Source organism: Protopterus annectens, chromosome 15.part0 (genome assembly GCF_019279795.1).
Source record: "Protopterus annectens isolate FY-2018-M chromosome 15.part0, PAN1.0, whole genome shotgun sequence".
Classification (NCBI taxonomy): Eukaryota; Metazoa; Chordata; order Ceratodontiformes; family Protopteridae; genus Protopterus; species Protopterus annectens.
The window spans coordinates 702,482,655-702,554,743 of record NC_056749.1 but is presented as its reverse complement, the minus strand read 5'-3'; positions in this window follow the sequence as shown (position 1 = coordinate 702,554,743).

Here is a 72,089-nt window from a genome sequence, read left to right as displayed (position 1 = left end):
TATGTTGATTTTTATTTTCGATATATAGATGATTTAATGTGCATGTGTGAGGGTGGTTGGAAAGAATTGGACAGGTTTACAACTGATTTGCATAAAAATCCATATGTTTTGTTATTTGACGATATGCAGAAAGGTATCAAAGTTATTTATTTAAACCTTGATTTGGAGGGAAAAGAGAATGAAGCATTTCCATTGGCATACATAGAAAATTTATAGATAGTAGTCAATATCTTTATGCCACTAGTTGCAATCCCTCCATGTGCTTAAGGCTTTGCCTTACGGGGAGCTACTACAGATATCTAGGTTGTGCAGTGAGAAAGACATCTTGTTACATGAAATAAACAGTTAACATGTTTTTGGGGAGAGGATATGGCCCAGACAGTATACAGGAGGCTCAAATTAAGATACTGAATGAATTAAAGTAGGAAAGTGGAGTGAAAGGGAGACATGGGATACCAGAAAAGTAAGGGAAATAATCCAATAAACAGCATACAATAGACCCAGTATATTTTGTATCAGTTTACAATGTTAGAAGTAAAGAAATTGCAAATTTGGTGAAATATTATTGGAAATATTTAGTACAAGATAAATTTTTGGCAACTATTTTACCGAAACAACCATTTTTTTCATATACTAGAGGTAAAAATATAAGGGATATGCTGGTATGAGGCTCTTTTAGTATGCAAGTAATAGAGGTAAGGAGATCCCTGTTAGTTAAAGGAACTTTTAAGTGTGGTAAATGTAGTGTGTATACACATAGTCAACACATGTGAAAGTATTAATGTTAAATTTGAGTCCAGGGGTGTATTTTCTTGCGAAAGTAAAGAGGTGATATATGCCCTAAGTTGTCCATGTCATCTGTATTATATAGGGGAGACAAAAAGAAAGTTCTGAGTTAGATTTATGGAATCAGAGGAAGACAAAATAATTTCTTCACACTTTAAAATGAAACACAACAATGATGTTAACCTGTTACATGGCACTATATTGGAACAAACTGACTGTTTTGAAGAAAATGAAAATATATTAAAAACATAAGTTATTATACAAGGATGTATATATATTTTAAAATATAAAACCTTGGTACCTAAAGATTTGAATAATGAATTGGAAATGTTTGCTTTAAATTTGGAACACATTTAATTAATTGTTTGCAATTTACAATCAAGTATAAAAGGAGTCTATTTTATGTAGTTTTTTTATTACTTGAAGGTGGTGACACCAAGGCACTAGAATAAATAGCGAGTCTGTTTTACTACACGTTTGTTCTTTGCTACAAAGTTAACAGTTGGATTTACATTTTCCATTTTGGATCCTGGTTGTTGCGTCTACTAGCAGGAAGAGTTGATTCTGACAAAACTGTGGCAGGAGGACAGACGACTACAAGTTGGAGACAGACTGTTTGTGTTAAATGATTGCTCACTGCATACTAAGCAGAAGAGGAGTACATTTATTCCAGCAATCTGGGAAAGTCCCAGAGACAGGTGCGATTTTCAAGCAGCTATCTTCAGAATAATTTTTTCCTGGAGAATCAAAGTCATTTTTTGATGCAGAGCATGCTAAGGAGGAAACACAGAAGTCAGTCTAACAAAGTGAGTGACTGAACAGGAGGAGATTTTGCTTCTTACTCTTCTGATAATAAAGCTCCATACAGACACTATGCTAGGAAAACATTTCCAATGTTCGAAAGGAAAATGCTTAAGAGACAGAAAAAAGCACAGGATTTCACTATAACTAGGAGAACCTTGGAAATGAATCAGAGACTGGAGTTGGGAGATGGAGAACAGGAAGAAAATCAGCAACTCAATTTAATAAATAAATGTGGCTTTACAAAGCATCAATCACATTTATGAACATTGGTGGAACAAGAACTCAGAGAAATCTTGGACTTTTTTTTTTTTTTTTTTAAACTTTGTTAAACTTGTAGGGGACTTCAAAGCATATGCCCTAATAAATGTTCTTCCAAATATTAATGCCATGAAGTAGATGGAAAGAGGAAGGAAAGAGTTAAGTAAAACACGTTTTCTTCTTAATATTTTTATAAAACAGGACATATACTGCATTGTTGTATAGTAAAGCTTTTTGAGTTATTTTTGTATGTAACAGGGATACTGAAGTAAACAGGTGCCCTATCTGCCTTCTTTCCTTACATTCATGTAGGCACTGCAATGTAAAAAGTGGAGGAAGACTGGACAAAAGAGCATGATATAAATAAAAAAGATATGCTTTTTCTTACTTTTGCATAGGAGAATGACGAAGGCTCTTGACTTCATCTAACAGCTTTTTAAGTAGAAGCAATTAAATAAAAGACCATTGAATGTAATGAACAGTTTTCATTTAATAAATAAATGTTCACAGTGCAATATGAGAAACTTGCAGCTTAAGGCAACAGTTTATAGTAGAGAGTCTATTATCCAAACTAATTGAGACCTATGGTAGTTCAGATAATCAAACATATAACTGAACTGGATAAAAAACTTCTAAAATCTTGTTTTTTCTACACGCAGGGAATACACTTTTCAGCCATTCAGCACTTCCAGTAGATAATGAAAAATATTTTTCAAACACAAGCAGGCTACAAGCTGAAAAAACATGCAAAAGCAAATACGTACAACGTTTGCATATTCAGACTTTATGATTTTTTTCTACCCGAAAACTTTGGAAGGCTGCATTCAGATAACTGACATTTCGGGTAATCAAGACTCCATTACATGTGGTTCTCATGTTTCTATGTTGACAAGCAATGAAAACAAAGTTTTTTCTTTCAATGGCTAAAAGGTAATGTTTTCTGAAAGTATTCAATTTGCTTTCTATACCTAGGAGAGGAATAAAGATGAGACTAAGGCAGCATTTAGTGCAAGTGGAAGCACAAGTTGTACCATGCATCTTAGCATGGATAACCTTAATTATAGGTCAGTTCAAGCCTAAGAGTGTAGTGGTCAATCTGGGACAATTGTTTCTATTAAGTGGGTTAAACGTTATTATTTGAAGATGTACACAGTGTTTATCTTAAGATGAATAAGTTCTGTGTTTTTCTGAGAGTTTTTTTTTATTAAAACAAGTCTTTTAAGATGTCACATAGATTTACATGGATATGACATGAAACAGCCGTACGAAAGGTCAACCTACCAAACAGTATATTCATGTATCACAAAAGCTAAAACTAGACATTTAAAAAATCCATTATATAAAACAGGTGGGAATAACATGGACAGTGTTGCCATTATGATGAGTTCTTTTTGAATGTTAATCTCATTATACATTAATGTTAATCTTACAAGTATATACAAAAAGAAAGAGCAGTGATCTATATTTAAAAAATGCGAAGTGCAAATAGCTTTCCTACAGGAGGCATGTGAATTGGATTAAAAAAAGGATTTCAGGATAGTAATTCAGCAGAATATCTAGGACAAAGGAGACTGGGAGTACTTATAATTGCTAGGGGAGTTCCAACAGTGGTAGAAGAGGTGTTAAGAGGAAAAATGATAATGGTAGATTTGTAGTAGCAAGGGGCTACTGCGAAGGGAGAAGGATTACACTGGCTTGTATTTATATTCCACCTAAAACTGCCACATTGCAGCTTAAGAAAATTATTGTAGAAATAATCAGCTATTACTTATAGGCGAGGGCTGGAATTTGATTTTTGCAGTGAGAATTTATCTGGGGGCCTATAAAGGAAACTAACAAGATTGCAGAACTTTGAAGTACTTTACTAAAATACTAGTTATGCAAGATGTGAATTCAGTAGTAGGAGCTTGAAGAAAATGTACATATTATTCCCCAGGGTACAAAAACTTGGCTAGACAGAAATTATATTTCACTGGAACATGTGCATTTAACTGAAAGTTCTGATACGGATCCAATCACCAATTTAGATCACACACCAACAACAACTAAAAAAAATGCAGGGTAACGAAAAAAATGAGACAATGGAGTTTGCCCACATATCTGTTAATCAGAGGAATCTGAGGCATGGGTAGTGGAAATTATTCAGAAGTTATAGGGGAAGTTAGAAATTTCTTTAGAAAACATAGCAAGGGAATGGGACAAAATGAAAGTGAAGTTTAAAAATAGGGTACAGATAAAAGAAAAAGAGATATGGTTAAGAAGTAACAAGAATTATTTAGAGACACAAAGTACTGCAGGAGGGGAATCTCGCAGAACAAGAGGCACAACTGCAGAGTACTAAACAGAAAGTAAGGGACTACCTAGATAATATGCCTATGTTCAGAAAGACAGCTGTTAACATTTTTTGATAACTCAAAGCACAAAAGCTATTAGCACAACAGCTCAGGAAACAAAAAGAAGAAAGGGTGTTGCCAAGCTTAGGGGAACCTATAACAAGGAAAATAACCAGAGATCCTTCAGAGGTATCAGAAATATTTTGGAAATTGTATGAAAATTTGTATAAAGCAGACAAATGGGTGGGGGGAAATTAGAAGTTATGTACTCACCATAACGTTCCATCTGAGTAGGTAGTTAATTTGTCTGCAACCTGTGGGTTACGGATCCGATATCGGATCCGAGCCGGCAACTTGTTTCAAGCTATTGGATCCGAGCTCCTAGCCCCTCCCTTCACCCATAATCCCCTGCTAACCCTCCATGACCTCAGATCGAGTTTGCCTCTCCATATATATCCGACAAAGGATATCTAAAAACTAATAGATCCAAAGAAGGTCAGGGGGAAGGAGGGGGGGATGGTTGCAAACAAATGAACTACCTACTCAGATGGAACGTTATGGTGAGTACATAACTTCTAAATCTGAAGTAGGAATGTTCATTTGTCTGCAACCTGTGGGACAGAGTCCCCAGCTACCTGCACCCTGGGTGGACATCATGGAAGGATATTACGAAGCACCGCAGAGCCAAAGGATGCTCTCCCTCTAGAAAGCAGGTCTAGCTTGTAGTGGTTGATAAAGGTATGAGATGAAGCCCAAGTGGCTGCAGAACAAATATCATCCAAGGGAACTCTAGACTTGAAAGCCGCAGAAGTAGAAATGGAGCGAGTGGAATGAGCACGAACTCCTTCTGGTGCGGGTCTACCAGAGGCTTGATAAGCTAGCAGGATACATTGGGAAATCCAGCGAGATAAAGATACTTTAGAGATAGCTTTCCCCAAATTAAATTTGGCAAAGGAAACTAACAGCTGGTCGGATCGTCTATGGCCAGCCGTCCTATGGGTATAAAAACGAAGCTGCCTATGAACATCCAATGAGTGCAGCTTGTATTCACCCTTATTTTGATATTCAGAGAAGAAAACCGGTAAATTTATGGATTGGTTTATGTTGGTTTCTGATGCTATCTTGGGAAGAAAGGAAGGATTGATCCTGAGGTACACTCTATCAGGATGAAAGATCAGGTATGGAGGTTTTACAGAAAGAGCCTGAAGTTCCGACACTCTTTTCGCAGAAGTAATGGCTACAAGGAATGCCGTTTTCCATGACAAGAATTTGAGGTCCACTGTAGCAGCGGGTTCAAAGGGTGGAGCAGTCAAGGCTTGAAGAACTAAAGTAAGATCCCGTGGGGGTACGGCTTCTTTTACAGGAGGTCTAAGTAAAAAGGTACCCTTGAGAAAGGTTTTACACAATTTGGCTGACATCAAGGGTCCTGTATCATGTCCCTCATGATAATGAGAAATGGCTGCCAATTGCACTTTGACAGTTGAACAACTAGCACCTTCCTGAAAGAGTTCAGTTAGGAAATCTAAAATGGATGCGAGAGGAGCTGTAAAGGGATCTAGCTCTCGGCGCTCCGCCCAGATGGAAAAACGTTTCCATTTGCTGTGATATACCTTCCTGGTGGAGGGCTTATGCGCAGCCACGAGGATGGCTTTGACTTGTGAAGAGATACCGGGAGTCCTAACTAGGAGTGGAACTGGAGCAACCGAGCTGTCAGTTTCAGATTGTCCAGGTTTGGAGTTGGCAAGTCCAATGGATGGGAGATGAGATCCGGGATGGGATCTAGAATCCAAGGGTGATTCACAAGGTGAGACCACAGGTAAGGGAACCAAATTTGTCAAAGCCAGAATGGGGCAATGAGAATCATTTTGCTCCCCAACTGCGAGGCTTTCTGCAACAGTTGTAACATCATTGGAAGAGGAGGATAGGCATAGAGTAGACCGGGTGGCCAAGCATGCACCAGAGCATCTCTTGGAGATTCCCCTGGTGGGGGGATTAGAGCGAAGAAATTGTCGCATTTGGCGTTTGATGGAGATGCAAAAAGATCGCAGCAGGGTTGCCCCCATGTTGCGAATATCTGCTTCGCTACTAGAGGATTGAGAGACCACTCGTAGGGGGTAAGAAGGGTGCGGCTGAGCTTGGCCGCTAGGATGTTGGTCCTCCCCGGAATGTGCATTGCAATCAGAAAGCGGTTGGTGGAGATCGCCCATTCCCACACTCTCATGGCTTCGCGGCAAAGAGGATAAGATCTGGTTCCCCCCTGTTTGTTGATATACCAGACCACTGACATGTTGTCTGAGTGAATTGCAATTGTTCCTGCGGGAAGGAAGCTCTGAAGTGCTTCCAACGCTAACAGCACCGCTCTCATCTCCAGAACGTTGATATGCAGGGAGGTCTCTGTATCGTTCCACGTGCCTTGGACTGTACTGCCTGAGTAATGCCCCCCCCCACCCGAGGCGGGAAGTGTCCGTGGTCACCGTGGCGATGGGGGGAGAGGTGCAGAAGGGTCAGCCCGTATGGAAGTTTGATGCTTGGAGCCACCATAGTAACGCCCTTCTGCACGCCTTGCTGATAGCAATGGGATGGTGGAGAGGGAGTGATAGGAAGGACCATTGCACTAACAAAGCCCACTGTAGGACTCACATGTTCAAACGGGCGCATGGAAGGAGTGTAATCGCTGCTGCCATGGAGCCTAGTGCCCTCAGGATCAATTCTGCTGGTGAAGCCTCTGAAAGAAGAATAGCCCGCACATGGAGTTGAAGATTTCTGATTCTCTCTGCAGTTAGGAAGGCTCGCAAATCTCTGGTGTTTATTCTGGCACCTATAAATTCTATAATCTGTGTTGGAGCCAGTAGGGATTTGCTGACATTGATAGTAATGCCTAGTTGTGGGGCTAGATGGAGAAAGAAGTCTCTGGCTGTGCAAAGTAGATGCCTTGTTGGTGCGGTCAGGAGCCAGTCGTCCAGGTACGGGAAGACCTGAATTCCCTGGAATCTCAGGTGGGCCGCAATCACTGCTAACACTTTGGTGAACACCCGGGGGGCTGTGGTGAGGCCAAAGGGAAGGACCCTGAACTGGTAGTGACTGGCTCCCAGCCGAAAGCGAAGGAACCTCCTGGATCGTTTGTCCATTAAGATGTGGTAATACGCATCCTTGAGGTCTATACAGCACATCCAATCATTCTCCCTCAGAAGGGGGAGGATAGATTGAAGAGTGACCATTCGGAATTTTTCCTTGGTTACTGACAGGTTCAAGCGGGAAAGGTCTAGGATGGGTCTCGGATCCCCCGTCTTTTTTGGCACCAAAAAGAACATGGAGTAGAACCCTAATCAGAGCTGGTCTTGGGGGACGGGCTGGATGGCTCTTTCTTAGCAGCTGCTGTATTTCTGCGGCTGCGGCCTCCCTGTGATCGGGTGGTACATCGGGGAGGTTCTTGGATTGGGGGACATGGAGAATTGGTACCTCTGGATATGATGCGAAGCACCCAGCGGTCTGTTGTGATGGACTCCCATGCCGCTAGATGCTTCGAAAAACGCCCCCCGACTGCCTCCAGAGTGGAGCAGCCGGGCAACCCCTCAGGGTTGCTGCACGGGCCATTCAGAGAAAGGTTCTCTGGACCCGAAATTTCTCGGAACCCCTCTGCCCCTACGGCGACGTCCTCCCTGTCCACCTCTGCCACGGTAGGACTGGTTGCCCGGAGCTGGTTGGGAATGTTGTGATTTTCGGAACCACATCTTCTTCTGACCCTTTTGGTTCCTTGAAAAGGACCGCTGGGGAGCAGAGAAGCGGACTCCGATGGCAGACAACGTCTTCCCATCCTTCTTGCTCTGGACAAGCGTCTCGCGAACTGTTTTGCCAAAAAGGGCAGAACCATCAAAGAGGGCGTTCGCGAAGGACGCTTTAAAGGGCTCCGTAAAGTCGCAATGACAGAGCCAGGCCTGACGTCTCATGACTAGGCCTGCTCCGCTGGCCCTAGCGGCTCCCTCTGTGGCGTGGGACAATAGCCGCATAGAGGTGTTAGAAATAGATCTTAGAGTAGCCATTCGGGTGGAGTACAATTGTTTATCCTCCTCCGACATGGACTCAGGGGGGGATGCAGCATATTCTTTGATAAGATCCCGCTGCATCCTGATGACATGTGCCATATAGTTCAGAGACCTTACAGAGAAGGTCGCTGAACTAAAGACTCGCTTCCCTAAGCGATCCATCAAACGGGACTCTTTGCTCAGTGGATGGACTGAGGGACTCTCCTGAGCTAATTCCCTCTTTGTGGCTGCCGCCGTCAACATGGCATCTACAGGGGGGCCCTTACTCCAATGAGACCGGTCAGAGGGGGGGGGCTAAGAATCCTATCCGGTTTGGGTATTGGCTCCACGGTGTCCGGATCCTTCCATGCCCTGGTGGTAAATAAGGTCCACCAGGGGATCGGCTGGAGGGGACACCCAGGAGGTAGATGGGCCTGCCTGGAATGCCTCCAGAAACATGGACTCGTCAGAGGAAGACTTGGGGGCAGACCACCCACCTCTGATTCTTAGCATCTCCATGATGTCTCCAAAGGAGACCTCCTCAGGGGGTGATCTTGGGGAGCCTTCCCCTTCCTCCAAGTCAGTGTCCTCGGTTAAGGAATCAGGGGAGTCCACGTGTCTCCTTTTGCACTTATGCTTGCAGGGAGCTTCCTCGGGGGGACTGTCCAAGGAGCCCTCGCCAGCGACATCTAGTTCCAATGGAACTATCTGTGACATCGAAGCAGGCTGTCCCTTTGGCCGGGTGATGGAAGCCTGGCCCAGCAAAGAGGGAGTGCAGGGAGGAGTCGATGCAAGGACCGGGGGTCCGGATGTTCTCAACAGAGCCCTCTCCACAACATCGAATGCCGAGGGAGAGCCACTCTCTAATGGATCCGAAAGTCGGCTCCCACTCGGATCCGATGAAGGGATCGGAGCCGGTGCCGAGACAGTCGGATCAGAGGGACCAGAGTGCTCAGACCTGGACGGAGCCGAAGGCACACTGTATCCCCCGGATCCGAAGCTCGGACCACAGCTCCGAGAGGTCGGATCAGAAGTATACAGTACTGTCGGCGCCGACCCACCCCCGGCTCCAAGGCTGCTCGGCTCAGAGCGCTCCGAACCCGGGTAGCGGGTCGGAGAAGGAGCAATTGGGTGGAAAAAAGGTGTCGAGCTCCCCCCCCCGAGGGGGGGGGAGGCAAGAGCACTCCCATCTGCAGCTGGGCCTGGATGAACCTTCGCATCATCCGGTCCAAGTCTGCATCAGATAAACTAAATGTGGATCTCGAAGAGGCCACCGAGGCAGGCCTGGAGTGCCGCCTCGAGGAGAAAGACGGGGATCGGAGCCAAGGAGGAGGAGACCTAGAAGCAATGGAGGGAGAAGCCCGCTTAGCTGGCGGGGCCAAAACGGAGGTCTCGGCCCGCAGCTTTTGGTGCCTCTCCCTCCGTTTCTCCCTCCTGGCCTCCCTGTCCTCTGACACTTTGGCGGGAGTTTGAGTCCCAGTCGGAGGCAGGGGGGCAGGAGTGGCAACCATCACAGGCTGTGATGGAGCCACAGAAGTAGTAGAGGAAGCGGAGGCCGATGCCGAATCCGGGGGTAGAAGTCCCGCCAGGACCAGCTTCGACCTCCGCTCTTTCAGTGCCCTGGGGTTGAACGCTGCACAGATAGTACAGCCCGAGGTGAGGTGTTCAACCCCAAGGCACCGAACGCACCGAGTGTGGCCATCAGCCGGGGAGAGCTTATGGCCACACTCGGTACATTTCGAAAATATGGCTTTTGGGGCCTCAGCCATTCCTTTTTTTTTTTTTTTTTTTTTTTAAGAAAGAAAAGAAAAACAACTACACACAGGCCCCAAAAGCACACCACAAACACTCACACACTAGCGACCAGCGAAGGGAGGCTAGCTATTAAATAAACAAAAATTAGGGAACCTAACTCAGACACACTTTATAAAAGTTAATTTAAACAATAAAAGAGTTTTCTGAAGAAAAAAAGTTTAACACTTAGTCACTTATCTGGAGCTCAAGAAAAAGGATCCTGCCATCACAAGCGTGGCAAACTAGATCTGAGGTCATGGAAGGTTAGCAGGGGATTATGGGTGAAGGGAGGGGCTAGGAGCTCGGATCCAATAGCTTGAAACAAGTTGCCGGCTCGGATCCGTAACCCACAGGTTGCAGACAAATGAACATTCCTACTTCAGATCAAATGTTTATGGAAGATTAAAGATGCCAAGCTTAGAGGGAGGTGAGGCTAAATTTATTAACAAGGTAAGAGAAGAGGAGATAAAAATGGTGATGTATATATAACCAATCGTTATGACAAAAGTCTCCAGGAATACATGGTATTCCTGTGGAAGTTTGAAAGCTAGGAGGGAAGAAAGTGATTAAGATTTGGAAGACTTTGTTTAACAGCATTTTAAAAGGAGAGAAACGACCACATTCTGGAGGACAGCTGTGGTGGCTGCAATACCTAAACATGGCAAACGCCCATCACATACAGCTTCATACAGGCCCATTTCAATTCTAAACCATGATTATAAAGTGTTTATGTCATTAAAGGCTAAAAGAATGGGAAAGGTGATGCCAAAATTGATAGATATTTATCAATGTGGTTTTGTAGAGGGGAAGCAAACATTTAACAACATTAATAGAACAATGATGATCCAGAGGGAAGGAGAATGTAAGAAAAATACCACTATTGGTGAGTCTTGATGCAGAGAAAGCATTCATATTAATGCTAAACTGAGATTTTAGGAGTAGAGCAATGGAACCATTTGCATTCCTTGACAAAATAAGGTTAGTTAAGAAGGACATATGAGGGATCAGAGGTAAAAACTAAAGTGGGGGATGGTTCTTCTCCTATATGTTCTGTTTGGAGAGAGAAGCCAAGCCGGTGTTTCTTCGTTTCCCCTTTGTTGTTTGCATTAATTTAGTAACATTGATAAAGAAAATAAGGGACTCGGATTCAAGAATATAGTTGATATGGTAATAAGAAAAGTTACTTTATTTGCAGATATTCAGTACCCGATAAAACCAGAAAAGGACATTTCAGTGTTGTAAAACATTTTGAGACAGTTCCAAGTCTTTTCGGGATATAAAATTAATGGAAATAAGACAAACTGAAATAGCTGTAAACTATGTACCCACTCACAAATTGGTTCAATAATATTCATATTTATGGGGACATGATAAAAATGAAGAACTTAGAGGAGAATGGGTTAAAAAGGATTCTGTTATGGCAGCCAAGGATGTGGTAAAAGACTAAACAAAATTTAAAACAAACACTGAGAAATTGGAAGCTGTCTTTTATGGATGGACAGCATGATACAAGCAGTGAAATTTTTAGTCCCTTTAGTTTTATACGAAGGTCAGGCATACTTTTTTTTTTTTTTTTTTTAATCAACCAGAGAAGTTGTGGATGGTAACTAATTAAGAGTTGAATGATCATCTGGGAAGGGAAGAGGGCAAGAGTCAAGTGGGATAAGTTGATCCTGCCAATAGAACAGGGTGGTTTGGGATTACCTGATTTGAGGGGGTATATCACAGCTACACAGTTAAGACTCCTTCCTATACATAGCACAAGCAGAACGCTACAATTCAAAGTGGAAAGGAAAGATTATGATGAAACGGGGGAGCTCAAAAAAAATGAGAGACTGGGATTTTGGATGTAGATCCTTAAGGAGAACAATGACGATACGGATTATATTCGTAAAGTAGCAAAAAGCATTTTAAGAACTAAGCCAACACAGGAATGGAGAAAGATGATTCTGACAATATGGAAGACTGCAATACAGACAATAGGCAAGGGGTTAAAATTTACTGTGAAAACTGGCAAAGGAACCAAGGTAGTGAAATTGAACAAATTAGAGATGGAAAGGTAACGGAATGGGAAGAGGCCAAGAATTCATTTGGACTGCAGGCTAGAGACAGTCTTCCCCATCAAGGACTGATAACAGTATAAGCAAAGAGAAAGGAGTAGGGGAATCCTGAGTGTAAGGCCAACAGTGGTAGAGGGTTTTAGTAGAACTGAAAAGAAGTTGCTGGTAAAAAGGGATAATTAGTAGGGCATATAAAATATTACATGTTAACTATAGGAATTAATAACTATAGGAATTAACCGCAGGAGGTTAGAAAGGATTGGATAAACAATGCACAAGGAAACAATGGAAGGATATATGTATAGCTCCCAAACATGCATAAGTCTAGAAGATTTAGGACCATTGCTTGAAGTGTTGGTGTAATTTTTACATCCCAAAAAGACTCCACAGGTACATTGTAAATGTTGGAGGGGTGATATGGAAGAAAAAGGTAATTGGGAATATATTTTTTGGGAGTGTAATGAAATGGCAGAATTTAAATTCCCTGAAGATTGTTCAATCAGAAAGACGGAGTAAACAAATTAATGTAATCAAGGAAATGCTGAGTTTAATTCTGCTGGCTACCAAAAAAAAACCTACTAGAAAAGGGAAATTGAAGTCTAAGCCTACAGCAGTACACGTACTGAGTACAGAAACGGAGAGAAAAAAAACTAAAAGTGGGATTTTTAGAAAAGGGAAGAAGAAAATTACATAAAAAATAGAAACTGTGGAAACAATACATGACAAATGTTTTGAAGGAGGAATGAGGTTTAAGGGAATGCAGGAGTTGAATGAGCTGTGTAATATCTGAATGACACTGTCTGTACAGAAGATATGGGATGTATTATGTTTGCAAATAAATATATGCCAAAATGGTTTGTTTTCACTTGTATAACTGTCTGACTGTACATGCAGAAATGTATGACCATCTATGTCACAAGTGATAATTCAACAGAGAGTTTTTTTGTTTATAAAAAATGTATATGGTTAGTCTCCCCAAGAGAGAAAAGAAAAAGTCCCTTTTCAAAACACCCAAACTAGGACCTTGAATGTCAGAGAATCTTGACATTGGGACCATACAGACTTCAGGTGCCACTTAATTTTTTTCATTTGAAGTCCTGCAAAAAGGACCATGAGAATAAGATGCCATAAGCCCAAGAACCCTAAAAAATTCCTTTGATATGAGAGTGGAAAAACTCAGGAGCAGATCTTGAATAAAACCCTCCTGAGAAGGGTAGACTGCTTTTATCCCTCCCCCCAGTTTTGCAAGGGAAATCATTCTGGCTAGGCAAAGTGGTACTCCCTACTCCTTAGGATCACAGGAAGTTACTAGACTAATGGCCCTAGGGCCCTTACAAGCCTAACCAATTTCTACTCATTTCCACAATCAACACCAACTGCCCCATCCAAGAGTGGCACAGGTTAACCCCAGCGTGAATTTACACTCACCCATCCAATCATCCAGATTCCATTTGTAGAGGGCCAATGAGGTGCTCTGCTTGACATGAAGTGGAGTCCATTCCAAAGCTGTGGTAACCTCTGGGAGACAAACCTGTCCCTCCAGCAGGTTCTATTAATGTCACATATCACGTTAAGGTCTTTAGAGCGAGTAACCTATGTACCATTTAACTTGTGGATATGCAGCACTTCCAATAAAGCAGGGCCAAATATTGCATAATATGCAAGGAATAGATTGCCTCCAAGTAGTCTGTATGAAACAGAATAAAGTGAAAGTGATTTTACACGATCCACATAGGACAGATGCTGAAGACCTTGAATTTTCCTTGTGAGGAACCTTTATAATCTCTCCAGATGCTGCAGGTGCTTGTAAAGGTACACACCAAAAGGGGGCACTGTACTCAATTACCGGCCTAACGTGGAAAACGTACGGAGAGGTTATAACATTTTTTGGAGGCAATAGCCTTACCTGTAAGAAGAGCAATATATCTTACCACTATGGAGACCTGGTGATCAATGGTAAGGTTAATGTCAACCTGTGCACCCAGGTTTCTCATTACTGAGTGCATACTTACGGTGTTATTGATGTTGTAGATAGCAGAAACATCGCACTTACCAAGAGAGATAAACCCAATGCAAAATAATGTATTAAGGCCATGACTTTGGCACCAATCATCTGTGTAAGACCCTTTTGTAGGATGTTGACATCGTTTGGAGATTCTATGACCACTCCCAGCTTCCAGCAATCAGCAAACTCTGTCAGCCACAGATCTTTAGTTTTAGCTTGTACTTCAGAGAAAAAGATTCCAAACAGTAGAGGTCCCAGGACTGATCCCTGTGGGAACATTGCTGGTTACAGGTCTGCTGTTGAAGGTGGATTCCCCTATATTGAGTATATGGATTCTATCAGTGAGCCAGTTAGCGACCCATATAACAATATAAGGGTGGATACTTAGCTGGGTGAGTTTGTAAATTAAGCCTGAATGGGGGATAGTGTCAAAAGCCTTGGCTAAGTCTAGGTAGGCTGTATGCAACAAAAGTGGTACTCCCACACCCTCAAAGAAACAACCATAGAGGAGATCTTTAACCAGAAAAAGCCATGAGAAAAAGTTGAATAGTCTGGAAGAACCAGAAATGGCCACAACAAAAGTCACCCATTTGCAGCTGAAGCACTTTAGCAGCCTGCTGTAGTGGCAAAAGTTGCTCAGTAATTTTCTTTTGTGTGTCTGGAAGAAGGAAGAACCAAGGAACTGGTAGGTTGTTCCACAGTTAAGCCAAAGAATATGCTTGATTCCCAGGGAAACCTGGCAGCAGTTGTCGGTAAAACAGGTCAATAGTAAAGCTTTTTCTTCCACATAAAACTCAGTGAAACACACAGCCCAGCCCCCAAAACTAAAATCAGTTTATCTCAGAAAAAGCAGTTTTTTAGTTTTAACAGCTTGAACCTCAAAAATAAAAACAGAGACCCACTCATTTACAAATAATTGAAAATCAACTGGCAGTCGTAGGACTTTTTCCTACATTTAAAATTATAGTTTTACAGAAAAAGTAAAATTTCTGACATAAAAATGAATGTGGAAGTTTTTTTTTTTGTCCCGATAGGAACTAGTTTGCTCAGCAATGAAACAGCACTAGCTGAAAATCAATCCTCAAAAGCACACAAAGGGAGTACACTGCTCTGGCAGGAAAGGTCTGAAGGGCTTGGTACCCAGACTTGACTATTTTAGTTAGCTCAGCCCATGCTGTTTCTGACCATGGAAGCTGCCTTGAAGCTTTGGAAACTGGTCAGCTGTTATATCCTTAGCAAGATACAACCTTGTACAGCTAAGGCTACTGCAGCAGTGATCCATATAATGAACATCTAGGCAATCATATCTGCAGAATACAAGCCCAACCAAAACCCCCTATTCAAAAGTCCCCTCTACCCTCAAGAAGAGCAAGACAAGATACAGAGGTAATATGAGGCTGCCCATCCAGTTATCTAGGTTTACCTTAAGGCGACAAGGATGTTACTCTGCTTGGCATATACTACTCTACAGATGGAGAGACACAGAGATAAAAATCTATCACACCAAAGTATCTTATTTATCTGCTGATTAAAATTTAGTTCCTTTAAATAGGGTATTAGAAGGAATACGTAGTCAAAGCAGTTTGTTAACTTTCAAGGCTCAAAAAACTAGAAACAAATCTACATGGGGGAATCAAAGAAAAAGGGCTGACAGTTTGTCCTGATGATTTTTGAGGCCACTGCTCTTTTCAGTTATGAATCTCTTGAGGTCTCTCAAGCTGATATGTTAGACAAATGCATGCCAAAGATGCATTAAATTCAACAACAGATCTGGCGAGATGGGTATAAATAGGAAAAAGATGGATCTAGTGGAGCTGCTTTGGAAATCAGAGAAGCCAGACAGAACACTTTCCAAACTACTTTAGAGCTAGTATTATTAAACGATAAAGAATTCCTGAATTAGTTGTTACCGTGGTCTAACCCAGGATGCAGCAATTCTGAGTCCGTGTAAGATTGACCACCATGCAATTTACAGTTATTTCCAAATTTAGATAACCGCAGGCAAGGAGTGCTGGCCTCCTAAAGGTCGGAGAAATACATGCCAAATACAATGCTCAACATGGAGCCCTGTGGTATACTACTACTAACATTTTTTGCTTTCAGAAGTGATACCTAAAACTCTTACTACAGGAGTTCTGTAAATTAGCTATCCACCATTCAGCATAAAACATTTACATTCAGATTTGCAAGTCTGTCAATAATGCCTGCATGGGAATGTCAAAGGCCTTGACCAGGTCCAGACATACTGCATAACCACCATCCAATGCTTTGGCTAATTTTCTGAAGAAATTTATGAGGTTAAAGAGGCAGGCCCATTCCTTTGACAAAGCTGAAATGAGGACCCAGGGCTAAGACTGTTTCAATATCCAGAATAATAAGGTCTGAAATAATACATGCCATAGTTCTGCATAACCTGCTATAAAGACAAAGAAGTCCGTAGTTACAGAGATCCATGATTGGGTCACCCATGTGTAATGGCATTACAACAGTAGTTTTCCAGGCTTCAGGAATATAAACACTGGAGAGGCTTGAGATTAAAGAGATGAAGCAGGGGATCAGACAGACCATACATGGCACTGACCTGTTATCAGAGCCCACAGATGAGGTGTTCTTAGCTTTTGAGAGGACTGAGAACTTGTTCCATGGTAATTGAGGGGTTGGCTGGAGGACTGTGGTTTAGGTAGAACTGTGGGTGAAGTAAAACTAACTAGTTTGTCATCTAGGATATTAGTTATTTCCCTTTGGTCACTGTGCAGTATTATTGCCGACTAGCTCTATACATTGCTATGTTTTAGTTCTCATGCTCCTGACAGCTACAGGAAGATCTGTAGTGATTTTTGGTTTTAGTATCCAATACGTTCATATTCAGCTTGAGATTCCTAATGGTTCCCTTAAGTTACCCCACTCCATAAGGGGATGATCCACCTTGGATCCAGGGAATTACCATCCAATCAGTCAGATGAGCCTGATCTGCAAGGCCATGGAACATATTATCATGGAACTCATAAACAAAGACATTGGTAACCTTCAAACACTGGACCCCACGCAGTTTGGGTTCGTGAAGGGCCGATCTCGTCTCCTGAACCAGATTGACTTCTTCGAATCAGTCTCCAGAGCCGTGGACAAGGGTATGGTGGTTCACACAGTCTATCTGGACCTTGCCAAGGCCTCCAACACCATCCCCCACTCTGGAATCATAGATAAACTTATTAAGCTGGACATTAATCCCTACGTCACTTGATGGGTTGACAACTGGCTTACTGACAAATGCAGCATTGTGTTCTATAATGGGTCTAATAAGGGACGAGTACAGTGGGACAATGACCTTTTTTCTGGATGTAAAGCCCTTAGTGATGAGGTGTGCCACATGGGATTCCCTGACTGTTGTCGCGATGTGTTTATCTAAGGTGAGATCACTGTACATCTGTATCCCCAAGTCTCATCACACTTTCGGTGTTTAGTGTACTGCCACCTATGTGGTAAATTCACGAGTACATGTGTTTTTACCAAAGGGGGCAACTATACATTCCTTGGCACTGAGCTTCAGCCCATGGCTCTGGCACTAAGCATCTGTTTCTGTAAGGCCATTTTGTAGAATATCCACATCATTTGGGGATACAGTAATGGCTCCTAGTTTGCAGTCATATGTGAACGTAGTTAGCCAGAGTCCCTTAGTGTTGGCCTGTACTTAGATGCCAAACAAGAGCGGTCCCAGGACTGAACCTTGAGGTACTCCACTTGTCTGGAGCTGGATTTGGAGTCGGCTACTTTTACAGTGTGGGTTCTGTCAGTAAGCCAGTTGGCAACCCATCAAGTGACGTAGGGATTAATGTCCAGCTTAGTAAGTTTATCTATGATTCCAGAGTGGGGGATGGGGTTGAAGGCCTTGGCAAGGTCCAGATAGGCTGTGTGGACCACCATACCCTTTTCCACGGCTCTGGAGACTGATTCGAAGAAGTCAATCAGGTTCAGGAAACAAGATCGGCCCTTAACGAACCCAAACTGGGTGGGGTCCAGTGTTTGAAGGTGTGGTATGTACCTCTCAAGACATCTGCAACAACTGGAAAGGCCGCAGAAATACCTCATTAAAGAATCATAGGACTAAAGAAGATGCTCTATGCTGACCGTCTAAAAAAACTCCACCTATACTCTGTTGCATATAGTCTACTCAGAGGCGATCTCTGCTTAACATACAAGGCCATGACAAGCCCAGAGCTACTGAATATGCTACACTTGAAGAAATCCCAATCCCTCAGAGACGCATGCTCCAGGAATCTAAACCTTTTCTTCACAATGAACAAAACATGCTGGAGGAATAGGTTCCTGACCCAGAGACTCCCCAGACTTTGGAATAGACTGCTGCCCATACATGTCAAGCAAAGCGGCTCTTTGGCCCTCTTCAAAAGGAACCTTGATGACTGGATGGGAGATGAGAAATTCACCCCGGGGATCACGTCAGTCGCCCTGTTAGACAGGGGTCCAGGGAAGTAAATACTGTGGGAAGAAACAGCCAGGGAATTGTTATGGCTAGGCTTGCACAGGCCCTAGGGCCAATAGCCTAGTATCAACCTATGAACCTATAAGAACTTTACTAAACTTGCTCAGATGTGCTCTTATGGTAGGGAAAAAAGGAGAGACCTCTAAGCATCAAGCAATTTCGTTCTCATTACATAATTTGTTTATATAGGTATTCCACCATAGGGCTTAGTTTTTAAATTTCTCATTGTATTTGATATAAAACAGACAAAAGAAAGGCTGCATCTGGTATACTCTTGGAAAGAAAGTGACCAGCTCCTACCAGAGAAACACAATAACTTCTTGTCATTTTTTTTAAGACATCCTGTAAATCTGGACAGTTAACTTGTTCTCCCAGGTGAAATACAGGAAAGATGGTCTGATGTTAGAACATGGAAAAAAGTAGTAGTTATGTACTTACCATAACGTTCCATCTGTGCTGTCCATTTTCATTTATCCTTGACAATTGGGTTCAGTTCTGATGGTACTACAAATTGCACAGGCAAAAAACGAGGCTCACCTTTATCCATAATCACCCTCTCCCAGTTACCTAAAATCGAGTTTGCAGATTAGAATAAAGTGTGTGTGTGGGTGTGTATGTGCATATATACATATATAAGGAGGCCTTAATGGGAATGATAGCTGCTATGTCTTAAGAATATTAAGTAATATATGAGTATCCATTCCACCAAAAAAGTCTTCAAAGGCAGGGAAGTCTAGGATAAATGAAAATGGACAACACAGATGGAGCATTATGGCAAGTATACAACTTCTTTATCTGATGTTGTCAATTTTCATTTTATCCTTGATGATTGGGGCAGAGTCTGCAGCTACCTTAGACCTTGGGAGGACTCGTGGAAGGGTATTCCTGAGCACCACTGAACGAAGGGATGCTCTACCCCTTGAGACCAAATCCAATTTGTAATGAGTAATAAAGGTATGTCGAGAAGCCCAAGTTGTTGCTACACAAATACCCACTGAAGCTCGTGACTGAAAAACTGCTGAAGTGGCCACACATCTTGTACAATGTGCCTTAGTTGGCCTAGGTAAATCAATTTTGTTCTTATTGCAGATGAAGGAGATGCAATCCTTGAGCCATCAGGCTAAAGTCACCTTACTGACTGTTTTTTGCCAAACCTTGTATTGAAGAGGGAAGCAAATAATTGGTCAGATTTTCTTATGTCTTTCATTCTGTGAAAATAAAAGCATAATTGCCTACAAACACCTAGTAAGTGAAGGCAGTATTCACCTTTGTTAGTAAAGTTGGGGAAAAATACTGGCAATGCAATAGACTGATAGATATTGGCTTCTGAAACTACTTTAGGTAGAAAAGACAGGTTTGTTTGTAAGGAGAACCTATCTTTGTGAAAGACCAGCTTAGTTGGCTTACATGATATGGCTTGAAGTTCGGAAATTCTCCTTGTGGATGTAACCAGAAGTTATGTACTCACCATAACGTTCGATTTATGTAGTCCATCTTGCTTTACATTCTTTCGGAGCCGAACCTTGGCTACAATTCGGCCATACTCTAGCTTGAAGTCTTCAATTGGCTCGTAGCTAAGAGGTATCCCATCATGCAAAGTACAGTTGTGTACACTTACCATAAATGTAGATGTTAGGGTGTCTTCACTGTTGCAGTCATGACTGTAGGGTTCTCCCCTGCCGGCAGGCAGTCCTCGGTCGGCCAGAATCCCAAAGTCTGGGTCCGGCGTCGGCTGCTCAGCCATGCTTCCTGACGTCAGAGCGCCAGGAGTACAAAGCTGGCAGCCGACGCCATGTTCTCCAGTTTTTCTTGCCCCAGATGTCAGGTGTTCCAAAATGAGAAAAATCCCATACCCTTTGCAAATGCACCTCAGAAGAAGGGTGAAGAAGGGAACCACACAAAAGAAAAAATAAGAGGGGACAGGAGGGAGGGTAACCCAGACTGCAACAGTGCAGACACTGTAACATCTACATTTATGATAAGTGTACACAACTGTACTATGTTCATCGTGTTTCACTGTTGCAGTCATGACTGTAGGGTTGAATCCGAAAGCAGAATAAAAGGGAGGTGGTCATAAAGTAGAGGGGGCGGCTAAAAGGCCCTGCAAGACTGCAGAAGCAAAGCCTGCCCTAGACTTAGAGTAGAGAGGTAGATTGTAGTGCTTAGAAAAAGTATGCACTGAACTCCAAGTTGCACCCTCCAAAATGTCTTTGGTAGGAACTCCCCTGAGGAAGGCAGCTGAAGTGGCAGCAGCTCTGGTAGAGTGAGTCCTTATACTCCCTGGGATTTGCTTTCCATGGTGTGAATAACAAAATCTGATTCCATGAGCAATCCATTTAGAAATGGTCTGTTTTGAAATGGCTTTACCTTGGGAACTTGAAGCATAAGAAACAAACAATTGCTCTGATTTCCTGATGTCCTTGGTTCTGTCCAGGTAAAAACATAGTTGTCTGTGTACATCCAAGGAATGCAAGATCCTTTCCCCCCTATTTTGAGGACTGGGGAAAAAAGTTGGCAGGTGAATAGTTTGATTCAAAGCCACTTTGGAAACCACCTTAGGCATGAAAGTAGGATTAGTCCTTAAAGTCTTGGTGAAAAATAATATAAGGTTCCACAGCTATGAGAGCTTGCAACTCCAAAACTCTCCTGGCAGAGGTCAGAGCTAACAGGATGGCTGTCTTCCAAGATAAAAACTTGATGTCAGATGTGGCAGCAGGCTCAAAGGGAGGTAAGGTGAGTTTTTCCAAAACATAGTTGAGATCCCAGGAAGGAATGGGTGGAGATCTAGGGGGCCATAAGTTCTTAGCTCCTCTGAGAAACTTGTCTCATGAGCTGGTGGGAAAAGATTGGAGGGTCTGTATTATAATGAGCAGAAATAGCAGATGCATGTATCTTTATGGAAGAAAGAGAGAGACCCTTATGTAAGAGGTCTGTCAGGTAAAGTAAAATCAGAGGAATGTTAGAAATAAGAGGATCAGAATCCTGAGCCTGCATCCAGGTGCAAAATCTTTTCCATTTTCCTGCATAGGATTTTCTAGTGCTAGGACGTCTGGCTTCTAAAATGACATCCATAACCTGCTTGGGTAAGAGAGAATGAATCATAGACCCTGGATTAACCAGGCAGCCAGGCTGAGAGTTTTGACATGGGAGTGCAGAACTTGACCCTGGTGTTGGGACAGAAGGTTCGGAGACTGAGGTAAAACCCAAGGGGGCTCCAGAGAAAGGTTTCTCAGTGTTGGGTACCAAAACTGTCGAGGCCAATTTGGGGCCAGTAAAATTATCATCTTGGGCTTGTCCTGTTTGATCTTTAATAAACACTCGTGGAAGAAGTGGTAGAGGCGGGAAGGCATACCCAGAGAGGTTTCTCCAACTGAATGACAGTGCATCCACTTTCCAAGCTAGTTCGTGGAATGTCCTTGTGCAAAAAATCTGTAGTTGATGATTGAGGTGGGATGCAAAGAGGTCTATGTGAGGACATCCCCAGACTGCTGTAATCATCTTGAATATTTCGGTGTCCAGTATCCATTCATGTGGGTCTGACAATTTCTGCTTAGACTGTCTGCCAGGATGTTTTGCTTCCCTGGTAGAAACTGAGCTTGAAGGTCCAGTTTGTAAGCTAGAGCTGTGTTCCATAGATTCATGGCTAGTCTGCAAAGGGGATAGGAATGTGATCCCCCTTGCTTGTTTATGTACCACATAACTGTGGTATTGTCTGTCCGTATCAGTAGTTGTCCTGGTTGTAGAAGATTCTTGAAGGCCAATAGGGCGTTCTGAATGGCTAACATTTCCTTTAAATTGATATGCAGGTGCTTCTGATCCTTTGTCCAAAGGCCCTGCAGACAGTTGCCCTGAAAATGGGCTCCCCATGCATAATCTGAGGCGTCCGTGGTTAGTATCTGACTGGCTGGAGGCAGACTGAAGGCTTTCCCTTTGTTTTGAGTACACGCCTTGGACCACCAAAGGAATTCCTTTTGAAGACAAGGCAGGACGGTGATCTGTATGTCTAAACTGTGGCAATGCTGAGACCATACACTTTTTAGGTACCACTGTATTTTCCTCATATGTAGTCTTGCATATGGTACAAGAAGGATGCAGGAGGCCATGTAACCCAAAGCCTGCAGGAATTTCCTTGCAGAAAGCTGAGTTAATGATGCCAAGGTTAAGTTGAAGCCAGCTGTAATTGTTTTTCGTATGTCAGAAATGCCATCTGGGTTGTTGTGTTTAGAAGAGCACCCAGAAAAGTTATCTGTTGTGAGGGTGTCAAATTTGACTTTATGTTTACAGTGAATCCCAGGCACTTGAGAAGTTTCTGAACAAATTCTAGATGCTGGAGTAAGACATCCTTGCTGTCTGCCTGAATAAGACAGTCCAGATAAGGGTAAATTTGAATTCCCTTGAGTCTGCAATAAGCTACTACTGGAGCCAGGCATTTGGTGAAGACCCTGGGCACAGTAGACAATCCAAAGGGCAGCGCAGAGAACTGATAGTGCCTTGATCCGGCCTTGAACCTGAGGAATTTTCTGCACTCCTGCCTGATGGGAATGTGTAAATAAGCCTCCTTTAAATCCAAAGTTACCATCCATGCATTTTTGGTCAGCATTGGAAGTAGCTGCTGTAGAGTAAGCATCTTGAATTTTGGTATCTCGAGAAAAGTGTTCAAGACTGACAGATCCAGAATGGGTCTCCATGAATTTTGCTTTCTGGGGACTAGAAAGAGCCTTGAGTAAAAACCTTGTCCCATTTCTGAAAGTGGAACCGGTTCTATGGCTTTCATAGCCAAGAGGGCTTCCACCTGGTTTAAGGCCTCTAACCATTGATGTTTTGGTAGATCCGGCCATCCGCTTGGTCTTGGTAGGGTATGAAAATGGAATTTGTAACCTCTTGAAACCACATCCAGAACCCACTTGTCTTGGGTTATAGGGAGTCCAATTTAGGTGAAAAAGAGAAAGTTTTCCTCCGAGAGGGGCTTCCAGGCAAGAAGTTCCTGCAGCCCAACAGAGGGAGTCATTGAGCCTGTTTTCTATGTACTAGCGACCTGTCCTCTCCTCCCCTAGGGGTGGAAGCAGTCCACTGTCTTGAGCTATAAGAGGCTTGCGTTTGGGGCCTTCCTCGGGAGTGTCTGTATCTACCCCTCTGAGGAATGTCTGAATTGGGAAAGGACCAATTTTTAGTAGGTCAATTCCTACTAAATCTGGGTGGCTGTACTTGTAAGAAATCCTTGACTGTTTGCATGGATTTTGCCTTGTCCTCCATCTTCTTTATCACCTCTTCAGCCTTAGATCCAAACAAAACATTATGCTGAACAGGAGCATCCAATAATTTTGCTTTTACTTGATCTGGCAAGTTTTGTTCCTTTAACCACGCATGCCTTCTAATGACTGTGCCAGAGGCAGCAGCCCTACAAGAAGCCTCCAAGGCATCAAATCCACAGTGTAAACCATGCTTCCCAACTTGTTCAGTGGCATGCATTAAGTCATGTAATTCCTTATCTGCACAGGTGGAAATGGAAGTTAACTTTTGTTTTAAAACAGACAGAAGAAATTGCTGGTATTTCAGCATATGAAACTGACAGTTTAAGGCCCTAATAGATAAAGTAGCAGAAGTGTACACTTTTTTGCCCCATCTTTCTAAAGAACTAGAATCCTTCTCGGTGGGAATGGGGTTTTTAGCAGAAGCGGCTTTAACCCCCTTAGGACCCTGAGAAATGGTTTCAGGATCAGCAGTAGGATTCTTGTATAAAAACTGGTGGGAATCAGGAACCCTATAATATCTGTTTGGCTTAACAGGAGCTGGAGGAAAAGAGTCAGGAGTTAAGTTAGCCTCCGAAAAAGCATCATCCACAATATCCAAAATAGGAGGAATAGCCAGGGGTCTATGTTGGGGAAGAAGAAGAAAATCCCTAAGTCTTTTCTTAGATTCCGAGTACTCCTGTCCTTCCCAGTGAAAATGTTCCCTCATTTCATGGAAAGTTTCCCCAAAAGATAAATCCTCAGGGGGAGAAGCTGAAGGAATGGATTCCTCAGCATCAGAATCCTCATAAGGAGGGAAAGAATATTCCTGATCAGAAGAAGAAACTGAAGAAACAGAAGCCTGATCAGAGGAGTCATAATACACTTCCTGTCTTGGCCTTTTATCTGGAGGGGGATGTGAACCCCTAATCATAGTAAGTAAGTCTTCAGCCATCTTGAGTAACTGTTTCTGAGACTTGGGTGCCGGATCAGAAGAGGCCTGGGTTGCAGTCTTTGATTTGGAAGGAGTCTTTGCCTTTATTAGAAGCTGAGTAGGCCTGAAAACCCCTTCGGAAGCCGGTACCTGCACAGCGGCTCCGGACCCATCCGAAGGAGCATTGTCCGAAGGTCCTGCAACAGAAATATTCAAAGGCCTAGTTGACTCCTCGTGGGAGTCCGATTCAGCCATCAGCTCCGAAATGGCAGACGACAGGGGCTGCAAAAACGCCTCACGGCCGAACGGGAAGCTGGCTCTGCTTGTACAATATAGTCTGATTTGTACCTCGGAGGCCTGTCTTTATCCTTGCGTCGTTTGTGAACTCCGGTAGCCGGAACCGTATCAGACGACATTTTGTAATTAAAATGCCTACCGAAGTAATGAAATGCAAAATCGTACCTTCGTTTAATTGTACGTTGATTGAATCTAGCACAAAACCGACAACTAGCTACGTCGTGGTCAGGGCCTAAGCAAGGAATACAGTAAGAATGAAAATCCTTATGAGGTATTTGCTTCCCACATGAAATACAATTATTAACTTTTTCTGACATCGGACTGGAGCAAGAAAAAAGTTTCCCCAACGGGGTACTTAGCTTTGAGTAGGAGAAGAAAGTCTTCGGACTGAAGTACGATTAGAGAAATTGTCAGGAGTCAGCCGACCGGCACTTGCGAACTGCTATCACCGCACGGCAAGAAAGACTGGAGAACATGGCGTCGGCTGCCAGCTTTGTACTCCTGGCGCTCTGACGTCACTCAGCATGGCTGAGCAGCCGACGCCGGACCCAGACTTTGGGATTCTGCCCGACCGAGGACTGCCTGCCGGCAGGGGAGAACCCTACAGTCATGACTGCAACAGTGAAACACGATGAACATCAGGTCTATACCCCAGATCTTGCTTGCTGCAAGCTCACACATGTACACACTGAGAACAACAACCCCAACACAAAGGACTACTGACATCTAGAGACTATACATTCAGGTCCTCCAGGAGGGGGAAGGAGAGAGGGTTAGTAAAAATGTAAGGCGAGATGGACTACATACATTGAACGTTATGGTGAGTACATAACTTCTTGATGTTATGTAGTCCAATCTCACCTTCATTATTACCAGAGGGACAGCATCCCTAGCACCTTGATCTTGGGTGGCTCAGTGAAAAATACTAGCACCTTGGAACCAAAGGAAGATCTGCCTCTAGAGACCAGATCTAATTTGTAGTGACTAATAAAGGTATGAGACGAAGCCCATGTTGCTGCAGCATAAATGTCATCCATAGACATCCTAGCCTGAAACGCAGTTGAGGTAGCCACAGATCGTGTAGAATGAGCCTTCACTTTAAAGGGTAATTCTTTGCCATTGGAAGCATAAATAAATGAGATGCAATCGGAGATCCAGCGAGACAAGGTTACCTTAGAAACAGGAACCCCAAGTCTAGTGTCTGAAAACGAGACAAACATTTGATCGGATTTCCTGAAAACTTTTGTCCTATGTAAATAGAAATGCAATTGCCTATGAACATCTAGCTGATGAAACAAATTCTGCCTTGTTGGAGAATTCAGGAAAAAACACAGGCAACTCAACGGATTGGTTGATACTGAACAACAGAAGCAACCTTTGGAACAAAAGAAGGGTTGGCTCTTAAGGAGACCCTAACTTTATGAAACACCAAATAAGGTGGCCTAATCGATAATGCTTGGAGTTCAGAGACCAGCCTAGCTGAAGTTATGGCTACCAAGAATACTGTCTTCCATGACAAGAATTTAATGTTACATGTAACTGCGGGCTCAAAGGGAGTAGAGGTGAGCTTCTGTAGTACAAAATTGAGGTCCCATGGCATCACTGGATCAAAGACTGGAGGTCGGAGTAACTATGTCCCTCTCAGAAAAGTCCTACAAAGCATATGAGCCATAAGGTTGGGCTCATTAACGTGAAAGGTAGAAATAGCTGCCAATTGCACTTTAATGGTTGCTGCAGCTGAACCCTGACTGAACAGTTGAGAAAAATTCCAATATTGCCGAAATAAGCGCTGTATAAGGATCAATATGTCTTTCACGGGCCCAAATAGAAAATCTCTTCCACTTACTGGAATAAATCTTCCTGGTAGATGGCTTGTGGGAAGATGATAAAATATGGATCACTTCCGGGGAAAAATCATGAAGCCTGACTAAGGACGGAACTGGAGCAGCCAAGCTGTCAACTTGAGGGTCTGGATGGAGGGATGGAACTGTCCTGACATGAGTCAGCAGATCTCGAGCTGGGTCCAGAATCCAGGGCTTGTCCATTAGATAGGATTGAAGGAAGGGAAACCAAATGTGACGAGGCCAGTGTGGGGCAATGAGGATAATTTTGTTTCCCAAAGACTGTGCTTTCTGAATGACCTTTGATATCAGAGGTAATGGTGGAAAGGCGTAGAGAAGACTGGAGGGCCAATCGTGAGCCAGAGCGCCCCTCCGGGGGGATAAGGGTGAAGCAGCTGCTGCATTTGGCATTTTGGGGGCTGGCAAATAGATCGCAGCAAGGCTGACCCTATCTGTGGAATATCTCTTCCGCAACATAATTGTTCAGGGACCACTCATGAGGCATTAGGGATAGCTCTGCTCAGCCTGTCGGCAATCACGTTGGACTTCCCCGGTATATGCGTTGTAACTAGAAAGCGCTGGTAAGACACCGCCCACTGCCAAACTCAAAGTGTCTCTCTGCAAAGGGGGTATGATTTGGTTCCACCCCGTTTGTTCAGGTACCATACTTCTGACATGTTGTCTGAGTGGAGGGAGAAAGTTCTGAAGTGCTTGCAACGCTAATAGCACTGCTCTCATCTCCAAGACATTGATTTGCAAATGGGTCTCGTGATCCTGCCACGTGCCTTGGACAGTCCTGCCAAGATAATGCCCCCCACACCCGATCTGGGAGGCATCCGTGGTCACCGTGGCAACTGGAGAAGATGGGACAAAAGGCTTGCCCACGTTGAGATTGCTGGCCTGAAGCCACCAGTGTAGATCCCACTTGTACGTGTCCGTAAATAGAATGGGAGAGTGGAAGATGCTGTAGTGACCATTGGGCAAAAAGCAGCCCACTGAAGAACCCTCATATTTAGTCTGGCAAGGGGAACTAGCACGATCGTAGCAGCTATAGTCCCTAATAACTTGAGGACCATTTTTGCCTTGACCTTCAATGGTAGTAAGGCATTGACCTGCTGATGTAGAGCCTGAATTCTCTCTTCTGGTAAGAAGGCCCTCATGAGCACCATATCTAGCTTGCCTCCGATAAAAGTGACATGCTGCAAGGGCAACAAGACAGATTTTTCCCAATTTAGAGTAATCCCTAACCTTTGGCACAGTGTAATGGTGGTGTCCATGGTCTAACAGTAGATGCCTGATGATAGCAGAAAGGAGCCAGTCGTCCAGGTACGGAAACACTTGGAATCCCGGACGTCTCAAGTGAGCCGTTACCACTGACATGCATTTGGTAAAAACCCTGGGGGCTGTGGTGAGATCAAAGGATACAGCGTAAAACTGAAAATGACTGGCTCCCAGCCGGAAGTGTAGATATGGTAGTGAGCATCTTTGAGGTCGATGGAGCACATCCACACATCTTTCCCTAACAGAGGGAGTATTGACTGTAAGGTGACCATGCGGAACTTGGACTTCTGTATATGAAAGTTCAATCGGCTGAGATCCAAGATGGGTCTCAGGTCCCCTGTTCTTTTCGGCAACAAAAAGAATCTGGAAGTCCCTAAGCCTACTTGGTCTGCAGGAACAGGCTGGATGGCTCCCTTTGACAGCAACTTTTTTATTTCTAAAGTTGCGGAATCCATGTGACTGGGTGGAATGTCTGATTCTCTTGGCTGGCGGGGGAGGAGAAGAGAAGGGAATATGATAACCTCTGGAAATTATCTTTAATACCCACACGTTTTGGGTGACGTCTTGCCAGGCTTCTGGGTATAAACAAATGCAACCCCTGACCGGCTCCAGAGATGCACAGTCGGGCCTCCCTTAAGGAGCGCTGGTAGGGAGAACCACGAAAGTAATCACGGTCCTCCTGGTTACACGGGTGTCCTCTACCTCTAGGGTGGTGTCTACCTGAATTTCCACCCCCCTCCCCTGCCTCTGGAGGGGGAATTACTTTCTGCACCCTGAAAAAACCTCTGTGACTTTCTGAACCACATTTTCCCACCCTTCTGGCCCTTGGGTAAGGTCTAGAAGGCATGGAAAAACGGACTCCCACTCCTTCCTGCTCGCACCTAGTGAGAGTGTCCTTCACCTTGGTTCTGAACAACGATGAACCATCAAAGGGGGCGTTGGTGAACATAGACTTGAAGCCTCCGCTGAAGTGCATAGGCGCATCCAGGAGTGTCTCTTAAGAGAGACTCCGGAACCCACTGCCTTACTCAATCAGTCGGCTGAGTATGATATCAGCCTCATGGAGGAGTTAGTAAGGGAATTTAGGGTAGACATCTGTGCATTGACCTTCTGTCCCACGGCATCTGAAATGTTACCCTGTAGAGAATCTCCTAGCTCTTTTAGATCATCTCTCTGGAGCCTTGTAAAATGTGTCAAGTAGTTCAGCGACCACAGTGTAAAGGCCACTGAGGTAAACACGTGCTTCCCATACCTGTCCATAGCCCGGGACTCCTTGTTACGGGGATGGATGGTAGACGAAGTTTCAGCAAGTTCCCTCTTTGTGGCTGCAGCCACCACTATGGCATCTACTGAGATGCCTTATATTTCTTGTCAGAGGGGGCAGACAAAAACTTATTGGGTCTCCTAGGAACCGGTTCCACAGTGCCAGGTGTTTCCCCACACCTTTCGACAGACAAGATCTAGTAGCTCATCAAAAGGGGGAGAAACCCAAGAGGAGGAGGGTTGAGACCCGAAAGCCTTCAGGAACACAGAATCCTCATCAGAAGGGGATTTGGAGGGCCAGCCACCTCTCTGCTTCAAGATCTCCAGGATATCTGAAAAACAGATATCTTCAGAAGACAACTTGGGGGACCCCTCTAACTCCTCTAGGTCGGTGTCCGAAGTGAGAGACTCGTCAAGGTGTTTTCTCTTACACAATCTCTTTCTGACTGGTTCCTCAGGCAAAAACTCTAGGGAAATGTCAGAAAGCTGGGGAACACTCGGAGGTATCCTGAGGCTTAGGGTCTCCGCTGCCCATGGATAGAGCCTGATCCGAAACTGACACTGGTGCTGGAGGGGACAGAGTATCGGTGCCGTAGGATGCAGCTGACGACCTGGCCAGCACACTCCTCATAACCTCGAAGGCTGATCCCCCCGGCTCCGAAGGCGGACTAACTGTAGAGGAAACGGTAGTCGCCCTCTGCGCCGAGGAGATGAGGTCCAAAGCAGATATCGGGTCCAAGCTCACTCAAGCCAAAGCACCAAGAGGAAGGCTCGGAACAGATTAAGTTCGATCAGATCCATCCCTCTCGGGTACGACCAGAGAACCGTGGACCCTCGACTCCGTGGACGGAGCCGACTGGGTTGGAGTGGAAATCGGAACAGAGATGCCAGGCGAGGCTACTGGAACCAACCCGACGGAACCGACAACTCTGGCTCCGAAGGCCGAGAAAGGCTCGGAGGAGGAACAACAAAGGATGAAGAGACCATGGGCTCCAGAGCCGACTGGGTTGGAGCCGAAATCAATTTGGCCAACACCGATGACTGAAGCAGTTTCTTCACCACCCTATCAACATCCTCATTGGAAAGGGTCCTGGAAGACCTGGAGGATAATGTTGGAGATCTGGATCTCCCTACAGAAGGGGACTTGCGTGAAGGAAAACCGGTCAAATAACTGGAGACCGGCTCTGAACCAAAATATCCGTGACTGGCTCTGAAAGGCTGGGAGCCGATATGGACTTAGTCATGACACTGCCTTCTGACGGCACAGAGGGCAATGGAACCAAAGAAGGAGAAGCTGTTCTAGCAACTTTCTCTGGCAGCTCCTAAGAAACAGACGGAGCCGGAGAATGCTTCTTAGAAGTCTTTTTGCCCTTTTTAGCTGGAGAGGATAATGCACAGGAAGACTTAGCCAAGTCTTCCTCGAAGGAGTGTTTAAGCAGTCCTTTCAAAATGAGCTTACTCTTCCTCTCCTGTAGCACATGGGGACTGAAGGAATGACAAAACAAGCAGGACTCTTGGAGGTGAATAGCCCCCAAGCAGTACACGCACACAGAGTGCCCATCAAAGACCTTTTACTGTTGCATTCAACACACTTTTTAAAGCCCGAAGGCCTGTGCTCCTTAGAATCCTTGGACACGTTGAAAGGAACAAAGTAATACGTGTACACACTAGACCCAACTAATCCCGCACGAGAAACAGAGCCTCTAATTAAAACGGCCTAGAAACCTGTGGGAAAAACAACAGGGAGGACTAGGTCCTCTAACTTAAACGGACCTAGCCCGTGGAAACAAAGGCAGGACAGCACCATTAGCCAGACACAACAACACTAAACGCTAACAGAATGGAGCGCCAAACCAAAGACCACACAGAAACAATGGGGAGGACTAGTTCCTCTAACTTAAACGGGCCTAGCTCGTGGGGAAAAGAAACGAACAGGATACCAAAACGGCCAACGACAAAGCCACAAAAAACAGCAAGAGAAACAAAACAAAGGCAGTAAAACACCGCTACCACACACACAGAGCTATGAAAATAGCTTTTTTGAGCAACAAGAAGTCAACAGTTTATAAAAAGTTAATAAACAGTATACTTAGCCATGGCCAAAAGCGAGACCACGTCTGAGCGTAACAAGCGGCAAACGAGATCTGGGGAATAGACCTGTTGCATGATGGGATACCTAAGCCACGAGCCAATTGAAGACTTCAAGCTCGAGTATGGCTGAGTCGGCGCCGAGGTTCGGCTCTGAACCCACGGGTAAAAATGAAGGCGAGATTGGACTACATAACATCAATCATTAGAAATAAGGTTTTCCATGACAAAAATTTCAGGTCACAACCCGCAGACAATTTGAAAGGGGAATGAATAATGGTCTGCAACACTAGACTTAAATCCCAAGCTGAAGTAGGATCCTTAAAGGGAAGTTTCAACAAGTGTGTTCCTCTTAAGAATGATTTATAAAGTTTGTGGTAAGCTAAGGAGCATTCTTCGAAACCATTATGGAAATAAGAAATTGCTGAAAGTTCCTTAATCAGATCCCGCTGAAGTCTGGTAAAATGTGCCAGGAAGTTCAAGGACCTTACAGCGACCTGAACTAGTATTTGCATTTGTTGAACTGAGATTTTGGAGTCAAGATCTTTGGAGCCGAAGCAGCTGTCAGTACAGAGGACTTCTTCTCTGGCACCGATGTTTTAGATGAAGCATCCGTCGGATTAGACATACTTCGTGAAGCCAAGGATTTAGGTTTTTTGACAGTTGGTTCCAAGGGAGAGGATGGAGCCAACAAGCTCCTTTCTTTTTGTCTTTCCTAAGGAAGGTGAAGATGACAGGGAAGAAACATCAGGTTTTACTCTTCCCAGCAGATATGGAGTCCCCAAAAGCCAAACGGATCAAGCCATTCAAGATTAATTTATTCTTACGATGAGAGCTCTGTGGCTAAAAGGTGTAGCAAATGTTAAAGTCTTCCTGAAGATGAACTACACCTCAACAATAAATGCACAATAGATGCAAGTCTGAGAAAATAATTTTTTTGGCCACCCTTCTGGCAATTTTTTTAAAGCCAGAAGGGCCTTTAAGTTTGTTGGCCATAATAAGAGACGGGAAAAAGGAAATAAAGGGAAAGAAAGAGAATCATCAGCAATGATAGTTTTAGGTACACTAACATGTACAGAAGACGACAGAACAGAGCAGCTTAAAGAAAAGGAGCACTACTTACTATTACTACTACTTTCTTTTTCTTTAACTGAAAAGAAAGATAAGAGGGTGATTTTAAATGGAGCAGAAAAGGAAGAATGACTGGGAACTATCAATGACAACAGTGTCCATCCATGAAAGTGTATGGGAAGGGACCAACAATGACAGTGAAGGTACACTACTGCACAGAAAGAAAATGAACAAAAGGGAAAGATTGGGCAATGTAGTACTTTAGAAAAAATGATATAGAACTAACAAGAAATTACCCAAAATGAAGAAAGCACGAAAGCAGAGGTGAACACATCTGACGAGGAAAGCAGCAAACGAGATCTGAAGTAACTGGGAGAGGGGGATTATGGGTAAAGGAGAAGCTTGAGAGTTTTTGGCCTGTGCGAGCTGTAGTAATGGCAGAGTTAGTTCCGATATCGGAACTAAACCAAATTGTCAAGGATAAAATGAAAACTGACAATATCAGATTTATCTTTTTAGAATGGCATTCTTTAACACGATTCTTGCAAAGCCGAACTTCCAAGAAAAAACAAAAATATAGACAGCTGGCATAATGGTTAAAGTCTTTGCCTTGCATGCAGAAAGTTCAATCTGACCCCTGGCCAGTACCTGTGCAGAGTTTGCATGTTCTCCCTCACTCTATGGGATTCCTCCCACCTCCCAAAAACATGATGGGTGTCTGCACCTCAAACTCTGGAGTTGCAGGCAGCAGCACAAACGCTAAATAGTGTCTATCGGTGAAGAGTTGCATAGACCAACCACTTTGAGAGTAAACTGTGATGAACAGTATCCTCTAGAGAGGAAAAAAGGGATCACAGACTGTGCACAGTGGCAGGGCTAGCCACTTGACTGTATAAAGCCACTCAACTGTGTAGAAAATGACTCTAGGTTATCTGGTCACTTTGGCTAATGTCGCCAAAAACGGGAATGTGTATTTGCCAGGGATAAGGGAGTTGGAGGACCTGGCCTTCTAAAACCTACGCCCGGGACCCAGGATAACAGTGGGAGGGATCTACGCACCCCTCTTGGCCAGTATGAACCCAGCATAAAGTCCAACAGCCATGGGGGTCAAAATAAGCTACTAGCTGCCCATTGTTCAGTTGCTCAGCTTGGGTTACCTGGGTTAGCTTTGTTTAGTGAAAGCTGGATATAAAAACAATCAACCTGACAAACTAACTAGGGATTGCTACACTCAACATAGGTTTGTTGACGAGGTAAAGCTTGGAAGTGGATGACATGATAAGGAGAAGGCTGGACATCTCCTGCATTCAGAAGAGGAGATGGACGAGCACATGCAGTAAAACCACTTCGCTTGGGATTCACAGTATCACTCAAGAGGAGGACGGACTAGAAATGGTGCAGGAATAGTGGTAAATGAGAATCTTCAGATAACGACAGATGTCATTAGTGACAGACTCATAGCAATTAAGACTCCAGTGAAAGGATAGGGAGATATTCATAATACAAGCCTACACCTCACAGGAGGGTTGTGACAGCGAGGAAAACAACACATTCAGGCAACAGTAGTGGGACCCATTAGATAAAGCAGGACATTAGTTAGTGTTAATAACAGGGGACCCTAAATACACTTATTGGGACTGGCAGTCCTCATCCTGTTCTGAGTTCACATGGGTGGGGCAGCAGGAGTAAACATGCAAAAGTCATTCAAAATTTCTGTCTAGCAAATGTTTTGATGGTGGCCAACACATAGTTCAGTAAGAGAAAGTCACAAGAGCAAATACAAGAGTGGCCAAAATACAACTTGGATATACTTCCTCCTAGCAAGGAAAATCTATTGGTGTACCATCAGAGACTGCCAGGTCATTCACAGCATAAGCCATTAGTTGCCACAGTCAGCTGCCAGCGATTGTCAAAGAAGGTTCCAAGGTCAGAAATTATGCTGAAGATCTTAAGTTGACTCAATAGTTCAGGGAAATGCTCAGGGCTCTACCACCTCAGGAAGAAGATAAAATAGGTTGAGTTAAAGAGTGGCAGCACCTCAAAACAGCACGTTTGTGGACTACATGACAGATGTGCTTGCTGAGGCAGGTATGGAAATAAGGTACATAAGGAAAGCTGGTGGTGGAATGCAGACATCCAGCAAGTTGTCAAAAGGAAGGACTACAGGAAAAAGTGTGAAACAGAATAGACAGACAAGGCAAAGAAGCAATACTGGCTGGCTAGAAGAGGATGAGACAGCAATTGCAATACCAAAGAACAAGGCAGTGACGCACTACCAGCTTCTGAAAACTGGCTCAGTAGATGGCACAAAGACTCTTATCAAGATGCATGGCAAGACGGTCATCAGGCACCCTTCATAAAAGGGATGCCAGCAATAACCTACTCACAAGTCTACAAAACAAAGGCAGATGGAAGCAGCACTTCCAGCAGCTTCTGAACGAAGAAAACCGTTGTACTACCTCAAACAACCTACAATGAAAGAGAAGTCCAATCTAGAAAAACAGCTTTTAAGAAAATTAAGTCAGGGAAAGCAACAAGCTCAGAAAAGGTCACGGCCAATATGATGAAGATGTTGGGCAAGTTATGGGAGAATTTGGTTTAGATTGCATTCATTGCAGAAGGGAAGGAGAGCGAGAGAGAGATATCCCAGGTGACTGGAGATAAAGCATACTAGGGCCAGTGAACACGAACAGAAAGGACATTCAAAACTTTGGGCAGTATAAAGGATCAAACTGCTGTCATACAGCATGAAACTTTTGGACAGGGTGACAAACGATTATGCAGAGCAGAAGTTAGGAAAGATGAGAGATGAGCAGTTCAGATTCAGATAAGGATGTAGCACAACCAACTCAATGTTTAGAGATAGTTGAGAAAAAGCTAGAGATGAAAAAAAAAAGTTCAACTGGGCATTCCAAGACTCTAAGAAAGCATTTGACAAGGTTCCAGGAAAGCTGATTTGAGCAATCCTATAAAAAGTTTCCAAATCCCAGAAACATTATTAGAATTAGTATAGGTTATGTACAAAGACCCAATAACACAACAGTGTTCAGACTCATATAGGGGTGCCCAGTGGGTGTGTGTGTGCGCATTGCAGTTCAGCCTTCAGCCAGTGCTGTTCAAACTGGTAATGGACTACTTTACAAACAGGTTGGCAGTGACAGTTCAAAGCTGCTATACACAAACAACAGTACAGCTGTGTAATGTTGTAATAATCAATGCTGCAGTAGCCTTAGCTATGTAGGTTATATACTGCAAAGGATATGACAGCCAGCTTCCAAACCTTAAGGGCACCTTCTATGTATCCAAATGATCAGGCAGCTCAAGCTGAGCTGATTAAAACCAGTTTGGGCACAAAGCCCTTCAGAGCTTTCTTGCCAACAGACAGAGGAAGGCTGAGCGCTAAAGGACAAAGCTAGGATCATCAAAAAATAAATGCCCCACCCTAAAAAACACACCAAAAAACAAAGGGGAATATTAGAGTGAGCGGCTACTGCAGCGATGATCATTTGAACATTTACGGTTACGTTAACTTTAGTTACACAACTGTACTACGTTCATCATACTCATCACTGCAGCATTCCATATGCAAGTCCAGGAGCCATTGGACAACAGTCCTTGCAAAGCCTGATCTGGACCTAGAGAAGGAATAAACCTTACAGTGCTTTATAAAAGTATGTACAGAGAAAAAAGTAGCAGTTTCTAGAATCCAACCTTTTCCAAAAGGCCATAGATAAAGCCAAGGTTCTGGTAGAGTGGGTCTTAACCCTGTCTAGAACAGTTTTAAGGTGACTACAACAAAAGGTAACAGTCTTGGACAACCACTTGGAAATTGTCTGTTTTTTACACAGTTGTCCCTTCTTACCTTCAAAAGAAATTACCAACTGACACAAACCTCTGAAATAGGACCAGAGTTGGCAGTTTATCAAAAGTATGGAGTATCCCTTCTCTCTCACTTTCAGGTTCAGGAAAGAAAACAAGGGTATATATAGCTTGGCTTAAGTAATTTTGGATACCAACAGCTCCATCCCTTACCCACAATCCTCTCCCAGGCCTGGGTTACCTCGGATTGAGTTTGTACCCTAGTCAGCCTATCTTGCACAGAAATAAGTTATACAGTGAAACAGTCCAAATTAATCCACGTTCAAAGTTAGACCAAAGAAGGGGAAGACTTGAGCTCATTCTGCAAGGCAGGGGCAGAATACACTCCTCAGGAGAGACTAGGAGCCCAAATGGAAATCTTCCAAAGCAGGAAGGGGGCTGGAGGGAAGGAAGTTAAGGAGGGATGAAAAAAAAAAGAGAGAGAACACAGATGTATTGTTATGGTGAGTGCATTGTATCTGATACTGTCTTTGTCCATTCCACGACCGATAGTACAGTCTAACTAGAAAAAAAGTACAGTTTTGTACCTACCATAAATGTAGATGTCCGATAGGAATGCATCTGCAGTCCTTACAAATGGGAAGGTGGACTCCCTATCCCAGCTAGCTATAAGATGGGCAAATACCCTAGTAGTACCACAGAGGGGAAGGCGGGTGGGTAATCCTGACTGCAGATGCATTCCTATCGGACATCTACATTTATGGTAGGTACAAAACTGTACTATGTCCTTCAAGGATGCATCTGCAGTCCTTACAAATGGGTAGAATACCATAGCCAAACTGGGGGAGGAGGCAAAAAGAAGTTATGGTGTAGTTAAGATCCCTTGCAAAACAGCAGTGGCAAAACCTGCTCGGGATCTAGAGTATAAAGGTAAATTGTAATGCTTGGCAAATGTATGCACGGAGCTCCAAGTAGCAGCCTCTAAAATGTCCTTGGTAGCCACTCCTCGTAGGAAAGCTGTGGTAGTGGCTGTAGCCCTTGTAGAGTGAGGCCTGATGTTTTCTGGAGTTTTCTTTCCATGGTAGGAGTAACAAAATCTAATGCAATTTCCTATCCACTTTGAGATTGTCTGTTTTGAAATCGCTTTTCCTTCCATTCCTGTTGCATATGCTACCAGTAGCTGGTCAGTTTTTCTATTGCCCTTAGTCCTGTCCAGATAGTAGCGTAATTGTCTATGTACATCCAAGGTATGCAAAAGTCTTTCTCCCCTGTTCTGTGGGTTGGGGAAGAAAGTAGGTAGGTGGATAGCCTGATTTAAAGATACTCTGGAGACCACCTTAGGCATAAAAGTAGGATTTGTTCTCATGGACACTATCTAGATGGAAGATCAGGAAGGGTTGTACTGCCATTAATGCCTGTAGCTCAGATACCCTTCTTGCTGAAGTGATTGCCAGCAGGAAAGCAGTTTTCCATGATAAGTATTGTAATTCTGCTGTTGCTGCTGGTTCGAAAGGAGGAAGTGTCAATTTTTCTAGCACAAAGTTCAAGTCCCATGCTGGCAATGGTGGCTTCCTAGGAGGTTTTACATTTTTAATTCCTCTCAAAAACTGCCTGAGCAGAGGATGTGAGAAGACTGGAGGATCCAAGTCGTATTCTGCTGAAATAGCTGATGCATGAATCTTAATGGAAGAATAGGACAGGCCTTTGTGGAAGAGCTCTGCCAAGTATTCCAGGATGTTGGCTATGTTTACCAGTGACACATCTTCTCCTTTTGCAGTACTCCAAATGAGATATTTTTTCCATTTTGCTGAATAATTTTTCCTTGTTGAGGGTCTGCGAGCCTCCACGATAATGTCTTTAACCCTTTGGGATAAATTTGGGTTAACTGGCCTTATGCAATGTTCCAGGCAGTCAGCTGCAGCGTTTTCAGGTTTGGATGCAGGATGTTGTAGTTGTTCTGTGTTAACAGCAAGGGAACCAGGGGTAGGTGGAGCTATCAGAATGATCCTTGGACGGTCCTCTTTGATCTTCAATAGCACCTTGTGCATCAAAGGAAGTGGTGGGAATGCATATGCTGTTAGGTTTTTCCAACTGAAAGATAGGGAGTCCACCTTCCCATTTGTAAGGACTGCAGATGCATCCTTGAAGGACATCCCTGGGTGGCCATCAGGGAAGGTTATTCCCAAGTACAGCAGAGCCAAATGTTGCTCTATCCGCAGATGAGATGTCCAATTTATCTGAGCACTGGACCAAGTGGCAGCTGCACAGATGTCATCTATGGAATCGCTGGACCACACAGCAGATGATGTGGCCACAGCTCTGGTGGAATAAGCCTTAGGAGGTTTAGGTGAAGTCAACAGTTTATTTTTATAAATAAAAGGAAATGTAGTCAGTGAGCCATCTGGCTAAAAATAATTCTGATGCTGCCTTTCCCAATTTAGCTTTTGGAGAAAAAAAGCAAAAAAGATACAGACACCTGGTCCAATTTCCTGAAATATTTAGTTCTCTGGAGATTAGACAGAATCTGTCTGAATATCCAACAGGTGCAGCATATATTCTCCCTTGTTGGAAAACCTTAGAAAGAAACAGATTGATGTACTGACTGATTGCCGTCTCAAATGCCACTTTACGTAGGACAAAAGAAAGGGTTAGTCCAAAGGGACACTCTATCCTTGTGAAAAAACAGATACAGTGGCTGGGAAGGGAATGCCTGGCATTCTGGAGGACTACTTTGCTCTTCCACTGAGATGTTTTTTTTGTAGAAACTTAGGAATGAGAGAGGTTAGGGGGAGATACAGATGAGACCGGGGGTCAATCATGAATCAGGAGACTCTCTTGGTGACTCTCCCTCTGGAGGTATCAGGGTGAAGTACTTGCTGCACTTGGAACTGTGGGGAGACACATAGATCGCAGCACAGTTGGCCCCACTAGTGACAAACTTTCTCCACCACTAACAGGTTGACAGAACTCATGAGGAAGTAAGACATACCTGCCCAGTTTGTCTGCTAGCACTTTGAACTTCCCCACAATATGAGTTGCCAACAGAAAGCGGTCAAAAGAGATCACCCATTACCACACTTGCAATGCTTCTTAACATAAGGGATAGGATAGGATACTGCCCCCCCCCCCTGCCATTTGCTGATGTACCAGACCACAGACATGCTCCCAGTCTGAACAGCAACCATCCTTGGAAAGAGACCATCTTGAAATGCCTGCAATGTTTACAGACATGCTCTCATTTCCAGGACCACTGATGTGAACACTGAGCAACACAAAGTGCATTTGACTATCCTTCAAATAATGCCTCCCCCCCTCAAGTTGGGAGGTGTACATACTCCTGTAGCCTCGAGTACAGGAAGGACAAAAGGGTGGCCCTAAGAAACTTCTCTGAGGATCCACCAGGCTGTGTGTTCTTGGCAAACCTTTGTAATCCAAATCCAATATGGTCAGGGGGTGTTGTCCTACTGACCACTGCAGTGCAAGCATCCAATGCAGTACCCTCATGTGAAACTTTGCTAAAGGTACAGAATTATGGAAGCTGCTGTAAATCTTAGAAGTTGCAAGACAAACCTGGCTGGAGAGGAAGGAAGAGAGAGAGTGTTTGATGCTTGACTCTGCAAAATGTTTAACCTCATCTGTGGCAAGCCTGTAATCTGTTCCACTTCATCCAAATGAGCACCAATGAATTCCAGGACTTGAGTGGGGGTGAGTCAGACTTGGGAGTAGTTTACTGTGATACGTTAAAGATGTAATTAGAGCAGACAGTCGCCTGCTTAAATTAGTAAAGGCTTGGTGACAGCAGAAAGGAGTCAGTCTGTCATCGAGCTACGGAAACGCCCATAATCCTAGTAGTCTCAAGTGAACTGCGACCAATGTCATATACTAGATAAACATCCCGGGGGCTGTGAAGAGACCAAAGGGCAGGCCCCCAGAACGGTTAGTGACCAGCTCCCAGCCAAAAGTGTAGGCATCACCTGGAACACAGTCTTTTTTTTTTTTTTTTTTGTGATACTACGTATCCTGAAGATCTACTGAGCAGAACTAATCATCCTTGCCCAATACTGGCAGAATGGACTGAACTTTGACAATACAGAACTTTGAGTGTTTGTGAAAATGGTTTGAATGGACTGAACTTTGACCATACAGAACTTTGAGTGTTTGTCAAATTGATTCAAATTGCCAAGATCCAAAATTGGTCTTAAGTATCCATTTTTCTCTGGCAACAAAAAGAATTCTCTAGTACGTTTTGAATCCTTGCTGCTCTGGGGGGGGGGGGGGGGGGGGGCGCTGCTTGGATGAGCTTTTCTAAATTTTATGGATGCCAATTTCCTCTGTATGGGTGGGGTGGCACATCAGGAATCCTTCTGGGCCGAATGGAAAGTTGAAGGGAAAATGCAATAATCTGGATATTACACTGTGCACTCAGGTGCCTTTGTGGATGGCTGTACAGGCTTCTGGGTTCAGGGGCAAGTGCCCACTGACTGCCTCCAGAGTGCAGCAGTTGGGAAACCTTTTAGGAGTGCTGAATGAGCTTCTCAGAAAATGGACCTCTGCAGCCCTAGTGTTCCAGATCTCCTCTTCCAAGTGGCTATCTGCCATTAGAGTTTCTCCTTCTCCTGGGGGGGGGGGGCTCCGTCTCCATTAGATTCAGGTAAGACTCTTGTTACTTAGACAACCACATCTTTCTACCTCCTCTCTAGTTCTGCAAAAAAGTCCTCAGAGTAGAAAAATGTACACCTATGGCAGATAATGTCTTCCCATCCCGTTTGACCCTAGAGTTTTTTCTTTACCTTAGGGCCAAGCAAGGAAGATGCATCAAAGGAAGCATTGATGAAGGATGTCTTGAAGGGCTCCGCAAACCACAAAGGTGCATCCGGGCATGCCTTCTTATGGTAATTCCTGAACCAGCGGCTCTCAAAGTCGCTCTAAGGCATGACAAATAAGCCTCATGGAGATGTTCATAGGGACTAAAGGGTGGCCAGTTGCAAACAAACTATTTTCTTATAGTCTGTCTGCAGACATGGACCCCAAGAGGGCATTGGAAAACCCCTTAATGAAGTCCCCCTGAAATCTCATAACGTGTGCAAAGTAGTTCAGCGATCTGAGGGCAAAGGTAGCAGGTACATAAACACTTCCCAAATCTGTCCAATACCCTATACACTGTTTGGGGGATGGACACACGAACTCTATTCAGCAAGTTCTTTCTCATTGACCGCAGCTACTATCAGTGTCCGCTGGGGAACCCTTGCTCCAATGGGCCCGATCCTTTGATGCAGTGAGGCAATTATCTGGTCTCTTAGGGACAAGGTCTGCCACATCAAATCCTTCCAAGCCCTCTGGGAAATAAGGTCCACCATCTCTTCCATGGGGAGGGGGGACTACCCAGGACATAGCTGAATAAGCTCAGAAAGCCTCAGGAAACACTGCACTAACTACTGAGAGAGCTGGAAGACCAACCACCTTTGTCTCAAAAGTTTGAGGATTTCACATAGATGACCTCAAGATATAATCTGGGGAATCCCTTCCCTTCAAAGTCACCGTCTTCTGTCAAAGACTCCTATGGGAAATCTAAATGGCTCCTTTTGTACGTACACTTCTGAGGTGGCTCTCCGTTGGGATACTCCAGGTAAAACTCAGAAGTGTGAGCAGAATCCTGATTGAAGACTGTGTGTAGGCTTGACCAGGCTGGCTGTCCAGATGGAACAGGATAGAGAGACTCAGGATCCAAAGTAGACCGTTGTGGAGGGGGTGGACAGAAGGTAGGGGGGCAAGGATGCCTGGTCTACAGAGGTGAAAATGCTCTCTCCACTACCTCAAAAGCAGAGGTCATAGGGAATCAAGAACTGATCTGGTTAAAGCCGAAGCAACCTGCCCAGGGCACCACTGGATGTCCAAGATCCTGCCTCAATTTAGGAAGCTGGAAACAATGCTGAGGAGAAGGAACAGAGAAAACAAGAGTCAAACCCAAATTCCCAGATCTGCTGCCAATGCTACAGCTGAGATCTTTCTGGGTACTGCAGAGTCAGAGCAATACGGATCAGAGATGTCCAAGTCAAAGGCCAGGCCTTAGGATCAGACACAGAAACTTAGAATTCTCATGGTCCTAAGACTCCAAAACTAGGGGGATGGATCACAGCAGGAGCCAAAAATGGTGGCAGGCTGACAGATCCATTGGGAGATGGACACAGAATGATTCCCAAATTAATCTGGGTTTCTGAGAAATTCTGACTATCCTGTCCAAATCTGCTTCTATGAACCTCCTAGCTGATAAGAGGGATGAAACTGAAGGTGGTCTGGAAGCCCATCAAGGTGCCTGTTGTAATAAATGTGACTGTGGTCAAGGAAATGGGGTCCAGGGAGACTATGTGACCTGTGGAGTGCAAACTGATAGAGTCAAATCCCAGAACTTTGAAATTTTCTTGGGCAGAGTCAAACCTGAAGTAGGAGGAGAGCGATCACAGAAACACTTCATTGAATCCTTAACTTTGCCGCCTGAATTCCCCTTGGTTTCTCCAATGATTACTTGGAGGAAAGGGGTTCCAGAAGATTAACACGATGGAAGCAAGTCTTTCAAGACAGGGTCGTTTCTGCACTTGACCAGTGCTCTGTGATTAAACCCTGCACAAACGCCACAGCTGCAGTTAAGATGTCCTGCTCAGAGATAATACACGCACTGAATTGGGGACTCTTGTGCCCACAAGGGGAGCATTTTTTTTTTAAACCAACTGACAGCAACAGCAGCAGCAGCAACTACTAAACCAGAAAGGCAAAGAAAACTAGAAATTAAGGACTTCTAAATGGTAAAACAGAAATACCAACAATGGTACAAATAATACCAACAAAGGTAGCAGGGAATAGTATCTCAACACTGAGGTAGCAGAAACAGCAGAGGCATGAGGCCCAACTAGAGCTATATTCAAAAAGCTCTAAATAAATATAATATAGACAAAAAGAGAGAAGGAAACAAGGAACTAGACAAATGGTTTCACACTAAGGGGAGATAAAGTTATGCATTTGCCATAATGTTCCATCTGTGTTATCAATTTTCATTCTTCCTCAACTGTTGGGGATCAGATCAGACCCTCGGATCTGACTCAGCAGTTACTAAAGCTCGTGGCCATCAAAAAGCTCGATTCCTCCCTTACCCATAATTACCAACCCCTAACATATCTCAAATCTTGTTTGCTGTTTACATAAAGTAGAAAGAACTACTATAAACTTTCCTGACAGAAAGACCATATCTGGAGCTCAATATTAAGTACAGTGGTGTCCTTACAGTCTCTTGTTCTTCCAGAAATTAATGATGAAAAAGATTTGGGGATTGGTGGGCAGGAAGTTGAGGAAGAATGAAAATGGACAACACAGATGCAATGTTACGGTAAGTATATAACTTACCTGATGTTGACAATTTTCATTCTATCCACAACTGTTGGGACAGCGTCCACAACTACCTAAAATCCCAGGTGGACTCTAAGGAAGGATATTCCTAAGCACAGTTGAGCCAAAGGCTGCTCTTCCCCTCGAGAACAGATCCAGTTTGTAATGAGTGATAAAGGTATGAGGATTTGACCAAGTCCCAGCCGCACATATATCGTCCATGGAAGCTCTAGACAGAAACACTGAAGTTGCTGCCATGGACCTAGCTGAGTGGGCCCTCAGAGGTTTTGTTAAGATTAGACCCAACTTGCTACAGATGAATGACGTGCAATCCATCAGCCATCTGGCTTAAGTTCCCTTCAACTGGTTTGCCCAATTTAGAATCTCCAAAGGGCACAGATAATTGATCTGTCTTCCTAAATTTGTTTTCTCCTATGTAAGTAAAAACGTAACAGTCTGTGAACATCCAATAAATGCAACATGCATTCACCTTTATTTGCAAATTTAGGAAAGAAAAGTGGCAAATTAATGGACTGATTGAAACCGGATTCTGACTCCACCTTAGAAAGGAAAGGAGAATTGGTACATAATGTGACTATCTTTACGAAAGATCAAGTAGGGAGATTTACAGGAAAATGCTTGCAGTTCTGAAATTCCTCCAACAGAGGTAATGGCCACCAGAAAGATAGGTTTCCAGGTCAGATACTTAAGATCACATTTAGCTGTGGGTTCAAAGGGTGAATAAATTAAGGCCTGCAGTACCAAGTTCAAATCTCATGGTGGAGTATGATCTTTATATGGGGGTCTCGGCAGGAATGTGCTGCTCAGAAATGCTTTACAGAGTTTAGAAGAGGCCACAGAAGAATTCTCAAATCCAATATGAAAATAGTATACTATGTACAAGAACTAACAAGGGATCAATGTCCACAGTCCCTTCACTCTAACCAGGTTGATTACCCCTGGCCGATGTATGATCATGGTTCCAGACACTGGGACCAAACAGCAATAAAGTAACCTACTATAGCTGTGTTCTGCTCTCATATTGTTGGATACAGAACCCCCAAGAAAAGTCCCATCCTGAGACCCCTAGTCATTTGGTGGAAGACTAGACCTCTTGGCCTGCTGCCTGACCTCCTACAGTGACTGTGGGACATCAGTGCGCCTGACTATAGAGTCACCTATGACTAGTGTGTTGGGTACGTTGTTTTGCCTTATTGGCTGTGGTTGAGTGGCACACTGAGTCTGCGGGCTGTGTCTAATTTGGGTTGTGTTGGGGGGGTGGAGGTTGCTTGCATTTCTGCTTTGGGGGTCTTTGTTGCTTGAACAGATTATTATTGAGAGCCTCCGCAAATGTTTTTGTGTTTCTATGTGTGGATTTTGGTGGTGTAGATTTAGTGAGACTATGTGATGAGTGTGGTGTGGTGCAAGTGTTTACCTTTTCCTCTTGACTGTCAAGTTCAGTCTTGATTGGAGAGAGCTTTACCTCCAGTTTGGCTAGATAAGTGCATCTCTCACAGGTTGTAGTGTTGGGTGGTAGGAGGACAGGGGTTGTCTGTGTACGAGGCAATTTCTACATCACCCCAAGATGCCCATATTCATCAGATAGACAGGAGAGAACACTGGGAGCTGACCCTTGGACATGCCTGAATAAAAAACTATTTTCTTCTAGATAAGTGAAGAAAGTGAGTACAACAGCTGTTTTTTCTCTAAGCAAGTGAGGAAAGTAAGTACCAAAACTGTTTTCCTCTAGGTAATGAGGAAGGTTGAGTGCTGTAGTAATTAGTAGGTTATTAAGTGCTTACAAGTTCTGAACAAGTGCTGATCACGAATAAGCAAATTCAAGTGCTAAAACTAAGAATCTGTATCTGGACTAAACTAGTTACAGGAAAGGGGGGAAACAAGTGCAAATGTGGGCTTTTAAATCAGAAAGTTGAGAGAGATGAAAAAAATGCCCAAACGGCCAATAACTGCAATTTCTGGGCCAGAACCACTCCTTATGTGGTAGATTGGTTACCTAGTGCTTACCACTCCCACTGATAAGCTAGAAGGTTTCCCTCCAACACAGAAAGCTTGGGGGGTGGCGGGGGCTCAGAAGCTTACATACAGTCCTGGATACAGCAAATCTGAATCTGGACTACACTAGTTACAGGAAACGTATATACATATTTTTTCTATATATATATATATATATATATATATATCTATATATCTATATATCTATATATATATATATATATATATATATATATATATATATATACACACACACACACACACACACACACACACACACACACACACACACACACACACACACACACACACACACACACACACACACAGAAAAGTAGCTAAAACAGCAGTAAAAATAATTCAAATGCAGTGCAAGCTAGCACACCTGAGTATGTAGCAATGTTAGACCAAACAGTTTAAAAAATGCAATTAAATTAAAAATGACTAAAAACAAGTGCAGAAAGAGTCTATAATGAGGTAAAGAGATGTGACTGGGGGAGTGTCCCAGATCACATCTACAGTGGGGGCGGGCAACTGCAAAAGCCTCCAAATTTAAACAACAACAACACAGGAATAGGGAGGGTGGGTATGGAAAAACCAACACCTTCAACAGTACAGTGAAGCAAAAATAACAGTGCACAATTCTGAGGTCAGCCAGCAATGATATAAAATTAGTCGAACAACAATTACCAGTACACAACTCTGAAGTGCCAGAAAAATATACTCAGCTCTGTATATCTCCAGATAGTTTGAAGAGCACTCTGTCAGGACACAGGAAGGCTCCAGCAATGATATGCAGACTTTTACTAAGAGGGTCTAATTTTATGCAAGTAATCCTTGAGATAGTCAGATAACACACAGGATGCAAAAAAAGAAGTTATGTATTAACATAACGTTCCATCTGTATTGTTGATCCTCATTCAGTCATTACGCATGGGTATCTGTTCCAAGCTCGGAACCGAGCTGGCCATTTTTCAAACTTGCGTCAGCTTCAAACTCTCGAGCTAAACTCTTACCCAAAATCCCCCTCTCCCCATTACCTCAGATTGAGTTTGCAAGCCAAAGAAGGTAGAGGCTACCTCTGGTCAAATAACCTAAGAGAACCGGATGGCGAGATCCACTAGAAACCACAGGAGGGGGAAGGAGGGAGGGTCTTAATGACTGAACGAGGATCAACAAAACAGATGGAACGTTATGGCAAGACATAACTTCTTTATCCGATACTGTTAATCTTCGTTCATTCCTTACGCATGGGACAGAGTCCCCAGCTACCTCTATTCCTGGGAGGCTCTCATGGAAAGACATTCCTGAGCACCACAGAACCGAAAGACGCTCTTCCCCTGGAGGCCAAATCCTATTTGTAATGATTGATGAAGGTATGAGGTGTAGCCCAAGTTGCAGCTGCACAGATGTCATGTAAAGAAGCTCTGGCATGGAAGGCAGCAGAAGTTGCCACCGACCTTGTTGAGTGAGCTTTCACGGTAGAAGGGATAAGATATTGCGTTGTGTATAAATAAAGGTCACACAGTCCAACCATCTAGCTGTGACCTTAGAAACAGCAGATCCTAATCTAGGTCCAGAAAAGGCCAAAAATAACTGGTCAGATTTCCGAAAGGGTTTAGTCCTGTATATGTAAAAACAGATTTGCCTGTGTATATCTAGGGTATGTAGGCAATACTCTCCTCTGTTTGAATGACTGGGAAAGAAAACTGGAAATTCAATGGCTTGATTAATGGACATTTCAGAGATCACTTTAAGCAGAAATGACGGATTAGTTCTCAGAGGCGCTCTCTCGCTATGAAAAATCAAGTATGGCCTCTTGATGCATAAAGCTTGAAGTTCAGAAATTTGTCTGGCAAAAACAAGGCTTTCCAGGACAAATACTTGAGGTCGCAAGAAGAGGCTGGTTCACAAGGTGACATTGTCAGAGCTTGAAGAATTAATGATAAATCCCCATGGTTGAATAGGCTCTCTAAAAGGTGGCTTCAGATGATTCACACCTTTTATGGAGGTCTTGCACAATTTATGGGGCATGAGAGAAATCTTGGGACACCCTCATGAAAATTAGAAATTGCAGCCAAATGAACTCTAAATGGTAGAGGCAGATCGACCCCATTGAAACAGGTCGGCCAGATATTCTAGTATTAATCAACACTGGTGCTGAAAAGGGGTCTACTTGTTTATTTTTCAGCCAACAGGTAAATCTTTTCCACTTGCTCAGACAAGTAATTCTAGTGTAAGACTTATGAGAAGCAATGAGAATCTCACGCACTGGTAAAGAAAGATCATTCTGCCTGGCAATCAAGGGAATTGGAGTAGCCAAGCCGTGAGCTTCAGGCTGTTCAAGTAGGGATGAATCAGGTTGTGTGGGTGTGAGATCAGCTCCGGGGTTAGATGAAGAATCTATGGTCGATCTAGTAGGCGAGGCCAAAGGAAGGGGAACCAAATTTGTAGAGGCCAATATGGTTATAAGGATCACCTTGCTCTTCAACCAACGGGCTTTCTTCAGAAACTGGGGAATGAGGGGAAAGGGAAATGTGTAAAGAAGACCCGAGGGCCAATCGTGGACTAGAGCGTCCCTGGGTGACTGTCCCAGAGGGGGAATCATGGCGAAGTAGTTGCTGCATTTGTAGTTGGTCGGGGATGCAAAGAGGTCGCAGCAAGGATGGCCCCAGCGGTGGAAGATCGCTGCTATCAAGGGACTCTGGGACCACTCGTGAGGTTGAAGAATGCACCTGCTGAGTCTGTCTGCTATCACGTTGGAACTCCCGGGAATGCGCGTTGCTAGAAGAAAACAGTTGGTAGCCATTGCCATATCCTCATGGCCTCTCAACAAAGGGGGTAAGATTTGGTTCCACCTTGCTTATTGATGTACCAGATCACCGCCATGTCGTCTGATTAAATCACAATTGTCCCAGATGGCAGCAGGGGATGGAATGCTTGCAACGCCAGAAGCACCGCCCTCAGCTCGAGAACATTTATATGCAGATGGGCCTCCAGTTCGGACCAAGTGCCTTGGACTGTCAGTCCCTGGCATAGCCCCCCCCCCACCCCATCAGGGAGGTGTCCGTGGTCACTGTGGCCTTGGGTTGCTGGGGGGAGAAGGGCAGAAACCATTGTGAGAGACTGTGTGTCATCCACCAATTTAAATCCTGTTTGCACCTGTGGGTTACTCGAATCATGGCTGAAAGAGGATGCTGAAAAGGATACCATTGGGTGAGCAGTAGCCACTGTAGAAGCCTCATGTGAAAAGTGGCCAGGGGAACAATGGTGATGGAGGCTGCCATGGAACCCAACAGCTGTAGAACCGAGTGAGCCGTTGATTTTTCCTTTGAAAGGATTGGAATTAGTTGTTGCTTTATCCTTAGAATTCTGTGCTCTGGAATAGCAGCTCTTCAGTTTTTTTGTGTCCAAGATAACCCCTATGAATTCTGTCGACTGAGATGGGGTGAGATTGGATTTCTGCCAGTTTATGGTTATGCCTAGCCTTTGAGCAGTGAGGAGAGAGTATGCCAGGATTTTTTCCAGTAGATGTCTGGTGGGGGTGGAAATGAGCCAGTTGTCTAGGTATGGAAACACCTGGAATCCTTCAAGTCACAAGTGAGCTGTGACAACTGCCATGCACTTTGTGAACACTCTGGGGGCTGTAGCGAGTCCGAAGGGCAGTACTCTGAACTGGTAGTGATTGGCTCCCGCACGGAAGCGCTGAAATCTTCTTGATTGCCTGTCCATCTTTATGTGGTAGTACTCATCTTGAAGATCTCTAGAGCACATCCAATCGTCTTTTTCCAAAAGCAGGAGGATAGATTGTATTGTGACAACCCGGAATTTTTGTACTCTCACAAACTTGTTCAATACACTGAGATCCAAAACTGGTCTCCAGTCCCCGGTTTTCTTTGGCACCAAAAATAGTCTTGAGTAAAATCAGGATCCTATCTGGTCTGGAGGGACTATTTGGATGACTGCCTTTCTTAGCAGCTTTTCTATCTCTAGTGCTGCTTCTTCCCTTTGACTGGGTGGAATGTCGGGAAGATTTTTTGAAGGGACGGGACAAAGATCGAAGGGGATATGATAACCTCTGGTTATAATCCTTTGTACCCAGGAATCGGTGGTGATGGTTAGCCAGGCAGAAAGGTACAAGGAGAAACGTCCCCCAACCACCTCCAGAGGAAAGGAGTTGGGCCGCTCTTCAGGAGCGCTGGTAGGATTGACCAGAGAAAGAATCCCTGGAACTCTGGTTACGTGGACCGCCTCTGCCCCGAAAGGAGAGTCTTCCCTGTGAGTTTCCCCCCTTTGCCTCGGGGGAGAACTCTGCCTGTGTGTCACGGAAATGACCCTGAGATTTCTTGAACCATATCTTCCCACTCTTGGTTTCAGGAGAAAGCACATTGAGGGGAAGAATAACGGACACCTATGGCAGAAAGGGTCTTACCGTCCTGTTCACAACTGGCCAGTGTGCTTTTAACTTTGGGCCCAAACAACGAGGAGGCCTCAATGGGGGCATTAAGAAAAAAAGACTTAAAGGGTTCTGCGAAGTTGCACAAGAGCATCCAGGCGCATCGTCTCAAGACCGCAGCTGAACCCGCTGCTCCTTCTGATGCATGAGATATCAGTCGCATAGAGAAGTTAGACATAGATTCAATAGTGGCCAGCTGAGAGGCCACTGTCACAGACCTCATCAGACAAGAAACCAGCCAAGATTTCAGACCGCTCAGAAACCACATCCCTTTGAAGCCTGGTAAAATGTGCCAAATAATTCAGGGACCTGATAGCAAAGGTCGCTGAAGCAAAGGTGCGCTTCCCTATCCTGTCCAGGGACCGGGACTCTCTGTTAGGCGGATGGACAGTCTGGCTTTCTTTTTCTGCCAGATCCTTTTTTGTTGCGGCCGCCACCACCAAAGCATCCACAGGAAGACCTTTGGACCAATGGGGATCCGAAGCAGGAGGGGACACGATCTTATCTGGCCTCCGGGGAATAGCTTAGACTGTATCAGGAGCCTTCCAAGCACACTGCACGATGAGCCGGACAAGTTCATCGGCAGGTGGAGTAACCCAGGAGGTAAGGGGCCGGGCGCAAAAGGCCTGCAGGAACACAGATTCCTCAGAGGTCGGATTAGAGGACTGCCAGTCACCTGTTTCAGGATTTCAAGATCATCACCAAAGGATACCTCAGAGGGTGACCGAGGGGATCCTTCCACCTCATCGAAATCTGTCTCTTTGGTGAGGGACTCCTCTGTGGAGTCCATGTGCTTCCTCTTACACGAACTTTGCCAGTGGACCTCCTCAGTGGGAGAAGCTGGAGAAGACAGCAGAAAAGGGGATTCCTGAGGGAATATGTCCTGCGGCCCTTGCACCCGGTGTCCGCTAGATGCGACTTGTGAAACCAGTGTACCAGAGGAGGGCAGAGGTATAGACAGTCCGGTATCACCAGCAGCAGCGAAAACCTTCTCCATCAGTTGGAAGGCAGATCCACCCGAAGAGGAGTGTATGTCTAGGACAGGGGTCACCCCTCCCCTAAGTGGCTCAGCCTGCCAACCCAGAGTCCCTGGATGGCTGTGGAGCAGCAAGCTATGCGTGTCACAGCTGACATCCTGGGTCGTAGCAAAACTTTCCTACCACGAAGGCAACTGCGGTTCCTTAGTGAGATCCATAAAGGGAACAGCAGAAGGGGAAGACTGGGCTATATCCATGGAATTCAAAGGCAATGAAGGAGGAGAATAAGAAGGGGTCTTTGGAGATGGGTGATCACCTCCCAAGGAAGGATAGTTCCTGAGGGGTGGGATACCTCTGGCCAAGAGTACCTGGTCCACAAGATGCAACACCATGTTCTGAAAGGCTTCCAGTGGACCTCACGGCGACGGAGGGAGAAACAGGCCTGTTCACAGAAGAGGCAGACTCGGTGCCCATCTCATCTGACTGCACTGAAGACAACGGTGCCAAGAGAGACTGCACTACTGCTGTCTGCACCGAAGAAGACATCGGTGCCGAGGTCGTCTGCACCAACACAGGGATCGGTGACGAAGTGGTTGTCGAAGTTGGAACCGACAAAACTGGAGTCAACAATAAAGGCGTTAGTTCCGAGGAAGATCTCGGAGCCGACGCGGTCAAAATCTGCGCCAACTGAACGGTCGGTGCAGATACAGTGGTAATGGTCTGAACAATGGAGCCCCTCTGTGATGATATATAGAAGGCTGCAGGAGAAGACAGAGCCGAAATCACTAATGGAGCCGAAGGTCTAGGCACCGAAAGTACTGGGGCTGACAGAGAGCTCCGGAGCCAAAACTTTAGCCTTTTTAGGTTTTGGTTGGCGGGAGTCCCCAGCCAGGGAGGAAGGCAAAGATTTAGCCTTAGTAAGAACATCCAAGGTTTTCTTATGGGTTCTAGGAGGGGTTGAGACCTCAGACCCAGAAATAGCCTCTGAAAAGGGAGATTTTAGAAGTCCCTTCAGTATCAGCTTGTTTTTCCTTTCCAACAAGGTTCTATTAGAGAAGTTCTCACAAATAGTACAGGGTGGGTCAACAGACAAATGGGAAGCTCCCAAACAATAAACACACAGAGTGTGCATCAGAAGTAGGCAGTCTGTGTCCACAATCGAACATCGCTTAAACCCCGGACTAACTTTCTTATCTGCCATGACAGCAAATTAATAGAAAAGGTACCAACAATGCTACAAGAGAGTACATGAAGGTATGAGAGAAAAAGGGAAAAAGATTACCACTGATGGTAAAGAGAGAATACCTCGCGGTAAAAGTGGTAAAGAAAAAGCAGAAAAACCTGAAGAAATTATGAACGCAAGATGCAATAGGGTTAAGAGACAATAAAATATGAACTTTTCTGACAGAAAAGTAATCTGTAAATCTATTAAACAACATTGGGTTCAAGAGAAGTAGCTTAACACGACCGAAAGGCAACCGAAATCTGAGGTAACAGGGAGAAAGGGATTGCGGGTAAGAGTTTAGCTCGAGAGTTTGAAGCTGACACGACCTTGGAAAATGGCCGGCTTGGTTCCGAGCTCGGAACAGATACCCATGCGTAAGGAATGAACGACGATTAACAATATCAGATCCAGTTATACCAACTTAAGACACAGAAAAATAGGGGGAGGGGGGAACACCTTCAGCAGAGATCTGAAAAACTATACAGTGAAGCAAAAATAACAGTGCACAACTCTTAAGTCAGCCAGTAATGATATAAAATTAGTCAAACAACAATTACCAGTAAACAACTCTAAAGTGCCAGAAAAATATACTCAGCTATATACATATCCAGATAGTTTGAAGAGCACTCTGTCAGGACACAGGAAGGCTCCAGCAATGGTATGCAGACTTTTACTAAGAGGGTCTAATTTTATGCAAGTAATCCTCGAGATAGTCAGATAACACACCAGACAAACCTGGAAAAAACAGAAAACGCTGTATAGACTTACCAAACACTCCCAAGCTCAAGTCTCAATTCCACTGAGAATATAAAGTCCAATTCGATGTGAATACAAAAATACAGATTTATTTTAAGCCATTAAAACCATGCGCTTTTCGTCGCCTAACAGTCCGACTTCTTCAGAAAGAACAAACAAGCAAACAGTGCCTCCTCTTCATTGAGAACATTTAAACAGTTCACTAATTGAGAATAGCAAGTCACATGACTGAACCTCATCTGAATTAAAGTCCCAGCAATAAAAAAGCACTAGGAAAACAAATAACTAAATGCTCATGTAATAGTAATACAGTACCAAACTATTAAAACCATATTACATGCAAAACAGGTTGCCAGATAAAACAGTGTGTACATACACACTTGACAAATCTAGAACACGTTTTTAGTCATAAAAATTGAATATTTAAAGAAATTTTTTAAAACATGAAAATCTAACAGCTGTGTAAACCCCCACTGTCAAGTTTAAAAACTGAAAGGAATTTTTTAAGATTTTAAAGACAGAACACACTGCCTGTTGTTAAAATGGCCCTCGGGGCCAGATAGTCTCACGCCGGAAAAGGTGAAAAAAAAAAACCTTCTCCTTTGAGAATCTGAAGTAAGACAGTTGTATCCATAAGCTATAAAGAATATTATTACTGTTTTGCCTGACGTATGCATATCCTAATTTAAAACTACTATCCTGTGGAAATAAGTTGTCAATGTAACTAATGCACATTGCATTGTAACTCTTCTTGATACTACTACCCCGGTGTAAATGTAAATAAACTCAGGGGTTTAGTTGGTCACTGCCAACCTCCACTCTGTTCCATTCTATTGGACCCGCTTCCGGGAAATTAGTGCCCCCGGACCCTCTCCACTGTCGCCAGACTAACTAGATGACACTGAATAGTGTCTACTACCAGAACATAGTCCAGCAAGAAGTGGACCAAGCTGGCAACACAGTACAATACTTGGAGCCAGTACCTACTGCCCCCCCCCCCCTTTTTTATGTATTCCTTACTGAGTCCTGTAAACCCACCTAAGCATGCAATCTGGGCTTTTATGTTAGCCATGTGTTGGGAACTCAGTAGTATCAAGAAGTGTCACAATGCAATGTGCATTAGTTACATTGACAACTTGTTATTTCCACAGGATAGTAGTTTTAGGTTAGGATATGCATGCGTCAGGCGAAACAGTAATAATATTCTTTATAGCTTATGGATACAGCTGTTTTACTTCAGATTCTCAAAGAAGGCTTTTTTTTTCACCTTTTCTGGCGTGAGACTATCTGGCCCCGAGGGCCGTTTTAACAACAGGCAGTGTTGTTCTGTCTTTAAAATCTTAAAAAAATTCCTTTCAATTTTTAAACTTGGCAGTGGGGGTTTAACACAGCTGTTAGATTTTCATGTTTTAAAAAATTTCTTTAAATATTCAATTTTTATGACTAAAATCAAAACCTTGATTTATTTACATGTTCTAGATTTGTCAAGTGTGTATGTACACACTGTTTTATCTGGCAACCTGTTTTGCATGTAATATAGTTTTAATATTTTGGTACTGTATTACTATTACATGAGTATTTAGTTGTTCTTTGTTTTCCTAGTGCTTTTTTAGTGCTGGGACTTTAATTCAGATGAGGTTCAATCATGTAACTTGCTATTCTCAATTAGTGAACTGTTTAAATGTTCTCAATGAAGGGGAGGCACTGTTTGCTTGTTTGTTCTTTCTGAAGAAGTCAGACTGTTAGCAGACGAAAAGCGTATGGTTTTAACGGCTTAAAATACATCTAAAGTGCCAGAAAAATATACTCAGCTATATATATATCCAGATAGTTTGAAGAGCACTCTGTCAGGACACAGGAAGGCTCCAGCAATGGTATGCAGACTTTTACTAAGAGGGTCTAATTTTATGCAAGAACATCGAATTGGACGTTATATTCTCAGTGGAATTAAGACTTGAGCTTGGGAGTGTTTGGTGAATTTATAGTCAGATAACACACAGGATGTAAAACCAGTTATACCAACTTAAGACACAGAGAAATAGGGGGAGGGGGAAAAAAGTACAGTTTTGTACCTACCATAAATGTAGATGTTCGAAGATCCACATTGCTGCAGTCATAACCTGTAGGTAGTCCGCTGTCCTCGGTCGGCCCGAATACCAAAGTGTTAGGCTGGCGTCGGTCATGGTCGCTCAGATCTGACGTCAGTACGCCGTGGTACTAAAGCGCATGACCGACGCCATATCCTCAGTCTTTCTTGCCCCAGATGTCAGAAGGCCTAAAAAAGAAAGGCCATAGCCAAAAACAGAAAATACCTAAACACCAATGTAGAAACAATAGTTACCCCACAAACCACACAACCACCCCAAACTACAGAGGGGAAGGAGGGAGGGTAAATTGGACTGCAGCAATGTGGATCTTGAACATCTACATTTATGGTAGGTACAAAACTGTACTATGTTCTTCATCTCACATTGCTGCAGTCATAACCTGTGGGTAGAATCCCAAAGCAAAGGTAAAGGGAGGTTGGCAAAATCAGAAAGCATTAGGAGCTGCTAACATGCCCTGTAAAACTGCAGTGGCAAACCCAGCTCTAGATTTGGAATAAAGAGGGAGATGGTAATGTTTAGAAAAAGTGTGCACTGAACTCCAAGTAGCTGCCTCCAAAATATCCTTAGTAGCTACTCCCTTTAAAAAAGCAGTAGAAGTGGCAGTCGCCCTAGTGGAATGAGGTCTGATTCCAGCCGGAACCTCCTTACCATGATGGGAACAACAAAAAGCAATACAATGGCCAATCCACTTAGAAATAGTTTGTTTTGAAACAGGTTTTCCTTGTGAACCCAAGGCAAAAGAAATGAATAACTGTTGAGACTACCTGAACCCCTTAGTTCTGCTCAAATAATAACGCAACTGCCTGTGAATATCCAAAGAGTGCAAAATTTTTTCCCCTTTATTTTGGGGATCAGCATAAAAAGTAGGCAAATGAATAGATTGGTTTAAGGCCACATTAGGAACAACTTTAGGCATAAAAGTAGGGTTAGTACGCAGGGAGACCCTATCCTTATGAAATATCAGGAAGGGTTCAACTGCCATTAGAGCCTGTAATTCAGATACCCTTCTAGCAGATGTAATGGCCAACAAAAAAGCAGTCTTCCAAGACAAAAACTTCAACTCCGAAGTAGCTGCAGGTTCAAAAGGAGGTAAAGTAAGCTTTTCCAACACAAAATTGAGATCCCAGGAAGGAGTAGGAGCTCTACGTGGGGGTCTTATGTTCTTTGCCCCTCTAAGAAATTGCTTAAACAAAGGGTGAGAGAATAATGGTGGGTCACAGTCATAGTGAGCAGAAATGGCTGCAGCATGAACTTTTACAGAGGAGAAAGACAAACCCTTGTCTAATAATTCTGTAAGATACTGAAGTGAAGCACTCAAATTAGGCACTGAAACATCAAAGCTCTTTGTTTTGCTCCAAAGAAAAAATCTCCTCCATTTATCAGCATAAACTTTCCTTGTACTAGGCCGTCTGGCCTCCAAAATGACATTCAAAACTTGTTGAGGAAGCTGCGACCCTCCAGGGTCTAAAACAGAATACGCCAGGCTGTCAGATGCAGGGACTGAATCCTGACATTGCAGAAATGATTGCTTGCCTGGGACAAAAGGTGTGGAATTGATGGCAAAGGCCAAGGAGGCTCCCGTACTAAACTCCTCAGCAGAGGGTACCAGTGCTGACGTGGCCAATCTGGAGCTATTAGAATCATGCAAGGCTTGTCCTGTCTGACCTTCAAGAGCACCTTTGGAAGGAGAGGCAGAGGAGGAAAGGCATAGACGTGAAGGTTTTTCCAACTGAATGATAGAGCATCCACTTTCCAAGCTTTTGGGTGAAACAGCTTTGTGCAAAACTTTGGCCGTTGGAAATTTAGTGGAGAAGCGAACAGATCTATGTCTGGAGTCCCCCAAGCCACCGTCAACTGTTGAAATACATGAGGATCCAATTTCCACTCGTGGGGATCCACCATCTGTCTGCTCAGAACATCTGCTAAGGAGTTCTGTGCTCCTGGCAGAAACCTTGCCTGAAGAGTGAGGTGCAAACTGAGAGCAGTCTCCCACAAAATCATAGCTTGTCTGCAAAGAGGGTACGAATGGGTTCCCCCTTGCTTGTTGATGTACCACATGACTGTTGTGTTGTCTGTTTGAATCAACACCCGTCCTGGTTGAAGTAGATCCTTGAAAGCCATCAGTGCAAAGTGGACTGCTAACATCTCCTTCATGTTGATATGCAAATGTTGTAGTCTGGGAGGCCACGTGTCTTGAACCCATTTCCCAATGAAGTGTGCTCCCCAAGCCATGTCTGAGGCATCTGTCGTTAAGATCTGACTCGCCTCTGGTTGGGTCACAGAGAGTCCCTTGTTTAGGTGACATTCCTGAGCCCACCACAAAAATTCCCTTTGGATGCAAGGTATTATCTGAATGACGGTGTCCAAATCGTGGCAGTGTTGAGTCCATACGCTTTTGAGATACCATTGTAGCTTCCTCATATGCAGTTTGGCATTGGGAAGCACCAGAATACAAGATGCCATGAACCCCAAGGCCTGAAGGACTGTCCTTGCAGTCAGCCTGGACCGTAGAGATAACTGCTGGAAGTAAAGGGAAAGATTTCTTTGTTTGTCCGGGGTCAAAAACGCCATCTGAGAGGCTGTATTCAGTCTCACACCCAGAAAGCACATGTCCTGAGAGGGTACTAGACTGGACTTTATTTCGTTCACAGAATACCCTAGGGCACCTTAACACTGCCATAACATACTGTAGATGGTGAAGTAACTTGACTTTGTCTTGAGCAAGAATCAGGCAATCATCCAGATAAGGATAAATTTGTATTCCCCTTCATCTTAAGAAAGCCATCACCGGAGCCAGGACCTTTGTGAACACCCTGGGCGCAGTAGATAAGCCAAAGGGCAATGCAGAGAACTGATAATGAAAAGTACCAGCCCGAAACCGCAGGAACCTCCTGCAGCTGGGCCTGATAGGAATGTGAAGATAAGCCTCTTTGAGATCCAGAGTTACCATCCAGTGATCTTTGCCTAGCAGAGGCAGAAGCTGCTGTAAAGTTAACATCTTGAATTTTGGAATGTCCAGGTATGTGAGAATAGACAAATCCAGAATTGGCCTCCAAGTGTTTCCTTTCTTTGGTACAAGAAACAGGCGAGAATAAAATCCTAGGCCTACTTCTGATGGAGGGACCCCCTGGATAGCCCCCATTTTTAAAAGTAAAGAAATCTGCTTGTGAGCCTCCAACTTTTGCTGAGGAGGAACGTCTGGCATGCCTTTGAAAGGAGGCAAGGTGTGAAAATAAAACTTGTAGCCTCGATCTATACTTGCAAACGCTGCTTCTGCTTCGGACCATGCGGCAAGAAAGACTGAGGATATGGCGTCGGTCATGCGCTTTAGTACCACGACGTACTGACGTCAGATCTGAGCGACCATGACCGACGCCAGCCTAACACTTTGGTATTCGGGCCGACCGAGGACAGCGGACTACCCACAGGTTATGACTGCAGCAATGTGAGATGAAGAACATCACCTTCAGCAGAGATCTGAAAAACTATACAGTGAAGGAAAAATAACAGTGCACAACTCTGAAGTCAGCCAGCAATGATATAAAATTAGTCAAACAGCAATTACCAGTACACAACTCTGAAGTGCCAGAAAAATATAATGCATTTCCCGGTCAACAAAAGCAAATAAATAAATAAATAAAATGTGTTTTTGTTATACCCAGCAAACAAACCTTTTCCATTTACTTGTGTAAAGTTTGCTTGTAGAAGTCTTACAGGAAGATAAAAGAATATGACGGATGGGGAAGACCGCATTAGTTGCCTGGCTATTAACGGAATTGGAGAAGCCACACTGTCAGCTTGAGGTACGATATCTCCAGAGGAATACCTGTTGGATGAGACTGGAGGTCTGGAATAGGATCCAGAATCCAAGGCTGGTAAAGCAAATGAGGCCACAGGAAGGGGAACCAAATCTGTCGAGGTCAGTAAGATGCAATGATGATGACTGCTCAGGGGCAGTGAGGATGACTGCTTTTCAACCTGGCAGCTTTCTACAGGAATTTTGGAATTAGGAAATTGGTGGGGAAGCATAAAGTAGACCAGGGGGACAATCCTGGAGTAGAGCATACCTCGCTGATTCCCCAGGAGGGGGGCTTAGTGCAAAGCAAATGCTGCATTTATTGTTTAGGGGAGAAGCAAAAAGACTGCAGCAAGACTGGCCGCATTGATGGAAAATCAATTCTGTTACTTTCATGTTGGGAGACCACTCGTAAGGTAGACGAATGGACCTGCTCAATTTGTTTGCTAGGACACTGGACTTCTCTAGAATATATGCTGCTACGAGTACGTGGCTGAATGAGACTGCCTAGTGCCACACTGAGTGCTTCTCAACACAAAAGGTAAAAGCTGGTTCCTCTGTTTGTTGATGTACCAAACTACTGACAGTCTATTTGAATCGCAACTGTCCCTAAAAGGGACAGCATCCTGGAAAGGCTGCAACATTATGACGACTTTCATCTCCAGGACACTGATATGCAAAATGGCCTCTTCAGGGGACCAAGTGCCTTGGTGTGTTTTCCCCAAGGAATGCCCCCCCACCCACCCAATCTGGGAAGCTTCCGTAGTCACTATAGCCTTGAGTTGAAGGAGAATGAAATAACAGTCTTGAACCTGATATGACCAAATTCACCACCACAGGTATCTCTTGCATGCCTGCGTGATTATTATTTGTGTGGACATGTGCTGGTAAAGAACAAACCACTGTGTTGTTAGCATCCACTGAAGAATTCTCATATGAAATCTTACTACAGGAACCAAAATTATGGCAGCAGACATTGACCCAAAGGCTTGAAGGATCAACCGTGCTGAAATCTTGGTATTGCAAATTATTTTCATGACTTGGAATCTGACCGTCTGAACTCTTGACAGAGGAAGAGAAGCTGTCACTGATATCATATTGAAGACTGCTCCTACGAATTCCAAAGTTTGAGTTGGTTGCAATGGAAACTTCTCAATTTATGGTTATCCCCAGATGAGAGCAAATCTGAAAATACTTTGATCTCTTGCTCTTGTTAGCAAGTCAGCTGCTACCACTGCCATGCATTTGGTGAACACCCTGAGGGCTGTAGTAAGGCCAAAGGGCAGTACTCTGAATTGATAGTGACTGGCTCCCAACTGGAAGCATAATAACTTTCTGGATTGTTCATTTTTATTAAACAGACCTTTAGGACGTGGTACTGTCAAATACATCCAGTCGTCCTTGCCCAGGAAGGGTAGAATGGACTGAAACGTGACCATCAGAAACTTTGTATGTCAAACTGACTTGCTCAAGGCACAAAGATCCAAAACTGGTCTCCAGTACCGTTTTCTTTGGCATTAAAGAACCTTGAGTAAGTTCTGGATTCTATCTGGCCTGGTGGGACCCCTTGGATGACTCTTTACTAGCTGCTTTTGTATTTCTAGTGCTGCTGTGTTCCTCTGACTGGGTGGAACATCAGGAATTTTGCCTTTCAGGAGCACTGAAAGGGCCTATCAGAGAAAATCTCTGAACCCCTGGTTTTGCAGGTCTCCTCTGCCGCATTGGTGGCAGTGTCCATTACAGTTCCTCCTCCTGTCTCTAGGGATGACAGCTCCACGTGTTTCCTAGAAAGGACCTAGAGATTTTCTGAACCACATTTTCTGATCACCTCACTAATTCCTAGAAAAGGATCTTTGAGAAGTTGAAAAATGTACGCCCTCTGCAGAGAGGGTCTTTCCATCTTTTTCACACCTGGAGAGGATCTCTTTCACTTTTGTGCCAAACGACGAACTGCCGTCAAAGGGTGCACTGATGAACAAGGACACAAAAGGCTCTGCAAAAAAATCACATAGGCACATCCAGGCATGTTGCCTAATAGATATGCATGAACTTGCTTCCCTTGAGGCATCTTCAGCTGCATGTGAGAGCAGCCTCATGGACAAATTTGAAATTGATTGGAAGGTAGCAAACTGAGAGGCCACAGACTGAGCCTCAGCAGTCATGGTTCCAGAAAGAGATTTTGAAAGTTCCTTGATCAAGTCCCTCCATAATCTAATAAAATGTGCCAATTAGTTCAGAGACCTAAGGGCAAAGATCGCTGACGCATATACACACTTGCCAAATCTGCCCATTGCCCTAGACTCCCTGTTAGGGTGATTAACAGATGTACATCATACCACCAAACAAACAGGTAAACAGAAATATTCATAAAAAAGCAAAACCTCTTCTGTAGTTTCAGAGTCAAGTCGAATTCATGCTTCAAAAATGCAAAACTTAAACTCAGCTGTTGAAATGACCTTGATTTAATTGACTAAATCACACAAAATAAATAAAGACTTAAGTGCTTTCATCCCTCAACAACAAGTAAGGGGACTTCATCAGAACAGCCATTATACTTGGTGTTGTAGTAATTTATAATTTTAGTGCCCTCTTTTAATGTTGGTAAGACAGAAAGACTTTTTAAAAAAAAAAAAGAATATATGAACATGTATTTGCTATACAGACAGCCAACACTAGTAATGTCCTATTTAGGCAGTACTGAATGACTAAAGTTTTCCAAATTCAAATTTGGTATTTTAGATGTGGTCCCCAAGCACCCTAGAGGTGGCTGGTGGGAACTGAACTTCTAATATATTAATAAAATTGGTTATAAAATATACATTTATTAAAAAAGAGCCATAATAGATGGAATGCACCAGGAAAACAAAATGACATATGTTTGCATGAGGTGGTGGTTTAATAATTTATAATTTTAGTGCCCTCTTTTCAAGTACTGGTAGTAAGGAGGCATTGTCACCGATGTCAGGTGCGTTAAAGTACAGTTGTGTACACTTACCATAAATGTAGATGTTAGAGAGTGTATGCACTGTTGCAGTCATTACATTTGCGTAATCCTGCTGGCAGGTTGCCCTCAGCCGGCCTGAATTCCAAAGTCTTGGGTCCTGCGTCGGCTGCTGTCGCCCCTTCCCTGACGTCAGGGGTATAAAAGAAGCAGCAGACGCCATTTTCTTCAGTTTTTTCTATAAATTTTACCTTCATCTATACGCAAAAATACCACACAGGTTGTATAAATCAGAGAAGGAAAGATAAGATCCAAAGGAAAAAAGGGGGGGGGGGAGATGGGTGGGTAACCTGGACTGCAACAGTGAATACACTCGAACATCTACATTTATGGTAAGTGTACACAACTGTACTATGTTCTTCGTGTTTCACTGTTGCAGTCATTACATTTGGGTAGAGTCCCAAAGCTATGGTTGGGAGGCTGGAGCTAGACAGCAGTAGGAGCAGCTATGAGGCCCTGCAGAACTGCAGTGGCAAAGCCTGCCCTGGATTTAGAGTAGAGTGGCAGATGATAATGCTTTGTAAAGGTGTGCACTGAACTCCAAGTAACTGCCTCTAAAATGTCCCTGGTTGGTAACTCCCCTGAGAAAGGCTGCTGATGTGGCTGCAGCTCTGGTGGAATGTGGCCTAACGCCCTTAGGCACTGGCTTGCCATGGTGTAAATAGCAGAAACAAATGCAGTGGCCTAACCACTTAGAAATAGTCTGCTTTGAGATAGCCTTTCCTTGTGATCCTGCAGCATATGCCACTAGTAATTGCTCTGTCTTCCTGAAAGCTTTGGTTCTGCCCAAGCAGAATCTAAGCTGTCTGTGTACATCCAAAGAATGCAGAATTCTCTCCCCCTTGTTCTGTGGTTTTGGGTAAAAGGTTGGCAGATGAATAGCTTGGTTAAGAGCCACAATGGATACCACTTTAGGCATAAATGTTGGGTTTGTCCTCAGGGAGACCCTGTCTGGATGAAAAATGATAAAAGGTTCCACAGCCATGAGCACCTGTAGCTCTGAAACTCGTCTTGCTGAAGTAATTGCTAGGAGCAGAGCTGCTTTCCAAGATAAAAACTTTATATCAGCAGTAGCAGCTGGCTCAAAAGGAGGCAGGGTGAGCTTTTCCAAGACATAGTTGAGGTCCCATGGAGGTATTGGTAATCTCCTTGGAGGCCTTACCTTTTTGGCTCCTCTGAGGTACTGCTTTAATAAAGGATGAGAAAAAAGTGATGGCTCTGTATTGTAATGAGCCGAAATGGCAGAGGCATGAATTTTAATTGATGAAAAAGATAGGCCTTTGTCCAGCATCTCAGTTAAGTTTTGTAAAATCTGAGGAATATTTGGAACAGTTGTATCAGTTCCTTGTGCCTGGTTCCAAGCACAGAATCTCTTCCATTTTCCAGCATAAGACTTTCTAGTGCTATGCCTTCTGGCTTCCAAAATGACATCCATCACAGCTTTACTGAGAGGTGTTGTTTGTATGACTACATTATCCGCCATGCTGCCAAGTTTAAGGTCCTGAGTTCTCTGTGCAGGATCTGATTGTTTTGCTGGGACAGTAGACTAGGTATTTGAGGTAGAGTTCAAGCTGGGTATAATCACAAGTTCCTTAGGATTGGATACCAGTACTGGCATGGCCAGTCTGGGGCAATCAGTATCATCTTTGGCTTCTCCTGTCTGACCTTTAGGCGTACCTTGGGGAGAAGAGGCAGTGGGGGAAAGGCATATACTGATAGGGCGCCCACTTTCCATGCTTGTCTGTGATAAGTCCTTGTGCAGAATCTTTTTAGTTGGTAATTGTAAGGGGAGGCAAAAAGATTTATGTCCGGGCATCCCCATTTCCTTGTTATCATGCTGAAAACTTATGGATCCAGCTTCCACTTGTGGGGATCTATGAGGTTTCTGCTTAGTTAGTCTGCCAGAGTATTTTCATTTCCTGACAGGAACTATGCCTACAGATGTACTTGGTAAGTCAAAGCTGTGTCCCACAAGGTCATGGCTAATCTGCAAAGGGGGTAAGAATGTGTGGCCCCCTTGCTTGTTTATATACCCCATGACCGTGGTGTTGTCTGTCTTTATCAGTAGTTGCCCTAGATGAAGTAGGTCCTTGAAGGCTGTCAGGGCATTCTGAACAGCTAGCATCTCTTTTTGATTGATATGTAGATGCATTTGGTTTGAGGACCATGTTCCCTGAATGCATCTTCCTGCCATGTGGGCCCCCCAGGCATAATCTGATGCATCCGTTGTTAGTGTCTGCCTGGCTGGGGGTAATGTGAATGGCTGTCCCTTGTTCTGGTGACAAGCCTTTGCCCACCATCGAAACTCCTGTTGCAGGCAGGGAATGAGAGTAATGACTGTTTCCAGGCTGTGGCAATGTTGAGTCCTAACACTTTTTAGGTACCACTGAAGTTTCCTCATATGCAGTCTTGCATATGGAATTAGTAGGATGCAGGATGCCATGAAGCCCAAAGCCTGCAGAATTTTTCTTGCAGATAACTAGGCTTTTGTTGCCAACATTTTGAAAAAGGTAGTCAGTTGCCTTTGTTTGTCTGGCGTGAGATATGCCATCTGGGCAGTTGTATTCAAGCTTGCACCCAGGAATATTATCTCTTGAGAGGGTACTAGTCTTGATTTCTTTCTGTTGACTGTGTACCCTAGGCATGTTAGAAGTCTTTTCACAAACGCCAGATGTTTAAGAAGAACGTCCTTGTTCTCTGCTTGAATTAGACAGTTGTCCAAGTAAGGATATATTTGTATTCCTCTTTGTCTACAGAATGCAATTACTGGTGCCAGGCACCCTTTTTTTTTTTTTTTTTTTTTTTTTTTTTAAAGACCCTGGGCTCAGTAGATGAGCCAAAGGGCAATGCAGAGAATTGTTAATGCATTGAACCACTCTTGAGTCTGAGGTATCTTCTGCATGATTGTCTGATTGGAGCATGCAGGTATGCCTCTTTTAGGTCTAAAGTCACAAGCCAAGCATTCTTGCCCTGCATGGGCAGAAGCTGCTGCAAAGTCAACATTTTGAATTTTGGAATATCCAGGAATGTGTTCAGAATAGATAGGTCCAGTATCGGCCTCCAGGCCTTGTCCTTTTTGGGTACCAAGAACAGTCTTGAGTAAAATCCTTGTCCCTGATCTTGCTCTGGTACTTGTTGAATGGCCTCCATGTCCACTGAGGGATGAGACTTGCTTTTGTGCCTCTGCCCATTGATTTTTTTTGACAGATCTGGCCAGCCGTTTGCCTTTGGCAGAGTATGGAAATGGAACTTGTAGCACTATATTTAGTACCCACTTGTCCTGGGTTATAACGTGCCAATTGAGTAAAAAGTGCTATTTTTCCCCCCTAAGGGTGCTGCCAGTAGATAAAGGTGCATCTAGTAATTTAACTTCAACATGATCAGGCAGATTTTGTTCCTTTAACCAAGCATGCCTCCTAATTACAGAACCCGTAACTGCAGCCCTGCAGGAGGCCTCCAAAGAATCAAAACCACATTGCAAAGTATGCTTTCCAACTTGTTCAGCTGCATGCAATAAATCCTGCATTTCCTTGTTTTCTTCACATTCAGAGGTTAACAACATTTTCTGTTTAAGCAATCCCATGACATGTTGCCGATATTTGAGCATATGAAACTGACAGTTTAAGGCCCTTATAGCCAAAGTTGCAGATGTGTAAACCTTTTTTCCCCAATCTATCCAGTGCCCTTGAATCTCTGTCAGAGGAGGTTGGGTTTTTTTGCAGTGGAAGCCTTAACTCCCTTTGGACCCTGTGAAAGTGTCTGGGTCAGCAGCAGGGTTTTTAAAAAGAAATTTGTGCGAGTCAGGAACCCTGTAATATCTATCAGGCTTAACAGGAGCTGGGGGTAAGGAGTCGGGGGTCAGACTAGACTCCGAAAACACGTCATCTACAATGTCCAACACAGGTGGAATGGCTAGAGGCCTGTGCTGAGGTAGTAAAAGGAAATCCCTGAGCCTCTTTTTAGATTCCGAAAAATCTTGGCTCTCCCAGTGGAAATGCTCCCTCATGGTTTGCAAGGTTTCCCCAAAGGAATAGTCCTCAGGAGGATATGCTGAAGGTACAGATTCTTCAGCATCAGAATCCTCATAGGGGGGGGGAGAGAATATTCCTGAACAGAAAAGGAATCAGAAGAAACAGAAAAGTGATCTGAAGATTCACAGTCAGTCTCTTGCCTAAGCCTCTTATCAGGAGGGGGATGGGAACCCCTGATCAAGGTAATAAAGTCTTCGGCCATTTTGAGCATCTGTTTTCTGGGCATAGAGGCCTGTCCACGTGGCTCTTGAGTTTGTTTCCTTGCTTTAGAAGGTGCTTTAGTCTTTGCCTTTGAAGCTGAAGTCGTTTTAATGTAAAAGATGTTTAGGTCTGAATACACCCTCAGAAGCTGGTACCTGCTCAGCGGCTACGGACCCATCTGAGGGATTACCGCCCGAGGCTCCAATACCTTGAGTCTCCAGCGGTATGGCCGACTCCAAAAGTAGCGGGCGTCATGGGCTACGAAAGCACCTCACTGAGAACCGGCGACTGGCTTAGGAGAAGCTTAGTCATCGGTTTTGGGCCTCGGTTGTTTTTCTCTATCCTTTTCTTTTCTGTTTTTTGTAAACTCCGGTAGTCGGATGGCTATCCAATGACATTTCAGGTTAATTAAACCGGCGTCCAAAAAAGTTTAAAGCAAAATCATACCAACGCTTAGTGCGTTGGTTAAATCTAGCACAAAACCGACAACCAGTAACGTTGTGATCAGGGCCTAGGCAAGGAATACAGTAAGAATGAAAATCCTTGAGGTATTTGCTTTCCACAAGAAATACAATTATTAACTTTTTCTGACATCGGTCTGGAGCAAGAAAAAAGTTTCCCCAACGGGGTACTTAGCTTTATTGAAGACTTCGGATCTGAAACTTGAACATGAAAATCTCAGGAGTCGGCCGACCGGCAATTGCAAACTGCTTCTGCTTTGGGCACTGTGCAAGAAAGACTGAAGAAAATGGTGTCGGCTGCTTCTTTTATACCCCTGACGACCTGACGTCAGGGAAGGGGTGACAGCAAACAACGCAAGACCCAAGACTTTGGAATTCAGGCCGGCGGCAACCTGCCAGCAGGATTACCCAAATGTAATGACTGCAACATTGAAACACGAAGAACATCTGCATTCAACCTCATTTGCGATTATAATTCAGCTAATTCTAGTTTTATGATTAATGCATTTATTTTGTTCAGGAAGTTGCTTCTTGGTGGCCACCGTCATGACCATGGCCATCCACAAGCACCCCCTTACTTCGGAATTCCTTCCCGACAGGTGGAGCCAGAATCTTATCTGGCCTCTTAAGGACTGGCTCAACTAAGTCAAGTTCCTTCTACACACACACACCCCCACGAAGACCAAAACAATGAGCTCATCTGTGGCTGGAGTAACCCAGGAGGTGGACGGGTCAGATCCAAAGATCTCCAGAAATACCAATTTTTCTGGTGAAGGGCTGCTGGAGGACCAACCATCTCTGTTTAAGGATCTCAAGGATTTCTCCAAAGGAGACATCTTCCTGAGGTGATCGTGGGAACCCTTCTCCCTCATCTAAATAAATATTCTCAGTGACCGACTGTTGCAGAGAGTCTAAGTGCCTCCTTTTAAATTTCCTCTTCCTAGGGACTTTCTTGGTGGGATGTTCAGGTGACGTATCAAGAGATTGTAAAACCCTGCTGTGTGGCCTGGGGACCCCGAGTTGGCTTTCCCTGTGGTGTAGAACGATGTGGCTGTAAGCGCAGAGACATCGGGGAACCAGACTGGAGATCTAAGGGGGGTCGGATCCATCCATTCTGCCAGAGCAGAGAACACTCTCTTACAATACCACAAAGGCAGATCACTCTAGAAAGAAGGAAGATATCAGCTCCAAGAAGGCAGGCTTCTGGACAGTTGCCTCCCCCTGCCCAAAGGGCAAATCTGTGCCCACACTTTTGACAATTTTTTTAAATCTGGAAGGTCCTCTCAGACAAAATGGCAACAAGAAAAAAAGGTAAAGAAAGAAAAAAGGATTTTTTTTTTCCAAGATAATAAAGGGGAAAAACTGAGTTCCAGCAATGGTACAAGAGACTACACTAGCATATAACAGCAGCAGAAAAAAAAAAAAAAAAAATAAGAGCATTACCAAGTGTAAGAGGGGTATGTGAATGGGGTCTATATTATAAGCTCGAAGCATCATTTTTATTTTATTTATTTTACATTTATTGACCGGGATAGTCCAACTGGATGCATGTCCATTTTTAGCGGAGGCCTGGGGAGAAAAACTCCAAGGGTAAGCAGATACAGCATTACATAATACCAGCATTACATATTACAAAGACTATTTACAGTGATTACATAAGTAAGCAAGTTCAACAATTTTCATTTATTGGAACACCTAAACGCCGACACAAAGAGCGAAAGCTGAAAATCATGAACAGCCACTTACACAAATTTCTTCACAGGGAAAAAAATCTGTTTGGCCATGATCAGGAATTGCCCTTTTCTCCAATGTAGAGCGATCTCTAAGTTGGTATATTCAGTTAGGGGGGTGTGGGGGGCACAGCCCCCCACATCAGGGAGTGTGGGTAGGCAAAGCCCCCCCACTTGATTAGGGTTTTAAAGTTTTTCAGTTTGCCGGACAAGCAAATTTTTTTCCCTGTGAAAAAATTCAAGAAAGTGGCCATTCACAGTTTTCAGCTTTCGCCCTTTACGTGTCGGCCTTTAGGTGTTCGAATATATGCTGGTTCGAGCTTATAATATAGACCCATGGGAATGATATGATTAGATTTACAACAGAAAAGAGAACTATTGATAAAGAAACACATTTACCTGAGAAAACTCAAGAGCCAAGGATGACCATGTCTTTTCATGAAAAGCGGCAAACAAGATCTGGGGTACATTAGGAGTTTATGGGTAAGGGAGGAGCTTGACAGCTTTTTGGTGGCCATGAGGTTTAGACGGTCGAGTTGGATCTGAACCCCAACAGTTCCAACACTTGAGGAAAGAATGAATATTGACCTCAGATCAATGAATATATATATTTTTTTACCTCCAAAAACCACAAGCAATGACCAAGTCCAAATGCTGAACTGGCACACTAGACCCGAGGTATTCCAGGCTTAGGAGAGGATTACGGGTAGAGAGAGAAGCTTGAGCTATGGAGCCAACGTCTCTTGAAGTAGCCAGAGTTGGATCAGAGGTCATATCAGAGACCCATTGGTTGAGGAAGGATGAAAGAGACATCAGATCCACAGACAAACTAGCCCTGAATGGGTGCCTGTTATGTCTAGAAAACCTTTTCCATTTGTCAATATATGATTTTCTAGTTGCAGGCTTTCTTACCATCTTTAGTATCTGCTGCACATCCACAGTAAACAAACAAATGCATGAAAGGAATTAAAACCCTATCACCCAGACAGTAAACTGAAAGCTGACTGAGGTGTGTGTGTATTAAACACTCTTGTTCTTGTGTAGATCCAGTCTGTGATGAAACTTGTGGTAATTGCCCCCTGCCATTTCCAAAATAAGGGAGCACCACAGTTGCCTAGGCCAGAAAGAAATCACTGCAATGATCTTAGGGGATTCCTTCATTCCTTCTGAATATTGGTGGAAAGGTATTTCTTGCACAAGGAAACGAAAAGATGCAGCTGTCTTCCAGGCCTTCTTGCATGGAGTAATGGAAGAGAATCTTGACAGCTGACCTTCCAGAAAGGAGTCAAAGACAACTACTTGAGGAATTCTCCACAGATGGATTAAATGTTGAAGACCACCTAATCTAGTTTCCATTCATGAGGGATGCCCTGGTCCTGCTCATCTTATGTGCCGCACAATTGTGCTCTAAGAAAAATGTAGGATGCCTGTAGAGTGAGACTGTGCTGTGAAGCTATAGCCAAAGAAAAAATGGCTAGTCTCCAAAGGAGGTGTGACCTGGTTCCCCCCTCCTTGTTCATGTTCCACATAACTGTGGTATTGTCTACTACAAAATGAAGAGGTCCCAGGGACCAAAGACGATTTGGAAGTTGATTGCCTTAATGAGAGCAAGCCTCTCTGATATTTATGAGTTTGCATCTATCCTTATTGTCCCACACGCCCTACACTTTTAGCTCTACTGAAGCTGCTCCCCAAGCAAAATCCGAGGCATCAGTGATGACTGACTGCTTTGGAACAGGGAGGGAGAAGGGGAGATCTGGATTTAAGGATATTTGTCTCCAAGAAATTATTTCTCTCCTGACAAACCCCAGCACTGGGATATGAAAAGATGAAGGGTGTTAGTGCTGGGACCAAAGTGACTTCAGATACCAATGTATCTTTCTCATGTGGAGTCTTACGAGGGGTATCATGAGAATCAGAGGCCATGAGACCTAAACTCCTGAGGTATTCCCTCACACTGACCGAAGTGGAAAACCTTAGAAAGGTTATAGTTCTAAATTTAATTTTTCTTGTGGAAGAAAAGATCTTTGAACTGAGGTGTCTAACTGACATTCAAGGAACACACAATACTGTGTGTGTAGGAGTCAAGAAAGATTTTTGAATGCTTAGAATCCCAGCTTTTGTAAGAGATCTCTCACACAAAAGAGATCAGACATGGAAAAAAAATGCAAAGATAAGCAAGTCACCTAAATATGGAAAATTCTGGATACCCTGTAGCCTGGAATGATCTAATACTGGAGCCAGACGCTTGTGAATGTTCTTGGTACAGTGGATAGTCAAAAGGGTATAGCAGAAAAACCTTAATAAACATCTGAAATATGGATGAATAGTGATATAATAAGCTTAAATCTAAGGAAAACTTGGAAGAGGTAACAGGTTGTAAAGTGACATCATTTTGCATTTGGGCACGATCACAAACAAGTTTAGGAAAGAAACATAACTGGTCACCAAATATTTTCTCTCTTTGGTATTAAACATCCTTGAATAAAAACCCTTTCCCTCCTGGGAAGGAGGAGCTGGCTTTATCACTCCTTGGGACAAGCATGTGATGAAAAAACGGTGGAAATAGGAGTGATCTGGAGGATGAGAAATGAATGAATGGCGCACACACCCTCAGAAGTGAGGAATTTCTTCCCACTGCCATCTGTAACCTTGATAAATGATCTTCAGAACCCATTTGTCTTAAGTTATCTGATGCCAAGGAGAAAAATGGTCTCTTGAATAGTTAAGACTTGTTGGGCTGTCCTTGATTTTGGAACCCCCATGCCACTACTTAGACATCTGTTTACCTGTAGTTTGTTGACCCGGATTATTCTGCTTTTTGCCAAAACTGGTTGGGGAGTTAAGAAAATCCCTTAGGAAAGGTAGGCTAAAAAACATCACAGAGATTCCCCTGGATCACCTTACCCTATCACACTTTATCACCTTTGCAACAAAGGGAGAAAAATAATCTCTATCTAAAGGGGAATTTAAAGTCTCAATTTTATCATTATCTGGGAGATACTGAGAATCGAGCCAAGCAACTCTCCTCAAAACAGTATCGGTGACCATAGCCCTGGTAGAAGTATCAAGAGATAGTGACCTGTGCGATAGAAGTAACTTATTTAAAGCAGATTTTTCCTCATAAGAAGAAACTTCAGATAAAAAAAAAAAAAACATTCCTCGCAGTTTCAGAATATGTCAGAACAAACTAACATAGCGCCTGATAATTCAAAATTCTGAAAAATCAAAGTTGCAGAAATATACACTTTTTCCTGATACTTCTCGATGATGTTTGCATCCTTATCAGAAGTGGAAGTAGCTCTTTAGCATCTGTGGGATTGGGTCTATATCAAAATATCAAAAGTTTGCTTACCTGAATACCTAAATGCTGACACACATTCTGAGAACCGCAAATACACCGAACGCCCTAAACCGCGAAATTCAAAAACTCGAAATGTCATAGTTGTCCCATCCCACAGCCTGCTACATACTACCTACACAAACTAAAATAAACCACATACATACACACTAAACAAAACCCTACTTCTAACCCTAAACTAAACCCTACTTCTAACCCTACATTAAATCTTTCA